Source organism: Myotis yumanensis, unplaced genomic scaffold (genome assembly GCF_028538775.1).
Source record: "Myotis yumanensis isolate MYYU_CA2020_CCGP unplaced genomic scaffold, mMyoYum1.0.hap1 SCAF_1, whole genome shotgun sequence".
Classification (NCBI taxonomy): Eukaryota; Metazoa; Chordata; class Mammalia; order Chiroptera; family Vespertilionidae; genus Myotis; species Myotis yumanensis.
In genome coordinates, this window is record NW_027223752.1 from 199,982,618 (window position 1) to 200,054,706 (window position 72,089).

The following is a 72,089-nucleotide window of genomic DNA, read 5'->3' on the forward strand; positions in this document are numbered from 1 at the left end:
TCATCACAGTCATGCTTCTCCATGCATATGATGCATATCGCTCTCCCCATTGCATTGGTCAAAGAAAATAAAATAGTTACCACCTAACTCCAAAGAGGCAGACAAGTGAAATCCTACGAGATATACAGAAATGAAAGAACCAAAATATCTGGTTGTAGGCAGATAATGTGTCAGGCAGAACTCTAAGAAAGCTCTGATTCCCATCCCCTGATGTCCACACCAAATAGAGTCCCCTTGCTTTGAATGTGAGCAGGACCTATGAATACGACTCACAGCTGTGATTAAATTATGTTATAAGGTAGTGGTATTTCGCAGAGGTAATTAAGATGCTAATCACTTGAGTTTGAGGTAATCCAAAGGTGTTGGGGTCCAACCCCAACGGGTCCAGGGATCCCCAAAGGTGTGGACAGAGGCGGCGAAGAAGGAATGACAGGAAACTGGGTTGAGTTCATCAGCATAGCGAGGTTCTCCCTCCAGGATCTCCAGCGAAGTTCTGGTCAGGATCTCCAACCAAGTTCTGTAGCCAGGTTCTGGTTCTCCAGCCAGGTTCGGTTGCCAGGTTCTATCCAGGTTCTCCCGCCATGTTCTGTCTAGGTTCTCCAGTGAAGTTCTGTAGCCAGGTTCTGTCCAGGATCTTTTGCCATGTTCTCTGGCTAGGTTCTGGTTAGGATCTGATGTTTATTGTCTTGTTACATCTGTATTTATACCAGCCGATTTTAATCCTGTCAATTTCTATTACAAAGGTTAGGGTGTTTCTTATCTTCATTCCAGGGAGTAAAGATTATGTAGCTCAAGCATGACTGTTTGTAGTTAAAGTGATTAACTACCCGCCTGGCACTTAGTTAAGGGGTTTTATCCCCTCCCTAACTTCAGGGGAAAATCCCTACCTGGGAAAACAACCTTTCTCAGAGAGGTGACCTTGGTTAAAACACATAGCACCAGGAAGGTGAGCAAACATATTAAGAACAGTATGCCATATATGCCAGGTCCCTTGAAACAGCAAGGATGGACCGGCTCCCGGCACAAAGGGAGATTTACCTGGGTGGGACTGACAATTAATGAAAGAGATACTAGGTCCTTCCTGAAGAGAACCAGTTTCCTGTTGGCTCTGAAGAACTACGCTTCTATATGTCCTATAGCCTCAAAGACATGAATTCTGCCCCAAATCACATCACCTTGGAAGAGAATCTCAAGCCTCAGATGAGAACCCAGTACCAGCCAACATCGTAATTGCAACCTGTGAGCCTGAGCAATGGACCCAGATGAGTCATTCCCAGATCCTTAGACCATTAAAATGGTGAGATAATAAATGTATTGTTTTTGAAGTTAAACTTGTTATTTATTATACAGCATAGAATAAATGCCAAATAACTCTATAATTTAGGTAATGTTTCCACTTTATAAACAAAGAAACTGACTCCTAAAGAGGCCAGGTCTTATGCTAGTATGGTGGAGCTGAGATTATTTGTTATGTTGTAGCTCTTCTACTATACAACAGTTGTTTTAATAATTCTAGATCATTTAAATTTGTTGTTTGAAGGTATTGGGAAAGAAGAAAAAATAATTTTCTTTTCTATGCTGAGAAATAGAAAATCTGTATTAAAGTCCAATAATGTGTAGTACCATTAGAATACAGAAATGTACAAGAGTGAAACAGGACAATTTTCATCTTATCTTCCTGCTGTTTTTCTACCTCCTCTAAAAACTAGTGAGTTAATCCATTCATATAAGAATCTGTATTTCATCACCTTTGCAGTTATTCTTATGATATAAATTATTGGAAACTTGTGAAATTGTGATTCTAAAAAAATAGTCTACCAAGCTAAAGACTAAAGCTCAGTAAATATCAATAAACAATAACTAATACAATCACTTTAATCAATAATGTTTTTATATATGATTTATTTTATAAAAGCTAATGGCTTATTAGCAAAAACATATATTACCTTTCTTAAAAAATATGTTTTTATTGACTTCAGAGAGAGGAAGGGAAATGGAGAGAGGGATAGATACATCAATGATGAGAGAGAATCATTGATTGGCTGCTTCCTGCACAGCCTCTACTGGGGATCCAGTCTGCAACCTAGGCATGTGCCCTGACCTGGAATTGAACCATGACCTCCTGGTTCATGGGTTGACACTCAACCACTGAACCACACTGGCCAGCCAACATTTATTATCTTTATAAAAGTAGTGTTCTGTGAAAATATTGAGCGTGTATACCCATATGTGATCAAATGCAATGTCATTTATTGACAAGTGATAATTGCTTCATTAAACTATATTGTTTCATTGAAACAAAATAGTTGCAGAAGAAAATCATTTGTGTACATTTTTCAACTTAATGAGTTAAATATGCACTCACACCACATGCAAAATTAAGAAAATAAACCATTTTAAAAACAATTTATTGTAGATATATCTTGCTCATTGAAAATAATTAAGAATGATAAAATCAGCCCTAGCCAGTTTGGCTTAGTGGATAGAACGTCAGCTTATGGACTGAAGAGTCCCAGGTTCAATTCCAGTGAAGGGCCCTTACCTCGATTGCAGACTCCTGGCTCTGGTCGGGGGCATGTAGGAGGCAACCAATTGACGTGTCTCTCTCACATCGATGTTTCTCTCTGTCTCTTCCTCTGCCTTCCACTCTCTCGAAAATCAATGGAAAAAAATCCTCAGGTGAGGATTAAAAATAAAAAAAGAATGAGAAAATCAAAATTTCAAATGGTTTCCTAAAAATAATAAAAACTAAATGTGTTAATAGAGCTTTTCCTCCAAATTATGTCAAGTTATAAAATCTCTGGTAATTATATAAGAAAAATTCTATGGGTTGAGAATACCTTGAGAGAATTACATGAAAAGAAAATCACGTTATATTCTCAAGGCTAATGGTAGTCAATACATTTAAATTTGGTAACACATATTGTAGATCAAAGTAAGCCCGATTATTCTTCCAGGCCAGACAAATGAGAATAAGATGTTCTCCAAATGCAAAAGCCTTTGAAAAATGCCATGAGGTTGACAGTTATAATTTGAAACATTCACTTTGCTTTTAGCAAGAATATCTGGATCAAACAGATATTTTAAAAAATAGATAAAAAGACAAACATATTTTGAAGGGTGTTTTAGTTTTCATAAGCAATATCTATAGGAAAGTTGGATGATGTTCAAAGAATGGACAAATTGAATACTGTTTTTTGTTCCCCTGAAAATTTGCATTAAACTCAATTAAAAAACAACAACAACAAACACTGAAGGAAGATATTTTGAGTTTTATAAGTACTTCCAAAGAAGTTTCTCTTTATTTTGGGCTTTATTGCAACATTGATTTTAGCTTACTTCACCATCCATGTTAAAGGATGATACCTTTGAAATCGAATGAGCAAAGGTTGAACATTTATTTAATAATCTTGACCTGATCATTTGTCTATTTAGCTATCCTTCAGATGAGAAGCCTGTGTTTTTCTTTGCTTATTAAAGATACATAGATATTAAACACAGTACACCTGCAATCTGAATACAGATGCTCTTCCCCTGTCCCTCATGGCCGCTACCAACTTTGAGTTTCAGTCTGCACATTATTTCACTTCCTGAGGTCTTGAAGCATAGGTCATATCACCTTAGTTTCTCTGAGCACAACCTAGAGCATTAACATTATGCATCATCCAGAAACTTCTGAAATATTTTCTTTAGTCCTGTTTTCCTTTCTGTACTTTCCCATCTGGACTCAGGCTATATCTTCAATACCTTCTTCTATCACTGATATGTTTTATGTTTGTTTGTTTGCTAATCCTCATTAGAGGATTTTTTTCCATTTATTTTTTGAGAGAGGGGAAGGGAGGGAGAAAGGGAAAAGAGAGAGAGAGAGAGAGAGAGAGAGAGAGAATCATCCATGTAAGAGAAACACATGTACTGGTTGCCTCTCACATGCTCCCTGACTGGGGCCAGGGACTGACCCTGCAACCCAGGTACATGCCCTTGACCAAGAATTAAACCCAAGATCCTTTAGGCCAATGCTCTAACCATTGAACACTCAGGCCAGAGCACTGATATGTTTTTACATACACTGAAACTCTGTATCTATAGTCTACTCCCAATTCCACCTTACTTCTATTCCCTTTTCACTTCTAGCAAAAATATCCTCTAACAGGTAATCTACATGTAGTCAGATATTGTCATCAAGTATAGTGAAATATTTATTTTTTAACATAAAGAGGACTTTAAATAGTTGATTATTATTCAGTTTTTATTTGAACGGACCAAGACAGGTCAAACTACAGTTATGTACCTTTATTATCAATGGTCTTTTATATAAAATCTAAACTCCAAACATTCAGTGTTCTATATTATGGTATTAGTTTTCTCTTTTATCTACTTAATCCTATTTATTGATATTATCCAATGTAATCCATTTGCCCCTTTTTGGAACTTTATTTTCATACATTCAACATGGATGGTAGCCTCTGTGCTTTGTCACACATGACCCCCACTTTAGAATGAATTTCTTTTATTCTTTTAATTTTACAAATTCTACCCATTATGCTAAATTCAGCTCAGCTTTTACATTACCTACATATTCAAAATGTGTTGCTTCAGTGCATAATAATCTTCAAAGTGTTTTGAGCTATAATTATTGCTACACTACTAAATATTCAAATAGTTTCTACCATTTGGGCATCATTAATTTTATATTTCTTAATAAAAAAAGACCTTCCAGGTTCTAAAAACATAACTTATGCCTCTTTTTTGTTTCACAGTATTCAAGTACTGTGCTAACTCACTAAAATGGGCACAATAATATCCCTAAGGTAAGGCTACATGATATAGTAACATAAAATATTGAGCAAAATTCCTAAACATAAGTGCTCACTAAATTTTAGCTAATAATAGTAAACCAATTTATGTCTTGGTTTGCTATTGCTGAAACTATTCAGAAAGTGGCTCATTTGATCACTTTGAAAGTTTTAATTTCATATATAATCAGGAGTGGGTTTTTACAAGGATGAATATAATATAGTCCTACTATGTACAAAAATGTGATGTTGACATTTGGACTGTGTTAAGGTTACACAATGCAAAGGGTAAAATAAAACTTCATTAACAATTGTGCATTTATTTATAACAGTGCTTGGGTCACACATTCTTTCAGTACTTACATCATCTTAACTGGGAATATGTGATAATGTATATACATATATTCTATTTTAAGATCAAATACAGAAAAGCATATAAATCCTAAACATGGTCCTTAAAAATGCTAACCAAATGGTCACCCTAATGATTATATGATTATTCTGTTTTTAACTCGGAAGAGTCCAAAGCAGGGCTGGGGAATGTCCAGCTCGGGGGCCATGTAAGGACTGAAAAATCACTTAGTCTGGCTTGTCCTAGACATTAAGGATGAGTTAATGAAAGTTTGACCAAATATAGCAGGCTAATTTTTAAGATGATAATTTTGTATGGCCCTCAAATGATGTTATAAATATTCAAATAGCCCTTGGCAGATAAAATGTTCCCCACCTCTGCTTTAAAGCCATGGTTATGGTGGTGGTGATGGGTGTGGTGGTGGTGTGTATATGTCTTTATGTGTTGTATACAATAAAATTGTCTCTCCTTTGTCATCTATAGATGTCCCAAATTTTATTCATATAAAAGCAAACAACCTCATATTCATGGGTATATTCCCACATTGGTTTATTGCTAGTTAAACCTCTAATTTATGGGACACGGTATCTGGGTAATGAGTTAAAAACTTATGAGTTTTATCAAGAAGAAATAGTTATGCTTCTATAAAGGTAAAGTGCCTTACTGTTCTCAAGCCACCAAGAGCGATTTTTGGTCTGTAAGAAATCATTCTGTCGAGTCTGCCAAGATGACAGGCATCTTGTTACTTCTAGGTGGCCCCGGTCTGTTTCCGTGATTCGGATCTGATTTGAATATTTAACTTCCTTTTGGAAAAAATCATTATTAAATTACCAGGAGCCTTTTTAATTGTGCTAAGGCTAACAAAATAATGATATTTATTTAGAGAAAGAGCTGGATGAATGAATGCAATATAAATAATATGGTCAAAGTAACACTGTGGCCCAGTACCAGTATTAAAGCATCTGGCCCCATTTGATGTGTAAGAAAGTTTACCAGATGAGCTGGGCCTGTTTTATTGATGAGATTGTTATGTTCTCATGGAACCGTTTTTATGGAAAATGGCATCATTGATTTAATAATAAGGACACTGTTGGAGAAGATGTAACAATATGCTATTTCCTCTCTAATAAGACAACAAACATTAGGATTTCCAAGGCAAAATTACTAGAGTTGATGCTTTCCATCTGGTGGAAGGTCAAGGAAAATGGCAAAGACATAATGTTACCAAATAGCTAAGTTTTGTGATATGCATCCAGCTTTAGATGAGATAAAGTTTATTTAAATATCTGGCTATAAAAGGTGGGGAAAGGCCTGCGTTTTGAAATTATTTCAAACCTCCCTTTAAAATATTTTCAAAGAAATTCTAAGGAGTGTTTAGGGCAAGATTCTTTGTCACTAAAATCTTTAAAAAAAACAAATGAGATATTTCTTGTTATATTATAGAGGGTCATATATTTTGTCTCAATTTTTTCTTCATTATTTGTGGTAATAATCAATAGCATTGTCCTTTAAATGTATTTAACCTGTTTTATCCTTTAAAATTTGACATGCACAATTTTAAAACAATTCCTTTAAAATAATTAATTAATATGTGAAAAATAAAGATTCTATAACCACACTCACTGAAATCAGATCCTGGTTGAGGCATTTACTTGCTGTGTGACCTTGGACTAGTGACAGTATTTCTGTTCTTCAGTTTCTTAATTTTACCCCAAAGAATGGCTGTGATGAGACATAAATTAGTTCATACATGGAACTTAGCCTGGTGACTATATTATACTTGAAAGTTAAAAGTCTTCCAAACGTTCAGAATTCACCTTGAATAAAATACCCAATGTTACAATCAGCTACTTCTGACATTATTATTAAAATAATTGCACAATGCTAATTGCTTGGGTAAACATTTTTGTTGTTTATTTTCTGGAGATTTAACTCTTCCCTTCTATGAAGATAGACCAGATAGAGGCTAGAATTATTTGTATCTTAAAATCTAAATAATTCTGTGCTTCAGTTTCTTCATCCTATCCCAGGGCTGTAATGATATTTTTAAATCTTTCTTCTTGATTATTTATTTTGAGGACTCAAAATCACAGGCCCTTAAATCATAAAATGCAGAATCTAAATAATAAGAAAGAATTCAACATCTTCTGATCCCAGAACTTCAATGGTCTGAATTAATATCTGTTATTTTGATCTCTAGTTCTTAGATATACAATCACTCTAATATCACAAATATGCTTTAAGCAAATTGTGAGAAACTAAATGTGATTTCTTTTAACTTTATTTTTATTTTTGATAGTATTATAGATATCCCAAATTTCCCCCCTCTATGTCCCCTCCACCTGGCTCCCACCCCACCCCAGGCCTTTGCAGCACTATTGTCTGTGTCCCTGTATACTAAACTAAATGTAACTTCCAAAATTCATCTTGAGTCAAACACCCAATGTTACAATTAGCCTGTAAAAATCTATGTACAGTTAACAATGTGCTAATGTACAACTCTGGAATTATAGTTTGTTATATATTATTTTAGTGCATCATTGATGTCATTTTATTATAATTTTGTTGATAATAATCTTCAGTTTCTGGCCACATTCCAGCAAAGGGAATCTAACCCTCATTCACATATGATAATAATAGAAAGCTTACTTCTTGGAGAGGTTTTATGGATTTAATTTTTATAGTGAATAAGTGATTCCCTTAAAAAAGATTTTGTTAAAATTTTACACAATTAGTATTAACTTGTTTTCTAGAAAAGCTGATTAAATTAGTAACTATTTCTCATGTTCTTATTTTCTTCATTTTTTCTCCAAGCAAATAATAATTATTTCAAGCCTTCCTCATATGAAAATTTTCTGAGTATTGGTTGTAGTCTGAATATAATCCTGGGTGGAATACTACATTTTGAAGACGATCTGTCACTTATCTTCAGTACTATGCATTGTGGTCTCAGATTGAACTATTATTAGTCAACTGGAATTTCTGGAACTTTTGCTCACAAACTGCTATGTATGATTCCATGACTTCTCCATTCTGTAGTTGAATTTGCTTTTTGAAACAACTGCATGTGTATAGTTATTTCTATTACCTGAGATATTTTCAGTGCTGTAACAATTTTTTTCACCTGAAAATATTATCATGTTATTAGAATTTGACATTATTGAGCACTTGGTAATTCACAACGAGTGCTAAGGCATTATCTGATATAACATTTACAGCAATCATATACAAACTATAATATTTTCATTTTCTATCTAATTAACTGGTCTTAGATGTTTGTCATCTGAAAATTTGATAAGCCTATCTTAACTCATCTTTTATGCCACTAATAAAGAAAATTTAAAAGGTGAAGATCAATACACTACCAAAGATGTTCTTCTTAATTTAAATGCAAGTAGATTCAGGTTTGGTATGTCTACCTAGATATGCCATGGATATTCTACACTTATCAGTCCAGCAATTTAGTTTTTAACTTCTTCACTTCTCAATTTACCCATTTCTCAAGCTATGAAACTTGGAATGAAATCCTGCTTTTCTACAGCCTGCATGAATTCTATTCGGTCCATTTATTTGATCACCACTGCTACTATTCTAATCCAAGTAAGTAATTCCTGTATTGTTTCTTCCTGTCAGTCAAAACCATACTCATGACTGCAGCCAGAATGATCTTTTATTTTATTTTTTTGTTATCCTCACCTGAGGATATTTTTCCATTGATTTTTAGAGAGAGTGGAACTGAGGAGGAGAGACACAGAGAGAGAAACATGGATGTGAGAGACACATGGGATGGTTGCCTCCCTCACACGCCCTGATCAGGGCCTGGGATTGAGCCTGCAACCAAGGTATGTGTCCTTGACCAGAATTGAACATGGGACCCTTCAATCTGCAGGCCAACACTGTATCCACTAAGCCAAACAAGCTAGGGCCAGAATGGTCTTTTAAAGAGAAAATTCCCTGATTATCACTTCTCTTTCTAATATTTCTGTCTTTTCCCAGTGCTAATCATTTTTAAATTCATTCTTCAGGATGGCTTTTAAAATGTTTAATCTGCTACTCTTCTTGCTTTTTGTGTGCTAGACACAACAGAAATTTACATTCTGCAACAAATGTCCTCATTTGTCTTTGGTCTTTTCAAATATGACATTTCCCTTCTTGTCCTCCCTTTTCTCCCCCTTCTCCTCTTTCTCCTTCTCTGCCAGGCATACACTGATGAATCAAACAAGACATTGCCCATGTGGAGCTTACACTCCAACTTGAAAAGATAGAAAATAAACAAATATACAAGTAAATATGTATTTTTACCAAATTTGCTTTTTCTACTACTTTTATTGACTAAGGTGTACTGATATTCTATGTGATAGCTCGAACATCCCCTCCTCATGGAGGCTTGCCCTGACTCTGAAGATTGCTACTCCCGCCTTCTGTGGGTAAAACATCCCTCACATTTCGTTTTTAGCACATCGTATTTGTCATGATTTGTTTCAGGTATGCCATCCCTCATAGCCTGAAAACTCCATAAAGGCACAGCCCATTACCACTTGTCCGCTTGTATATCCTCAAACCACTGAATGGTTCCTGGAAAAGAGAAGGTAATCGATAGTTATTTACTAAATGATTGATTGATCAAATACAAATTAAACATGAAGCCACACACTATGCACTTTAACCAAATGATTCCATCTTAATTCTGCAGAATAACATTGCAGAAATCGAAAGAAGGTTTTATTCATCTTTTTCATATTTAGAATAATGTCTGGCTGCGTAATGGATGGGGGGAAGGGGCTATATCATCTTACTAGATAAAAATTCACATTAGAAAGTCACCATAATCAGAACAAGTGATACTTCCATAAAGATAAATAACCCATGAATGAGATGAATGGACCTAAACATACTTAGTACTATTTAGTATATGTCAAACTTTAATTTTGAAAATTAATATTTGACATCAAAGATTAAAAATGTATTATTTGAAAACAATGCTGGAACAACTCACTTTTTGAGAAAATCTCTTAAATGTCTATTTACAGTATGAAAATAAACCGCATATTCCAAATAACAAATATTCCAGGTGAGTTAAAAATTCAATTATGAAAAATTAAACCATAAAATAATAGAAGAAATGTTTGCAGATAATTAAATAATTTGGGGGATAACAAAGCCCTGTTTAAGAAAGGTCACAATATTGTTCAACTTCAGGAAAATTCTTACCTAGAGCGCTGAGTGATTGGTGTCCCTTTGCTTGATTACTATGTGAATGCCATTTTCTGGAAAGCAGCCCTGCAGTCTTTATCCTAAAGTGCCATAGAAACCAGAATCAAATCATGACTATCTTTTCCTATAATAATTTTTAATCATTGAAATAGCAAAACTTTAAGTAAATAGTTTTTAAATGACATTCATGAATTTGGAATAGTATTTGATTTGTATATTATACCTTTAAAATATTCATAGTATATAAATTTTTCTTAAATATCAATAAAACATATATATAAACACATTATAAAAATGTCAAATACTTTATTAAACATTTCACTAGAAAAAAAAGAACCAATCAAGATATAGTATTAAAATTGTCTTATAAATAAAAGTTCCAGTTAAAATGAGATGCTTGTTGTTTAAAAATTCCAATATATCAGTAATGAAATAAGTGTGGAGAAACAACCAATCTTATTGTCTACTTCTTATGAATTCTAAAACTTGTTTCTTTGGTAAACTGTCATTAAGCACATCAAAATTCATAAAATATAAACTAAAAGTTTGTCTTAAATAAATGATTGCATATCTCTAAAACAATGCATGTGCATATTTTTAATTTTTGCATTTTGTATGACAGTAAAATTTGAAACACAAACTAAATGTTCAATAATAAAATTTGGTTAAACTATTAAGATAAATTCAAAATTTGTCCTTAAGTGACAAATTAAGAATTTGTCTATAATGACATGGAAGAATATTGATGACATAGTTTAAATCTGAAAAAGATTATAAAACATTATAGTATAATAGAATTTTTTAATATAAAATGCATACATTTATGTATATGTTTATATGGAAAAAAGTCTCCAAAACTCCAAAACAAACTCTTAAACATCGTTATATTTAGGTGGTGGAATTTATGATGCAATTAGCTTTTGACAGCTTTTCTTAGATGTTAATTAAGAGTTGGAGCCCACGACTTTAAAATCCAGGCTTCCCAAGTTACACAATATGTGAATTTTATTTTTATTTTTTTTTCAATATGTGAATTTTAGTACCTCATTTTCTTCATTAAAAATGGTAATATTAATAGCATTTCTCTTTTTTTATTTTATTGATTTTTTACAGAGAGGAAGGGAGAGGGATAGAGAGTTAGAAACATCAATGAGTGAGAAACATCGATCAGCTGCCTCCTGCACACCTCCTACTGGGGATGTGCCCGCAACCAAGGTACATGCCCTTGACTGGAATCGAACCTATGACCCTTCAGTCCGCAGGCCAACGCTCTATCCACTGAGCCAAACCAGTCAGGGCAATAGCATTTCTTGAGTTATTCTGATGATTAGATTCATTGTTATATGCAAATCAGAGCTTTGTATAGAATGAGCACCTAAAAAGTTAACTTTTTTCCTTTTTTTCATTCTAATTATTTTTGTAATGATTATCAATTACTTTTGTAATTAAAAATAAAACTCATCTCGCTAGGAAGTATCCTATGTAATCTCTTCATATTGGAATGAGACCTACTGGATGACAAAGCTTAAATTATTAAATGTGCTAGGCAAGGCAAAAAAAAAACCTATATAGAATTTTCTCTATTTTTTCATTGGAATTATTTATAATTTTATAAAATATTATTTTTATAGTGTCTCATCTTCTTGAACGTCATTCCCTTAGAGTTTCTTTTGTATACAAGTCTAACTCATCCTATTTCTAATGTAACTATTATGAATAGCCTTCTGATTCCATCTGCTTCTATTTTGATTTTCTAAATAACTGGGATTATGTTATCCAGATTCCTGTTATACTAGTATATTTGGTTACCCTCTCCTCCAACTCCCGGACAGATCAATTCTCAGAGGTTGAATCCTTTGAGGGGAACCCTCTATTTCCTTGACTTCATGTTACCACCTTGAAGAACTCACCCCAAACAACCCACCTTTTCTCTGTTAGTCACTCCTCCTCAGGGTGAATGACTTATTTGCTGGGTGAATTAGGGAGGGCTTGAGCAGATGACACAGTTCTGTCTATGCCTCTCTTTTTTGAATCTTTTTGCCTTCAGGGACAGTACAGTCTGGTTTGCTTTATTGCTCTGAAATAAGCTAAAGTGATTGGCTGAGACCTTCAATGTGGGACCTGTGGTGTCCTACCGAGTCAGTGAAGTAAGGCAGGATAGGAAGAAGTTAGGAAAAATTCCTGCCAAGTGGAATAAGAAAGTAGGACATGACATCACAGGCTGATAAGCCAATAGGTCCTCTCACCAGAGCCCCCACCTCCATGCATTATCAAAGGGAAATAGTTTATGGGAGGAAACTCCTTAAACTCCTTCTGTGGTTGAAAAAATCAACAACAAAAAGACCAGCTAAAACCAGATCAATCTAACATAGAGGAAAAATTGACCAGATAACAACCACAAAGCTTATTATACCATTATTAGAGGCTTGGTGCACAAACTTCATGCACTCAGAGTTGGCAGGGAGGTCCCTCAGCCTGGCCTGCTTCCGCCACCACTGCTTCACTTGGCTCACCAGCCATAAGCCCGGCTTCTGGCTGAGTGGTGCTTCCCCTGTGGGAGTGCACTGACCACCAGGGGCAGCTCCTGCATTGAGTGTCTGTCCCCTGGTGGTCAGTGCACATCATAGAGCCGTTCAGTCAATTTGCATATCACCCTTTTATTACATAGGACTAGAGGCCCAGTGCATGAAATTTGTGCACTGGGGGGTGGGGGTCACTCAGCCCAGCCTGAGCCCTCTCACAGTCCAGGACCCCTCAGGGGATGTCCTACTGATGGCTTAAGCTGCTGTCTGACCACGGAGGCTCGGAGCAGGAGCCGTGTGTGTGTGTGTGTGTGTGTGTGTGTGTGTGTCTGCTGGGGGCCTGCCCCCAGCAGCACTGGGGAGGCTCAGAGTAGGTGCCCCTCTGTGTTGATCCTCAGGCTCCGGGCCATGCCTGCGTGTTGTTCTCTCAGTCTCGGGCCCACGCCTGGCCCCTCCTCCTGAGCTGGTCATGACCATTACAGATTCCTGAACTCATTTGCATATTACTTCTTTATATAGATAGATTATAATGACAACTAACATCACAAGTAGAAGAGAGGTGGAGAGGAATGACACTAGAACACTTCCAGAATAGACCATATTAGGGACAAGACCCCTTCCCAACCAGAAGATAGAGTCAGAATTTGGCTCCACAAAGTTCAGAAACAACCCACGCCTGGAAATATAAAATCCCAAGTACTGACTGACTACATGATCAACTCAGGAGTTAGCCCATGTCCACTCAGACATCTACTTTTGCTTCTTTCATAGCAAGTGCCCTGTGAGACTTGCAATGGGGGATGGAGACAGCTGGGGCAGGGGACATCAACCCCTGATCCTGTTTCCAGGAACCCCTGTTCTGGCCCTTTTTTTTTCTCTCTCTCTACCAGAATAAAACTCTCTTTGCTCTCACTCAGACTTGTTTTTTGAATTCTTTTCCTGTGCTAGTCAAGAGCCTGGAGGTCCCAGATCTTTCAAAGGCATGGCCACTCTGACTGGAACCCATCTGGTGTAAAGAGAGGCAGGAAAGAGGATGGCAGAAAGGCGCTCTATTTCAGTATTATCAAGTATTACCAAGCACTTTGTTAACAGATCAAAAGTCATGACCGCCACTCAGCTATTTATAATAGTAAAGTTGACATTTTTATCAGACTATTTCAGGGCCTGGTTCAGAACTTGAAAGAGATAGGTCATTACCTATTTAGCCCTTACACAATCCTAAAAAAATTCTATCCTTATTCTCTCTTATCTTATTTTAGGGAAACATCAAGACTCATTTTATATTAAAACTAGAGGCCTCTTGCATGAAGAGATTCATGCAATAGGCCTTTCCTTCCCTTGGCTGCTGGCACTGGTTTTCCTCCCACACTCAGGACCCAGGCCTTCACTCTGGCTGGGCTCCGGCCGGAGCTGCCCCGGAGCCGTCAGGCTTCATTGCTCAGCAGGTCCTGGGGCCATGAGGCCTCTATGCTTCGTCTGGCGCTGGGGACGTGTGGCCTCACTGCTCCACTGGTCCTGGGGCAGTGTGGCCTTGCTGATCCGCTGATCCCTGGGCGGTGAGGCCTCGCTGCTCCGGCCCCAGGCCGTCAGACATGGCTCCACCGCTTGGAACCTAGTATGCAAATTAACCGCCATCTTTGTTGGCGGTTAGTTTGCATATCACGCTGATTAGCCAATAGGAGGTGTAGCGAAGGTATGGCCAATTGCCATGTTTGTCTATTATTAGGTAAGATAACAGTGACTACAAAAAACCCCACAAGTGCATTACTTTGTGAGAAGGCTGAAATAAATAGTAAGTGATATAAAAGTTTTTTTATGAAGAAAATTGTATTTCCTCCACTTGGCATCTAAGATAAATCATGTGTTAGCTTTGAGTAATATTTATCCTACTTATCAACATCTATTATTTTAAATGATGTTTTATTTCAATTATTTAATTATCTAAATCCTGTTATCTAAATTTTTTTTTGGTTTTGTTGTCACATCTGGAAAAAATATTTTGTCAATGAAAACAAACAATAGCAGTTTGTAATTTATATTACAAAAGAATAAACAGAATTTCTAAAAATCTCAATTGCCAGGACAAAAATCCTTTGAAATAGTTGCATTTTCTTCGCCATCTATCAAAAACAGGAAGATGAATGGAGGCACAAAACTTTATTAGCTACTTAGGGAAATTACTTGTTTACAGAAAGCCTGTAATTGGATCCTAAATATATTAGTGCCTGAAAGACTTTTGAAGCAATTTTCATGATGCAGGAAGATAGTCAAGTAATTTGAAACTCCAGTTTTGCTTGAGGATTTAAAATGTGCCAAATGTCATATAAAACCATAGACATTGTTGAATTATGGCCAATTTGTTGCCTTATCTTGGGATTTCAAATGACATTTTTCTTTTAAGTAGGAATAATAGAAAGGAGTTCCGTTTGACTTGAGCCAAGGCATCATTTAAAACAAGCACACACTGTGTCATCTTGCATGCAAAGCCTTCCTCAGATGAGAAACTGAATTGGGCATACTGTATGGAATATATTGAAAGGAGATCTAAAACATAGTTGTTTATCAGGATCCCTAATTGTGAGGCTCTTTGAAGTCTTGAGGAGAGCAGTTTGTTTCCAGTGAGTTTCAGGTTGAGAAGGGTGGGAAATTTCTCACTGGTATTCCCTTTTTTTCAGAGGAGCCATGATGTAAAATATTAGAAACATATTTCTCTGCAAGACTCAAAGTTGAAACTGAAATACAACAGATGCTTCTTATTGATAAGATGAAAATTTGAGTTTCTTAGGTGGAGTGTAGTATGTTCTATAAGTTTTGGATATACTAACTATTTATGTATGTAGGCTTTTGGGAAAAAACTGTGTGTGTTTTCATTAAAAAACAATTTTAATAATACAAATTATATTTCTGTTGCTACTGCCAACAGACATGCTCTCATGCTCCATCTTTGATAAAAGACTTATTTCCAAAACTCTAGAATCTGAAAAAGACACATGCTTCCCCAGACACACTTGCTGCGAGGGCTAGTTATGTAATTAAATCCTAGCCAGTGCATCTGAGAAATATGAGAAATTTTCCTCTTCATTAAAAGTGAACAGAAGGCATTCTGTCTCTTCATTACTTGATGTATGTATGTACATGAAGCCTGGGACTTATTGAGCCCAATTTGTTTCCATGAGGAGAGAGACAGCACGCAAGCTGTCGGATGGCAAGGTGGAGATGATCACCACCACCACCATTAACTACTTCATAAACTTGCAACATCAGTTGGAACTGACCTACCATTATTCTTCTGACATTGTGAGATGATACCTGTAGCCACACGTATCCTAATCAAAACACAGGATGATTCTATTCTATACTTCAGTAACAAAGGCGAGATGTGGTGAATATATCTTAGGGTGACCATGAATTGTACCTTTGTATAATCCCCTCTCCTTTTGTGTGGGGAAAATGTGTACATGGCTTCTAACCAATAAAGTACGGGAAAATGGTTAGGTCAGGTTAGGTTCTATCCTAAGACTCTATTTTAGCAGACTAGAGTGAATTCTCCTAAGGGCCACATTGCAAAGAACTGAAGGCAGCCCTAGCTGACAGCAATGAGAGAGAGAGAGAGAGAGAGAGAGTTGTTTTTCAATCCTTTAACCATTGAGTTCTATCAATTATTGAAAGAGAATACTGAGCTCTAGAAAAGAATCAAGCCCAGCAACCCCTTGATTGCAATCTTATAAGATCCTGAGCCTAGTCCAGTCAAGCCATACTCAGATTCTTGACTTACTGATGTCATGAGATAATAAATGCATGCTATTTTATGTCTTTATGATTTGGGTAATTTGTGATGTACTGACCTGATGTCTAACACATCACATCACCAATACTTGTTATAACAGGTAATTTTAATTTCACAATTACTTCAAATTCACCAAATCTAAAATTGAGGCCTCTATATGTTAAAACCTAAACAATATTTATTTTCTAATGATTTGTAAATTTTATTATTTCACACTTTTATAGCCATTGATGACATCTTTGGATAAAATTTACATCACAGATTAAGCATTATAAAGTGACCTTCTATTATGCTTCTTCCCTGAACGTTCTCATCTTGTTTTAGTCTGTAAAATTGGCAAAGGTGTTTGTAGATATTAAATATTAACACCTGGAAACAGTGTGAAAAAATAGGCACTTTCAAACATTGCCAGTGGGCATGATAAATTGACAAGCTCTTTAAAGGGTAATTTGGCAATATATCTATATCTGTATATAGATATACATATTTTTAATTTAAATTCTTTATTGTTTAATGTATTACATAAGTCTCCTTTTCCCCCCTTTGACCTCTCCCTGGCCTCCCCAACCCCCAGCACATGCCCTCACCGCCCCATCTGTGTCCATTGGTTATGCTCATATACATGCATACAAGTCCTTTGGTTGATCTCTTACACCCTCACCCCCCACCTTCCCTCATAGGTTGGACACTCTATTTGATTCTTCTATGACTCTGGTTCTATTTATTTTAAAGCTTTAAAAATATTCTTATTCATTACTTTCATTTATTGAATAATTCAACCCAAGTGCCAAATTTAGTACCTAACCTCTGATCAAGCTGTACATGTCCAAAACAAAACTCACATTTGTCCCTCTCAAACTTACCCCCCGAAACTCCCCTCCAAACTTCACCATTTCAGTAAATGTTACTTCAATTCACCTACTTGTTCCAGCCAGAGCAATTTTCTTCTCTCATTCTCTGTATTATCCAAATGTTAACAATTTATATCTGCCATTTCTGCTCTCTATACAGAATAATCTCTTAATAGCATTGTTATTGCTAGATATTAATAACTAGGTCATTAGTAAGAGAAAATTCTTTAATTACATCTCATTACATAGGTTACAAGGATGACCTCACTCAGTCTCTTCTTCATGGTTCTATCAGTGGCTTTATCTTTGACAATTCTGAGTAAATAATGAAACTTAGAATGTTAAATCTAAAACGACCTTTGATATCAATTAGTCAAAAAGTCTTATTTCACTAATGAGATTACAGAGTCCTGAATATTTAAAAATAATGGATCCTTAAGTTATATATTCCTAAGGGTAGATTTATTGATGTTTTGGACATTGTTCAGATTCTAGTTCATTTTATCTTCTGCCTTAAGCTAGGTAAATTGATGTATTGTGTAGTTTCAGTTTTATCATAAATCATATCATTTTAATGAATGGAAAAATCAAGGTATAGAACCCTGGAAATTTTATATTGTTTTTTTTTTCTCCTGAACTAAATCCCATGCACTTTATTCAACATGTGAATTTGAATCAGACTCCATCACAGAATAACTGACCTAGAGTGTATTATTTCTCCACCCTTCACTTTTCTTGTTTACTATACAGCTTAATAATTACATCTGTTTCAAGGCTGTTGTGAACATTAACTAACACTTGACATTTTCTAATGGTTTGTTCAATTTGTCACAGAATAGATGTTCCAAATAAAGCAGCTATCATGTTGTTCTTATTGTTGTTTCTGTAATGGCAAATTATATTTTTAATGAAAAGCTAATTGTAATATTAATGCTACAACAAAACTGTATTGTAATTCTATTTGGTGGACTTTTAGTTTTCTACACAAAATGGTTCTATTTATAATTTCATTGAAACTGTAATGAAAATTCTTCTGAAAGAATATCCAGTAATTTAACTAATTACTTAAGCAATAGTTAGAGCCACAATATTCTTGACTTTATAAAATAGGAATTGCCACTAATTTGTGGGAATATGATTTGCTCTGTCCTTAAGAAAGGCTACCTTATAATGTCTGGTCTAGCTTTTTTGAAAATACTAAACCATTATTTTTTTAATGAACTTTGGTACAAGGCTTTAATTTAATTAGATTAAAATTTGGGGCTGTTTGACATTTTTTTCTTTCTGGTTCAGGCATCCAATTTTGCTTTGGGTTGCATTCATTATTTAGTAGATGTTTTATTTTTTAAATTCTTTATTGTTTAAAGTATTACATATGTCTCCTTTTTCCCACATTGATCTCTCCCCAGTCATTCCCAACCCCCAGCACATGCCCTCACACCCCTACTGTCTGTGTCCATAGGTTATGCTTATATGCATGCATACAAGCCCTTTGGCTGATCTCTTACCCGCCTTCCCCTGCCTCCCTTTTGATGTTGGACAGTCTATTTGACGCTTCTGTCTCTGGATCTATTTTTGTTCATCAGTTTATGTTGTTCACTATATTCCACAAATGAGTGAGATCACATGATATTTATCTTTCTCCAACTGGCTTATTTCACTTAGCATGATGCTCTTCAGGTCGATCCATGCTTTTGCAAATGGTAAAAAGTTCCTTCTTTTTTACCGTAGTGTAGTATTCCATTGTGTAGATGTACCACAGCTTTTTAATCCACTCAACTGCTGATGGGCATTTAGGCTGTTTCCAAATCTTAGCTCTGGTGAATTGTGCTGCTATGAACACAGGGGTGCATATGTCCTTTCTGATCGGTGTTTCTAGTTTCTTGGGATATATTCCTAGAAGTGAGATTACTGACTCAAATGGAAGTTCCAATTTTTAGTTTTTGGAGGAAAAGCCACAGTGACTGCACCAGTCTGCATTCCCACCAGCAGTGCAAGAGGGTTCCTTTTTCTCTGCATCCTCACCAGCACTTGTCATTTGTTGATTTGTTGATAATAGTCATTCTGACAGGTCTGAGATGGTACCTCATTGTTGTTTTGATTTGCATCTCTCAGATGATTAGTGACTTTGAGCATGTTTTCATATGTCTCTTGGCCTTTTGTATGTCCTCTTTCAAAAAGTGTCTTATATCCTTTGCCCATTTTTTTGATTGGATTATCTTCCTTTTGTTAAGATGTATGAGTTCCTTATAAATTTTGGAAATTAAATCCTTATTGGAGATAACATTGGTAAATATGTTCTCTCATGCAGTGGGCTTTCTTGTTGTTTTGTTGATGGTTTCTTTTGCTGTTCAGAAGCTTTTTATTTCAATGTAGTCTCTTTATTTTATTTTCTCCTTAGTTTCCATTATCCTAGGAGCTGTACCCATAAAGATATGGCTATGACAGATGTCTGATATTTTGCTGCCTATGGATTCTTCTAAGATTTTTATGGTTTCCCAACCACATTGATGTCCTTTATCCATTTTGGGTTTATTTTTGTGTATGGTGTAAGTTGGTGGTCTAGTTTCATTTTTTTGCATGTATCTGTCCAATTTTCCCAACACCATTTATTGAAGAGACTGTTTTGACTCTATTGTATGCATTTGCATCTTTTTCAAATTTTTAGTAAATGTTTTGAAGATAAGTAAACATAGCATGTAGGATACTTATCAACCTTGGGCTTCTAGGCTTAATATCCTTGTTTTCTCCCTGCTGCTATGAGCAGCATGGAACTACTTATTATCCATAGTAGTTTCCAGATAATAAGAATGCATATAAGCATAACCAATGGACACAGACACTAGGGGGGTGAGGGCATGAGCGGGGCAGGGTGGGGGCAATGGGGGAATAGGGACACATATGTAATATCTTTTTTTTTTTTCCTGGGCATGTGCCCTTGACTGGAATTGAACCCAGGACCCTTCAGTCCACAGGCCTACACTCTATCCACTGAGCCAAACCAGCTAGGGCTGTAATATCTTAATAAAGAAAAAAAAAAGAATGATACTTTGACTTGGGAATACATTGGTTAATAAAGTGAGTGAGATAACTACTGTGGCACATATAAAGTGTTCTAAGAATAATTTAGTTTTTACTCAATGATTGGTTGCTTTACCCAAGACCATAAATAGTTGGCAGAATTATAATTGCAACTATATTATGTTGAATCATATTCATATACTTAATTATTGTTATATACATAGAATATATGAAGCTCCATTTCTGTTAAAACTGTAGCAATCTTAATTTCTTTCTCATTCTTCACATTTTCCCTTACACAAACCTAATCTAGAGAATTGCTTTGAATTTGGCTTAATATTTGATAAAGAAATTAATTGGTGAAGAGAGTTAAACTATTTTTCGCTTTCATTATATTTTTTTCTATATTTGATCAAAATTTACTTAGGCTTTGCATTTGTTGATTCACAGGAATACTATACATAGTTTTTATCTTTTGTTTTTACTATTTTTGTTTTTATCTCCAATAATTAAATATCCAATTATTAAGTAGTAATATGGCCGTTTCCTCATTCAATTACTCTATAACACACTATGAAACAGAAAACAAAAATGGTGATGCATAAGGCCAATTCAACTAGGGTCTAAATCCCTACACAAATCATATTAGGTTGTCAATATATTCATTAGAAGTTACTTTATTGAGGTAAAATCAAGACAAATAAGCCTCAGAATAATAAGTATTCAGACATTTTTATGTTTGAAACTTGAAAGTACATAAATACAATAAAACTGACTATATGTATAACACTAAAAATAACTTCCTGGTAATTATTTTATTTAAAGAGTCATGCCAGGCTTTGCAGACGCCGCCCCACCAAAGCCGCCCGTGACCAGCCATGGGGAACCCTACGGTGTACTTGGACATCGCCTCCGATGTTGAGCCCCTGGGCCGCGTCTCCTTCGAGTTGTTTACAGACAAAGTTCCAAAGACAGCAGAAAATTTCTGTGCTCTGAGCACTGGGGAGAAAGGATTTGGTTCTAAAGGTTCCTGCTTTCACAGAATTATTCTGGGATCTATGTGCCAGGGTGGTGACTTCACACGCCACAGTGGCACAGGCGGCAAGTCCATCTATGGGGAGAAATTTGAGGATGAGAACTTCGTCCTGAAACATACAGGTCCTGGCATCTTGTCCATGGCAAATGCTGGACCAAACACAAACGGTTCAGCTCCCAGTTTTTCATCTGCGCTGCCAAGCATGAGTGGTTGGATGGCAAGCATGTGGTCTTCGCCAGGTGAAGGAAGGCATGGATATTGTGACAGCCATGGAGCGCTTTGGGCCCAGGAATGGCAAGACCAGCAAGAAGATCACCATTGCTGACTATGAGCAACTCTAATAAATTTGACTTGTGCTTTATCTTAACCAACATGACCATTCCTTCTGTAGCTCAGGAGAGCACCCCCCTTCACCCTGATTTGCTTGGAATGTTCTATAATTTTTATGCTCTTGCCAGTTTATTGGGTTCCACAATTTCCCTACTCTTTCCGGTCTAGCTGGATTGCAGAGTTAAGTTTATGATTATGAAATAAAATCTAAACAGTTGTCTGTCAAAAAAATAAATAAATAAAAATAAAATAAAAAAATAAAAAGTCATGCCAGTTGAAAATATAACAAAAACCTCATATTGTCTGTAAATATCTTTATCAATTTAGAGACAATATTTATGAAAGATGTATTTTAATTCATATTTTGGGTTAGTGTTTTCTCCAGTTTTAGCTACTGCATAGACTGTTCTTAGCATTTTTACTGGAAATTGACCTGATGTCTGTCCCCAACTCCAACATCTATGAAATTATTTTAAAAATATAATGACTAAAAGAGTTTACTCTAAATAGAAAATTTACTTAGAAAGTAATTTCTGATCTCAGAATGCATCTCAGTAATGCAATTTGTGTTAACAATTGAATAGTTTTAAAAAACACACAGATTAAGCTCTTGCTTTTCCCCATTCTCTTTGTGCTTTCAAATAAACTTGCGTGTATTGATCTTTTTCTTAACATTTCAACATTCCTATACTCGATTAACTTCATCCTCTTTTTTCAATAGTTTTTAATGCAACTTGAGGCTGTCTACAGCTAATGGGTAAAAGCAAGGAAGGGGGCAGTAGATACTGCTAAGAGGGAAAGCAGAAGTAGAAGTCAGATCCTTATTTCTATGGAAATGAAGTGTTGGAAGAAGTGTTCTTCCTGCTGTTTCAGGATAGATGTTGGATCCACGGCAGTAATGCAGCAAAGGTCTGTTAAGAGACTCCGGGATTTGGGCTAGTGCCTTCTTTATACTTCGGCGCACAGCTGGTGCAGGTGCATTTTCAGCCATCATAACTAATAACATCCCCGGTGGAAACATTCAACTGTGGTAAAACAGACAGAAATCTATTATAAATGTGAGTGCAATGTCAATGTTTACAGAAGAAGGTCAAATAACGGAATTCCATTTGGTAAATGTCAGTACTGTACGAGTAGAAAGCATTCACAATATTTGCATTCTTATTAAAATGATACATAACAAAAACCATAAATATTTCATAGATTTTTTGACTCCTATTTTTCCTTCCTCATCAGAATTTACTTTTCCTGCAATTTCTCTAAGTCTCAAAGTTCACTCTGTTGCTTATGTGCTTTCAGCGTTTGGAGTGATATGGTGAGCCACTTGTCTAGTACAATGTTTAGGTCAACCATAAGCTTACATTCAGATATGAACCCTAGAAATGAATGTTTCTTCTGTGAATCAACTCAAAGGCATACACAGATCTTTACTCAGTCACCTTAAATCAACCATTTTTGTCTTACACTGGCTCATTTATTCTGCATAGAATTCAGCATAGTGAGATGAATTAGACCAAGCACATATGATCACATTGTTGTTTTTTTTTTAAAAGAGGCAAAACCTTTTAAAACCTTTTGATTTATAGTGAATGATACATAAATACTTAATACATTTTAAAGATATATTCATATATTCAAGTGATTTTGTTTGTTTACCAATATTGAAAATGTATGGTTATTTAAAACTAGAATGTGAGACTGTGACATATTATGCTATTAGTATTTTTGGTAATGAATGTAGCCATTGCTTTCTGTGAAGATTGTCCATTTATAGATTATAGAAGTGGAGTCAAACCTTCACTGGCATCTTCTTACTAAAACCATGTCTCATGTCAGTATTTAATACTATTAAGGTCAAGGGATGTATGTGTAGAAATCATAGATTACTTGCTCTCTAAAGGAGGTGGATATATATATATATATTATGATCCTAGAAATACCTTGTATGAAAGGTTAGAAAAATAAACTTAAGGAAACATTCTGATTTCAGGTATAAAATCAGATTTTAATCTAATTTTAATCATATTTTAATCTGATTCCATATGAAAAAATATGTTGCAACTTTCACTAAAGAATTATCTTATACAAATATTTGAACGTGCACTTTCTAAATTTATGGCTTTAAGGTGTCTTCACTGATTAGCCAACATGATTTTACAGAGGTTCTTTCATGAAAGATGTTGAAAATGATTAACCCTACTATCTTTATTTTAAGACATTTCTCTCAATTAAAGAAATGACCTCTCAAACCAGTGATGTACTAGCCTGGGAAATTCCATAGGTACCTGGTTATGTTTGGTAATTGGAGTGAGACAAAATGATTTTCAAATTTTGCATGAGAAGATAAAATGGCAATATAGAAAGTTACAGAAAGACTTGTGGATGATAATAATTTATAAAATATATATTCTAACATAAAAATAAACAGTTATCCCAGGTCACCCTAATAGGATTCAAATCAACATTACTAACAGTTAGTTCTCTAGGATTTTTAGTAAAACCACAAAGCAAGACCCTAGCTAAAGATCTCTCCATGGATTTGTTAGTAGAATGTTAGTCACACACTTACCTGCTTAGAAGGCATCAGAAAGGGACTCTTAAAACCAGGTATATCCTTATGAGGGTATGATACATTATCTTAAACTTCACCATTTGATACGTACTCTTCTCCATTTTATAGTTGGATTTCTTATAAAGTGTAATACTGGTTTCAAAACTTTTCAGAAAAAGAACCTAAAGGTACTCATACTATATAATAAAATCCTAATATGCAAATCAACCAAATGGCAGAACTACTGGTCAGCGGGAGGCGGGGCCAGTGCACAGGCAGAGCCAGGCCAGCGAGCAGAGGGAGTGGATGGCAATCAGGGGTGGGGGCAACCAGCAGCGGCAAGGCGATGAGGCTGGCACCATGCCCTCTGTCACCTCCTGCAGACGGAGGCCACAGTGGCAGCAGAGCAAGAGGGTGCAGGCCAGGCTGAGGGACCCCCATGAATTTTCATGCACCAGGCTTCTAGTTGATTATAAAATGCATCCTAATTTCAGAAACATTATAATATCAGAAAATCACAGTTGAGGGGATATAGTATTTATTAAAGGTCAACAAAATTACATTCCACATGTTCCTCAGAAATTCACATTTAGTTAAAACTGTTCACAATTGTAGTGGATGCTATCGTGAGATACTCTGATCTCCTCTTTAGGTTTAAGATGCTCATACTCTTGCCATTAAGGGAATAGAAACTCTCAGGCTAGCCCCTGAAGGCCATCCTAGCTTCAGAGATCTCTTTGGGATTGGCTGAGATCTTACTGAGACTGTATTACAGTTTATCTTCTCCTTCTGCCCAAAGGTGTTATTGAGACACTCCTCCAAAACTGTTGTGTATGCAAATCCAAGTCTCAGAATCTGTTAATCAGTGTCAACAGCCCATTCTATATAATAATTAGTAGTAATTTCTATAATATAGGTTTAAATGTCTCACATTAATGAAAGAGCTGAACACCTGAAAAATAGGAAGTAAAAAGCTCAAGTTTGTTGGATGACTAAAAGTTAGAGTCAAATGCATGATGCTATGGACTTTGAACTACTGACTTTGTCAATCAATGGGAAAATGGTGTCTTATTATGTAGCTACTAGGGGGCCTGTGGGATTGGACCTAAACTGGCTCTCTGACATCCCCGAGGGGTCCCGGGTTCCGAGAAGGTGCAGGCCAGGCCGAGGGACCCCACCAGTGCACAATCGGGCTGGGGAGGGATGTGGAAGGTTGGCCAGCTGGGGAGGGATCAGGGAAGGACTCCAGAACATGTCTGGCCCATCTCACTCAGTCCTGAATCGGCCGGACCCCAGCATCAAGCTAACTTACTGGTCAGAACATCTGCTCCCTGGTGGTCAGTGCATGTCATAGTGAGTGGTTGAGCGGCCTTAGCATATCGCTAGCATATTATGCTTTGATTGGTTGAATGGCCGACCTGATGACTGGACTCTTATCATATCAGGCTTTTATTATATAGGATAAATTTTTTTTAAAATAAAGAATTCCTAATAGTGGTCTGATGCTGGTTTTTGTATTATTAAACTGTGAGAAACTTACCCAGTGTTTCTTTTTTTTCTTTTCTTTTTTAAAGATACTTCTTTTTTTTAATATTTTATTTATGTACTTATTTATTTATTTTATTATTATTTTTTTACAGAGAGGAAGGGAGAGGGATAGAGAGTTAGAAACATCAATGAGAGAGAAACATCGATCAGCTGCCTCCTGCACACTCCCCACTGGGAATGTGCCCACAACCAAGGTACATGCCCTTGACCTGAATCAAACCTGGGACCCTTGAGTCCGCAGGCCTACGCTCTATCTGCTGAGCCAAACTGGTTAGGGCTACCCAGTGTTTCTAGAACTTTGAAATTTGTTCTAAATTAAGTGACATTGAGAGAGAAAAAAAAAAAGATGGATTGACTTTGAGCCCATATTAACTTAAACTTCCCTTTCTCTATAACAATGAGAAAAATATGTCTTTCATTTCAATGCTAGAGGATTTACCATCTTCACTCTTAAGCATTTAAGATATTGCTGGAGATCAATTCCAGCATGACAGCAGGGCCGCATCTGGGAATGGCTGAGGACATTTCCCCAAACCTGAATAGGATACATTGATTTCTTGGCTGCCAGACAGTTAAAGGGCATCTTAATCTACATACCATTGTCTCCTACTGGCCAAACACCTATACAGCCGTAGGCTAATTCCCCCATTCTGACAATGCCTCTGTATACAAAAACCCTGACCCTTTGAAGTGTATATCTGTGCCTCTCCTCAGGACAAGTTGTGTTAATAAAAAGCATGGGGTCCTGGGGATGAGGAGACCTAAGACCTAAGACCCTTAGACCTTAGACCTGAGAATTTAGATCTTGGATCTTATTTATCTAAGCTCCTCTGACCCCCAAATGCCGTTCAAAATTATATTTCGTCTCTGGACTCCTCTTATTTAACATGAACGCACAGCCTTCTCCAGATTCCTGAACCCTTCTTAATGCTGGGACAAGAGCACCGGCATTAAAATATCTAATATTAAATATACTTATGTTTCTGTCTTATCTCCCTAATAATACTATGAGTAAAAAAACAAACAAAACAGAAATCATAAATTATATATTTTTAAAACTTCCCACAAAAACTTAAATATTATTTTGAAATCAGAAAGTACTTAAATAGAAATAATTTTTTGACAAGATTGATCTGTCTCATTTAACTAATAATTACATATTATATTGTTACACTTAATATATGAGTAAATGATCTTGAATTTTAAAATCATGTATGATTGCACTTCTGTTTACTGATATTTACTAGTACTATAACTTTCAGATTTAATTTTCTTATCTTTTAAACATATTCACATTAGTAGAAGTAACATTTTTAAAGTGCTTGAAATACTGCCTGACACAATGGTTATAAAATATTAATTTACTTTCCTCTTCATTCTCCAAGATTATTATGAATATTCTATTGAATAATATAGATAATGCTTCTACTACAAATGTCATAGACCTTTAATTAATGACAATCTTTATTATTACTATTATTATTATTATTATAAAACAATATTCCAATAGTCTACTTTTGTTTAATCTCACAATACTATATAAGAATAATAGCCTTAGAGGACTGATTGATGATTTCGTTAATTAATGTTTTATTATTTCTAAATTTAGTTAATTTCAGAAAATTGCCTATATTTTAAAGGGACAAGTTCACTAAATGAGTTTACCGAACCAATCAATCAAAAATACTTCTTACTTGTATACTATGCATGTAGTTCTTAGGACAAGCAATTTTTCTCCTCAGATTATTCGCTTTTGAGAAAGGCAGTGTAATAGAAAATTATAAATGGCAAGGTATGGCAGTCTTAAAAATGACTCTTAATAGCACACCTTGTAGTGCTATGGAATTATGTGTCCTAAACTCAAGATTTTTGAAGATAGCTTTAGGATATTCCTATTCAACCCTAAGACTCAACATGAGAAGGAAGAAGCTATTTAGGAATCAGATAGTTTTGTTTACCAATATTCAAAATATTCTAAGTGACATTTAAAAACTTTGTTAGAAAACTGTGATACTTTTTTACTGCCCCCAAAGGAAAACTTTTCCTAAGTCAATCTCAGAATTGACTTATGTTGGAGGTTCAGGAATTGCTTGTTGATTACAATTGTTTTTTAAAGTTTATATTGGCCACGTAATATATTTTGCTTTAGAAATTCCAGGCCTGCATCAATACTTTTATTTTAAAAGTACTTAATTTTCAGAGGTTTATGAAAAAAATAATGTTTCTGATGGAATTTGCTTTTGGAAATAACTTTCCTATTTTCAAATAGGTGCAAATGTAGACAAAAACAGAAAACTTTTAAGAAACAAATTACTCTATTCCCTTTACTCAGATATGTGTGTATACACATATATAATATCTACACTAATAAAAGAGAAACATGCAAATTGGTGTCACTCTGCTACACCCACCAGCCAATCAGGATGAGTATGCAAATTAACCCAAAAAAGATTACGGTTAATTTGCATATGCAGGCACAGAGCGAAAACTGAAGATGACTGAAGGCTGAAGACTACTGAAGAGGCTTGGCTTCTCCGCTGCAGCTGGAGTAGAGAAGCCTAGCCTGGCTGCTGTGGCCCGAGGCCGGACCAAAGGCCTGGGTCCCAGGTGCTGGAGGAAAACCAGTGCCGGCAGCCAGGGGAAGGAAGGCCTATTGCATGAATCTTCATGCAACGGGCCTCTAGTGTTATGTATAATTTGCATACATATATCCACCTATACTTGTATGTTTGCATATATATGAATTTAATATGTGAAAAATGTTTATGCTTACATTAATATATACATACACATACATCTGTATTTAAATATGTTTTCAGATATATACACACACACACAATCTCTATGTAGCACTACTCAGCTCCCCGCTAGTGATTTCTTTTCAGACAGTGACAGATCTAGCTCTCATTATCCTCAGAATATTTACTTATTTTCTCAATTAGCAAATGTGCCTTAATCATCCACCCTTTCTTAAAATCTCCTCTACCCATTTTTTATTTGCTCCACCTAACCAAGCATGGCAATGGGAGGAATGATACAAACAGATCTTATAAATGTTTTGAATTCCTATATCTACAGATGATTAAAGAATAACCATACATAGTCAATGGGTTTGTATTCTGGATATGATTACATACATGACATCTAATAATTTGGCTGGATATTTATGCACCTGGATACATTTACTAACCAGTTTATGTATTCATTTTAAACATGCATAATGCTTTATAGTCATTTGCAGAATATCACTTTTTAAAATATTAACAATTAGTTCATATCCAGACATTCATAGGCAGATTTGAATTGTATTTTTAACTTTACAACTCCTTTGTTTATTTGATTGCAAAATGCAGATATTTTCCCTCAAATAACTAGCTCAAGAAGAGAAATACAGATTCATTTATTTGAAAAGCAATTGAAATTCTAGAAAATGCAATATATATTTCATTTGTAACATATTAGCCACCTCCAAAAGGCCAAAGATAAATCAATTTAATTCCATAAATATATAGTTAATCTATATGCTTTAATACATCATGTTTTGACACTAATAGCAAAAGCTGCAGGTTTTATAATTTAAATGTAACTATTGTAATACTACCCAATGGAAAATAAGGTAAAATTGTGAAAATAATAAAGGTTGTGATGAATATTAATCCCCTAATGTCCAGACTTCCATTATGTGTAGAATAGAAATACCTGTATGGGAAATTTAGATCGATTTAAATGTGAAATAAATAAAATATTCTTTGAACTTTAAAATCCTCTCTGGTTTAAGAATGCATGTATTGACTTTCTTCTTATTACCACTACTGTGTATCTTACATTTTTTGTTGTTCTTGTTAATCCTCACCCAAGGATATTTTGCCATTGATTTTTTTAGAGAGACTAGAAGGGAGGGGAGAGACAGAGAGAGAAACATCAATGTGAGAGAGACACATCAATCTGTTGCCCCACATGCTCTGCCATCAGGACATGCACACCGATCAGAGAATCGAGCCTGCAACCAGGTACATAACCTTGACCAGAATCAAACCTGGGACCCTTCAGTTCACAGGCTGACAATCTATCCACTGAGCCAAACCGGCTTAGGCTGTACATCTTATGTTTGATTCAAGCTGAGCCTATAACATTATATTCTGCTATCCAGAATAACATTTATTCAAAAATTTAAATAGTGCTGAGTCTTTTTAATAACAAAGGTATTACATTTTTAATTTGTGTCCAAATCAAAATTTTGTGATGGTAAGTTTTGGCAAGGCAAAGAATTAAACTGTGAAATGACTATCCCAGAACCAAATGTTTATGTTAGAAATGCAGTTTGTTTCAAAAGTCTAAAAAGATCTTGTTTTCATTCAGTATGGTTGATACTCATCATTGACTTATCTGGAAAAAAAACAGTAGATATCAAACTCATGTGAATAAAGCCAAGAATGAGAACACAGAAAGTTTTAGGAGCTAAATTTAATATAGCTAAAGATGAAATAAAGCAATTTAGGAATAAAACTACTATAAAATCATCTTTGTGACATGTCATAAGTATACCCGAGTGGTACACTCTATTTTTTGTCTTATGGAACCTGGTACAGTAAAGTGGTAAGAACAAAAAGACCAGGAAAATATTGGGCATCATCTATAATCACACTAGAATCAAGACTTAGACCACTGGATTAATTTGTGCAATGTGATAACATTTATATAAAAAACACTAATGAATTTGAATTTTTACAAATTATCCAAAAGTTCATTGAAAGTAGAAGAGGTACAAAGGAGGGGCCAGAGCTTAGAGAGTGGATCAGTGAAGAAACATATAATATTGCTATCATGTACTTTAATTCAGACAATTAAGGCCAAGGAAGTGGAGCCATGCTTTAAGGTCCATAATTTCACAACTAGGGGAGCATGACAAAAATCCTCATAATTTACTCGCTTGTTCTAGTATACTAGAACAGGAACATGCACATTCATACAATAGCAATATAATTTATATTTAGTAAATTATCAATTTTCTTATCCTCAAGAAGCAGAGCTTACAACTTATAAAAAGGTATTTGAAATAAGCTTCAGAAAACATAAAAAACAAAATAGTTGTTACTAAAAACATATATAAATACCCTTTAAATTTGTCATCTGGGTGAACAATCAAGCTTTCTTTATTCTGAGCTACTTAAACAAAATAATAACTGACTGTGTGGACAGCTATCTGACACTATAATAAGTGCGAGATCTATAATATTTGAAAAATTATAGAAATACTGGAGCTTGTGAAAGACAAATGAAGAAAGAAGAATTCAATAGGCAAATTTTTTCATTCTCTATATTTTTAATATATAGAATTTATTTTTGCATTCAGTATTCTCAATTTTTCAGAATGGATTTTAAACTCCATCTAATTTCCTTCCTCTAACTTCTTATTGAAATATAATGGAAAACCAGCTTTACAGTAGCTTATCCAAAGATTATTTTATTTTTCTCACAAGCAATATGTAGGTATAGACAATCAGGGCTACCACAGTAAGTCTGTAATTGCCAACAGGAGTTTAAATACTTTATTTCTCTTAACCAAGGGATCCTTGGAACAGGGTTTTTGTTCTCATGATTTTCAACCTGTTACAGGATCGCTGCTTCACCTCCAGCCATTGTGCTGGCTTCCATCAGGATAAAAGGAAAGAGCAAAACACAATATGTACACACCAAAATTGTATCCTTTAAAAGTTTTCTAGGTAGCTTCACTTAGTGAATTCTTCTTGAATCTCTTACCTGCTTAGATGTCTATGAGATACTGAGAAATGTAATATTTTCCTGATAGATGTCTATGAGATACCAAGAAATGTAATATTTTCCTATAGATATTTGACACATCTCCTCCATTTGAATAAAATAGGGGTTTTCTCAGTTAGAGAGAATAGGAGAATACCGCACAAAAAATTGTTGTCATTGTTGGATTTGATATTATCTTATAAAACAATGTTTCATTTGCTTTTAACATTAGAGGTTAGAAAGCCAAAGTAGATATTACTAACAATTGTGAGTATATATCTACAAATTAGCTATGACAAAAATTGTGTAGAAAATAACAAAAAACCTATTGTTTTTGGGTGTAATTACTGTGTGTCAGACACTGTCTCAAGTTTTTTTCAAGCATTTTTATTGAGTTTTGGAATGAACAAAGAAAAATATTATTATTCCTGTTATCCAAGTGAAGACACAGAATTATAAATAGGTCAATAAATTTATTGCCCTATAATCATATATCTAGGAACGGTAGAGAAGAGATTATGACCCAGTCAGTCTGGCTCCAGAATCCAAGCTAAGAACAGAAGTAGGTAGACTTGGTCTGCTAAAATTCTACCCAGTCTCACTCCAGATTAATTTCTGATATAATTTAAATAATCAGTCTCTCAAGCTGTGTGACTAAAAGAGGAAAGACAAAACCTCTGAAAAGAGATAAGATCATCTGGAGCCCCTGCATTTTTTTTCCACATTGTTGGAATACAATTCAAAATTACTAAGTATGAGAGAAGGTAAGAGACATTATCCACAACCAATAGAAAAGCAGGCAGTATAAATAGGCCCCATTTTACCCAAATATGAGAGTTAGTATATGGCTACTTTCAAATAACAGTTAATATGTTTAAGAAAAAGAGAAGAAGTTGGAAAGTAGACAAAGTAGTGGATATTTTCAGCAAATGATTGCAATAAAATGAACTCAATCTTATAGATAGAAATATATAACATCTAAAATAATAAATAGGTTTTAATAGCAGATTGGACAAAGCATAATACATACATGTAGAATTTAAAATGCCCAAAGTAAAGCAAAAAGAATAAATGTAATGAGGACACAGAACAGAACACAAATATATTCAGTAAAAGTTAAAAAGCAGTCAAAGAAAATGAAGCATTACATTCAAAGGAATAATGGTCATAATTAAAGGGGACTTTGGGGGCAAAACAATGGAAGCCTGAAGGTAGTGAAGAAATGACATTTTTAAATAGCTAAAAGAAAATAGCTGCCATTTTTATGCTATAGCCAACAAACAACCAAACAAAACCCACAGAAACCCTTAAAATAGAGAATAAATATAAATAGCTTTGGACAAATACAGAGATAATTTTTTGATAAGCTAAAAACACCCGAACTAGAAACAAAATAAAACAATTAAAATTAATACTAAAATGTAATTCTTCTGAAGGAAAACAATAAAACCAAAAAATATGGAAATGCAGAAAGGAATGAAAATCACCAGAAAGGGTAACTTTGTGGGGACATAAACTTGACTATGGAGTATGTAAAATAATATTCGTTGTCTTCTGGAATGTGTCAGACCCTAAGGAGACCCTTAAAATCCTCATATTCTGGTATCCATGTCTTTATATAATGCCCTCCCCTATGGAGCAGGATCTTTGACTCACTTGTAAACAAAAGAATATGGCAAAGATATGGGATGTCACTCTCAAGATCACGCTGTGTTACAGGAGACTCTGCCTTCCTGGCACACTTGCTCTAGGGACTCTCCTTGTTGGCTGCTTGAAGTGACAAAGAACAGCAGCCAATCCCTAGAACTGTGGTTAGGCTCCAGGTGCTTAGAGAGACCTCTAGGAGCTAACAGTGATCTCTAGTCCTTAGTTATCAATAAGTGGGGGCCCTCAGGCCTTCTGTCACAAGGAAATAAATGTCATCAACCTATGTGAGCTTGGAAGTGAGGTTCTTCCTCAATTGAACCTCCATATGTCTGAGACCTTGATTGCAGCCTTATGAGACTGAGCAGATGTGTCTCTGTTAAGCGTGCCTGAATACCTGACCCTTGGGAACTGTGAGATAATAAATATATTTTGTTTTAAGCCATTAAGTGCATGACAGTTTGATATATAGCATAGAAAGCTAACACAAGCTTGAAATATATGTAGAACTACTGTGCATGATAATAATTGCATGAAAGATGAGAAATGAGCAAATGAAGTTTAAAAATTAAAGTTCTAGTGGTCTTGGGAAAAATGATAAAGTGAATGTAAATGAATTTCACAAACAAATGTTGAATAAAAAAACTTAGATACAAGAACACAAACAATATATTGCCATTTTTATAAGGTATAAAATATGTTGAAAACAATCTATGCTGTTAATGTCTGAACAGTTATTCCCCATGAAGAGGGGAGTTTATAGCAAGGAAATAGAATTAGAAAGCTTCTGGTATGTTGGCAATATTTTGTCTCTCAGTCTGGTGTTAATTACAAAAATGTGTCCAATGTATGAAGATTCAGCAGTTATAAACATATATAATATACATACAGAACAAATATTTTTATAAAAATCTATTTTTTTCAAGGTAGTTGATGTGTTGACCTTATAGAAAACACTGAACTACATGTTGGGTGGTGGTAATATTTAATGAATAATTATTCTTACTCTTAAGAATTTTAAAATCTGATGGTAGAGATAATTATGAAAACAAGAAATTGCTGAGTCAGAAATCTATGGGGGCCACAGGAGGTGTGTACATTTGGACATTAATAGAGAATGAGAAGAGGAAATATAAACTCTTACTTGATGGGAAAAATAAGTAAGTGTTAGCAAAATAAGAAAGTGGTAACAGAATGTGTGCTCTCTATCTCTATCCTCACCCCAGGGGACTGGCAGTGAAGGGAATAGGAAAGGTATAGAAAAAACTGGACAGGGGATGAAAGAAAAAATGAAAAAAAAAAATATATATATTTGTAGCGTGAGAGCATTCTCATACATATTGGGAAACAAATAAGTATTTGTTTTTTAAAGAGGTGGGGCTCAACATGTAAACAAGAGTTGAAATTACTGATGCAATAAGGTACTAGTGAAAATAAGGGGGAGGGGAATGAATTTATGAACACAGGTGGAAGCATCAATCTTGAAAAAAAAACACAGATATTTCTCCTATAGTTGCAGGAATTTTCTGAAATGTACTAGACTGGATAAGTGTGGCTGGGCCAAAGTTACTTACTCCTTGACCGGGTCCAGCTTGGTTTGGTAACCTGCCTTCTTATTCTTCACATGTAGAGACTACTCTATGTAGCTTTGTTGAACTGGAAAATACCAAGGCACAGCATGTTAGAACTTCTATGATGTATATGAATATATACTTAAGAGACTGCCTAATCTTAATTAGACCTATGGGATCTGGTGATTAACTTAATCAATTTAATCAATGGAAATAATCAGAACTCTAATTTATATCATAGAACAAAATTAGTTCTATGGAACGTAGAGATTAAAATCTCAGAGCTAGGAAAATATTTTTCTCTTTTAATGAAAATATTGTTTGATTAATTAGAAAGTTAGAATTAAGATTTACATTCAATTGCAGTAGCTTTACTCTGCCTAGATTTTCTGGTGGAATTATTTTCCTTCAATATATTCCTCCCTTTTGTTGTTGTTAAGCCTCCCTTGAGGATATTTTTTCCATTGATTTTTTATTGATTAGTTTTAATGTTATTTCACTAGACATATATGTCTGTTTTTGCTATTGGAAATTATGCTAAAAGAAGAAAAAAAAAAGACTAGTGCATTTTTTAGGATATAGAAGGCTGAATCAAGGGTAACATTCTATTGCTGTTTTGACAGAAATACAATTTTTCACTTTCAAGCTGCTCTGACTTCCAATTGTTAGGTATTGAAGCGATAATTAGCAGTTAATGTTGCTAAAAGAGAAGCAATGGAGTCTCTGCTAAATTTAATATCTTGCCCCGATATTGAGATACAGTTATAATCCTTAATTATACGGTTTGGTTTCACTGAATATGTGTCGAAATGTTGTAAGTATAGATTCATATAAATATAGCATGGTTTGTCTATCTATAATAATAAAAGTTTAATATGCTAATTAGACCGGACAGCCAAACGACCTTCCAGACGTCATTCTGGACGAAGCCATGATTGTGCGGGCCAAGGCAGAGGTGGTTAGGGGCAATGAGGCAGGCAGGTAAGCAGTTAGGGATGATCAGGCAGGCAAGCAGAGTGGTTAGGGGTGATCAGGCAGGCAGGAGAGCGGTTCGGGGCCATCAGGTAGGCAGGCAGGCAAGTGGTTAGGAGCCAGTGGTCCCGGATTGTGAGAGGGATGTTCGACTGCCAGTTTAGGCTCGATCCCGCACCAGCAGTCAGACATCCCCCAAAGGGTTCCGGATGGCAATAGGGTGCAGATCGGGAAAGATATGAAAACAACCTAGATATTCATTGATAGGTAAATAGATAAATAAGATGTGCTTTATACATAGAATGGAATGTTATCCAACCACAGAATAGAATGAAATCTTGCCATTTGCAATAACATGGATGGATCTAGAGGGTATTATGTTAAGTGAAATAAGTTGGACAGAGAAAGACAAAGACTGTCTGATTTTACTTATTTGTGAATTCTAAGATAACAAAACAAATGAACAAACAAAATTAAAGAGAAACAAACTCATAGAACAGATTGGTGGTTGCCAGAGGGGAAAGGGTGGGGGAGCACTGAGAAAGAGGATGAGAATTAAGTACAAAACTTCCACTTATAAAATGTCACAGGGATGTAATGTACAGCATAAGCAATAGAGTCAACGCCATCATCATAACTATGATGACAGATGGTTATTAGACTCATTGCAGTGATCACTTTGTAAGGTATAGAAATATTGAACCATTATGTTATACACCTGAGCTAATATAATGATTTATGTCAATTATAATTAAAAATAAATTAATAAAAAATGAAACATCTCAACCAGTTATTTTACAGCCCTACAAATATTGATCTTATTTTGTTAGGTGTTTTTTGCAACAAATCCCTTCCAGAATTCCCCAATGCAATATCCTAAAACCCTTCACTAACTAATCCTATCTAATAAAGAGGGAATATGCTAATTGACCCTCATGCCATCATAAAGATGGTGGTGCCCACAGCCAATAAGGAGGGAATATGTTAATTGACTGCTCCACCCACAGCCACAAGATGGCTGGCAGGGGAGGGCAGTTAGGGGTGATTGGGTCGGCAGGGAAGCAGTTAGGCGTTGATCAGGCTGGCAGGGGAGTGGCGAGGGCAGTGATGGTGAACCTATGACACGCGTGTCAGAGGTGACATGCGAACTCATTTTTTTGGTTGATTTTTCTTTGTTAAATGGCATTTAAATATATAAAATAAATATCAAAAATATAAATCTTTGTTTTACTATGGTTGCAAATATCAAAAAATTTCTATATGTGACACAGCACCAGAGTTAAGTTAGGGTTTTTCAAAATGTTGACACACCGAGCTCAAAAGGTTCGCCATCACAGGGCTAGGGGGTAATCAGGCTAGCAGGCAAAAGTGATTAGGGGCAATCAGGCAGGCAGGCAGGCAGGCGGTTGGGAGCCAGCAGTCCCGGATTGTGAGAGGGATGTCCCAGATTGGAGAGGGTGCAGGCTGGGCTAGAAACACCCTCCCCTCCCCCCAATGCATGAATTTCGTGCACTGAGCCTCTAGTCATTGATAATATCATTTGTTTTGTATAGTGAGTTATTTGGTTTTAGATGAACCTCTTTCATTTTAGAGAAAATCAAAGGACAAGGTTTGACATATGTTGGAAGGAATGTCTCCTCTAGGTCACAGATATTTTTTTCTGGTTGATGTCTCTAAGGTATCTTCATATTTTACTGTGCATTCAGAATTTTTTCATTTTCACAAATGTTTATTTAAAGCCTACTATAGTCTAGACATTGTTATGTGTAAATGAGGTTCAAGTTGAGGTTTGAGAGAACTAACAAATAATGTACTTATTTTCTCAATTAATTTTCAAAAGGACAACCCAAATGGGTGGATAGATGTTGGGTGGGTGAAAAAAATGAAATAAAGGGTCAAATATTATAACTGGGGGAAAACGGACTTGAACACTAGGATCCTGGAAAGCTTCCACCTTTCACCATATCCAGGCCTGGTATAAAATCAGGCTGTGCTGCCCAAACAGTGAAAAAAGACTACACTGAGACCTGCATTAGTTTTAGGTCACTGTGACCACCCAGATGCTAATACACCCAGCTGGTGTGTCCCAAATGTGTTCCTAGCACTTAAAGTTTCCTAGTATAAGTCTTTGCACTTATTAACTGCAAACATCTGAATCTATATCAGTCATTCCTATTGTAGTGTGAATCGTGTTGAGTTGTATAAGTTATTTATAAATTTTGGATATTAACCCTTGTCAGATTTATCATCGGAGAATATGTTCTCCCATTCAGTGTGTTGTCTTTTCATTTTGTTGATAGTGTACTTTGCTGTGCAAAGTCTTTTGGACTTGATGAAATCCCATATGTTTATTTTTTCTTTTGTTTCCTTTGCCCGAGATGATGTGTCAGAAAAAATATTGCTAGGAGAAATGTCTGAGATTTTACTGCCTGTGTTTACTTCTAGAATTGTTATGGTTTTGTCTATCATGTAAGTCTTTGTTTAAAATATACTTTTATTGATTTCAGAGAGGTAGGAAGAGGGAGAGAGAGATAGAAACATCAATGATGAGAGAGAATCATTGATCAGAGGCCTCCTGCACACTCCACACCAAGGATGGGATGGAGCCTGCAACCTGGGCATGTGCCCTGCCCAAGAATTGATTAATGACCTGTTAGTTCGTAGGCCGATGTTCAACCACTGAGTCACCGGCCAGGCTATCATGTAAGTCTTTAATCCATTTTGAGCTTATTGTTCTGTATGGTGTAAGAATACATTCTAATTTTACTTTATTTTTGCGTGTATCTGTCCAATTTTCCCAACACTCTTTATTGAATAGACTATCTTTACCCCATTGTATGTTTTTGCCTCATTTGTCGAATATTAATCGACTATAAAGGTGTGGGCTTATTTCTAGGCTCTCCATTCTGTTCCATTAATCTATATGTCTGCTTTTATGTCAGTCCCTTGCTGTTTCGATTACTATGGCCTTGTAGTGCAGTTTGATATCAGGTGGTGTGATTACTCTTTCTTCTTCTTTCTCAAGATTGCTGTGGCTATTCAGAGTCTTTTGTGGTTCCATATAAATGCTTGGAATATTTGTTCTAGTTCTGTGAAATACACCATTGGAATCCTGATAGGAATTGTGTTGAATCTATTGACTTCTTGGGATACTATGGACATTTTAATGATACTAATTCTTTCTATTCATGAACACAATATATGCTTCCACTTATTTGTATCTGCTTCCATTTCTTTCTTCAGTGTCTTATAATTTTCCAAGTACAGATAAGTAAATCGGATTTCAAGTTGGTGATATAATGGGATGAGACTTTTGAGGGTGCGATAGATGTATTTATAGGTGGGAAAAGTGTAAATTATGGGCAAGGATGGACTTTATTGGAGAATCTTAAAATATGATTAGCAATAATTTCTACCATTTTGGCATGTACATGCCACTCTGCACATGTAGAGGTAGAGTCAGTTCTCCATAAGCTAATCTGCGAATGGCTTTGACTACTAGAAACCTGTGGCAGTGATGTTTTAGGATGTTTGAACCCCAGCTTTAAGAGGGCTGCCAGCCCGAGACCACATAGTGGAGATAAATTATTAAAGTCCCATGGGCAAGCAACATAAATTGAAGAATTCCTCTCTTCCTGAAAAGTAGTTTGAAATATACCAAAGATTGGGGTTTGGATAGTTTAGATAGCATCTCATACTTAGGTATGCATTGACAATGTAAACACTGAACATTGCTAGTAATCTGCAGCAATTGTGAAACTAAAGTCCTGGTCTGTGGACCTGCCTAAAAATACACTAAAGGTAGAAAATTGTTCTGCTTACCACAGGCTACTAAGATCTGATTCTCACTTCAGTCTGCCCTATGCTTCGATATTTCAAGGTCAAGCTGTTTAACCCATACATGGCCTTTCATCTACTAAGGCCAATGAGGGCCAAAGCTATTTTGTGGGTGCCTGTGACCTGACATTTTAAAAAAGCTTTACTGTATAAAATCTCTGTCACCTGTGTGGCAAAGTTGCAATTAGATTTCCTCATACACCAAGATTACAAATCCTTGCTTTCTAAAAACCTAAGTCCTAAAGTTGTTCACCTGGGCTTCCCCACTTAAAGTCAACCTTCCCTTCCCTTCCCCCTTCCGCAATCAAAACAAACAGAAAACCTTCACATAGTTCAATTATCTCACTACAAACTTCTATGAAAAAGAGACTTATTTTTTAAAGTCTACTCGCCCTCCCCTAAAAAAAAGAAACACCTTGGACATAATAGTCATATCATTTCTGATTAAACTCATATATTTCTCAAGCACAGTGCACTACAACAGAGCTTAAATAACCAATTGCTAATATTACTTTTCTGAATTTGGCAAGTTTGCTGTGTAGCCACAGGCTATACTGCAAAACATAATCAGAGAGTTAGGATGCTTCCGAATTACTAAACACAGACCAGAGCGTGTCCTCTATTCATGCAGCCAGACCTCACAGAAAACAGAAGGAATGAACTGGACAATATGTGATCCTCTTTCAAACTCACCTATCAGTTAAGTCATTCTTGTTTCCCTGTAGGAGGAGAGAGTGAGGGGCAGAAAAGGGCTTTAGAATTATCCCAAGGTATAGTGAAGCTAAAACTCACTCCTTTCATGAAGCTGGAAGAATGTATGAGAGGGCACTGACAGTATGTAAATAAAAAAGCAAAAAAAAAAAAAAATGAGAACACTTTACAGGGTGATTAGATAGCAAGATAGGGCATTGTGATAGAGAATGCCTGCATCCAGGGCAGGACTACTTCGCATAGTGGGGGCTAGTGAAGATCTCTTGAAAGAGGCGACAACTGATCTGAGTTCTAAATGATGGTAAGATACATTCTTGCAAAGACCTCTAGAAGAAAGACCTATAGAAGTAAAACATTTTAGACACAGGAAAGAACAAGTGAAAATATCTAATAATGGACTGAGCTTAACAGGTTGGGAGCACAAAAAGACCCATGCAGTTTGAGCACAGTGAGAGAGGGAAAATGTTAAATAAAATGAGGTTGAAAGATGAACAGGACTACGTCAGGAGGGTCCCATAGCCCATACTAAGGAGGATGCTTTTCTGGCAGTATGAGGAAGTGGAAGATTTTAGGCACTGGTTTTATACAGCAGGTTTATATCATAAAAGAGCATGCTGTATGTAAAATGGATTGATGGAGAAAAGCAGAAGCTATTGCCAAAGTCCAAAAAAGAGATGGCCTAAGCTGGGATGATAGAGAAGACAGAGTAAAAAAATTATTGGTTTAATGTACATTAAAACAGAATTTGATTATGGAATGAATGTTAGAGACAAAGAAAAGAAAGACACAAAAGATAAAGCCAACTTTCTGGACAATAAACAAGATTAGTGGGAGTCATTGATGAAAGTGGGAAGGATGAGGATAAAATCATGATTTTGTTTTGGATACATGACAGTTGAGATGCTTAAAAAACAGGCAAGAATAGACTCGTTTAAATGAGCACAAGAATCAATGTAGAGTTAGTTATGGAGATAAACATACTAGGTTTTTTATGCAATAGCCTAGGGAGAGAAAATACCCTAAAACTGAGACATCAAGCGTGCTATCTACTAAATAGACCAGGAGAAGAGGAGGAGCCGGCAGAGGAGTCCAGAAGAGGTTACAGAAAAGGGATAAAATAAGGAGGAGAGATGATAATACAAACTAAGAAAAGAAATTTTTTCAAGGTAAAAGAAAGAGCTAACTCCCAGATGCAGAAGGCTTCAAGAAGTGAGGAAAGATGCTATTACATGTTCAGCCATGGTGTTTTCTCTTTCTTCTCTTTCTCCTATCTCTTTAAATTGGAATTTCAGAACCTACCTCAGAAATTCGAGTACAAAATGTCTGCATAGCACCCCGAGACCTCAGAAAACCCTTATTCCCATGATCTGAATGCTTTCCAAACAAAACAACAACAAAACACACTGGCATAGAATATTTAGGGAGTAAGTTGTTCCTTTTAGTAGCTAGAATTTTGTTGTTGTGTATTTATGTGAATAAAAAGAAATTAGTTAAGGGAACATTTTTTCATTTTTTAAATTCTGCCTGTGTCCTCACTCCTGAAGTTAGCAGCAACAAAGCTGTAAAAATGTGACAAGAATAATGTAATGGATAAGATTATAAGGGTGGCTGACAGGAGTGGTCTGCTTCAGTGCTAGCAATAAACTGTAGGAAATTTAGAAACAACAATAAAAAACAATTAAAACTGGTTGGTGCTTTATTACCAACATGTGCTGGCAATTCTAAACTATGTCAGTGACAAAATGTTCCGCTAAGCAATTGCTGCAGTGACTGTTAAATTCTAAATATATATTTATGTTTACAAGTTTATGAATATATGCAATTTTTAACTGAACACATTTTAATTTTTACCCTTTATTAATAAATTTTATGTGGAAATTAAATTGTGTTCTGAATTTTGTCCCCAGAAAACATGGACTCAAAGATAGGGTGTCCCCCCTAAAAAATATACACACACTTTAAATAATTATAGCAGTATTTATTAAAATACACTTTATTTTCAAAATTGACCTATCAGCTGTGAAAGTGTGTATACATTTTTTGGAGACACTGTGTATATGCATTTGTTTTGAAACTAAATTTGTTAAGATTTGTGATTATTTGAGCTCACTTTGGGAATAAAACATGTTTCCAACTCTTCTGGCACTGTAAATTTCAGGTATTACACATGTAATTTAAAAAAACACACTGATATCAGTGATTTTACAGGCATAGGAAAAGAACAACATTCCATTCTATCATTCACTGAAACCACTTGGAGTTTTCAATTTTTTTCTTTTTCTTTTAGTCTCTCTCTCTCTCTCTCTCTCTCTCTCTCTATATATATATATATATTCCATATGTATATATTTCATATGTATATATTCCATATATATATATGTATGTATGTATGTATCTATTCCATCTATAATAATAAAAGTGTAATATGCTAATTAGACTGGACATCTTTCCAGACAACCTTCCAGACGAAGCCGAGGCTACAAGGGACTGTGAGGGCCAAGCCCCTTGCACGATTTTGTGCATCGGGCCTCTAGTATGTATATATTCATATATATACCTGCAGAGACATTTGGAAGCTGCTATAATTAATCCTGAAGAAACAAAGATAGAATTGCAATTTCTAAAATTCACTGTTAAATGGGATTTTTATGCATTTCTCCTAAAATTATCGTTATGTCTAAGACTTTTTTCAATCTGTTTGTTCATATGAGTGAAACTTTTTGAAATAAAAAATAATGCAAATCATTGTTCAATAAACAATGAGCAAAGCTAATTTCACAGTCTCTATCAAATATGATTATGTGAAGAATACCAATTTTGATAAAATCATTGACAATTTGCCAGAATTACAGCTCAGAAATTGAAAATGGATCATTATTCATTACTATGACAAAGCAATATATATTTATCTTTCCATTTCAAAAAATACACTAATATAATTTTTAAAGTTCATAATTAGTATGGTTATTTTAATTTTTACTGCAATAATTATACATATAAATATCAATAATACTAAATGTTCCCTGTCAGCATTCCTTTTCTGCCCATTATTATTATTCATTTTATGCCATGGTTATTACTAAAAATAATTTTGATATACAGACAAGTATGGTGTTAAAAAAGTATCTGCTCCAGGGGTTAAATATGCTAAGTATGCCACTTATGCTAATTCCTGTGGGGTCAAAGAAGAGATTTGGGTTTCTAATCAAAGACAAAAGTGGTTCATGCACATGAAAGTAAAATCAGTGCCCTCATTTCATTGTTAGGAATTATCAGAATGAAAAGAAATAATGTTGATTTGTTTATATTTCTTAAAGCCCACTTAAAAGAAAAGAGAATTAATTTTTTTCTAAGTCATCAGAGGCCCTTTCAAACTAAAATTGTATAGACAAGGACATACTTTTTATTAGATTAGAATAAATTGTTTTATAAGAAAAAAATCAAGCAGAGCAATGAATAGGAACAGATATTGTTAGATGTCAGTAGCAAAATATAAGTATTTTTATAAATTTCAATGTGATTTTTAATGTACAACTTCATGTAATTATTTCAACTATCCTAGGCAGAAATAGGACAGGGCGAATATTTGGGGCAGAAACCACATTTAGAAGGTAGAGAAGTGAAGATTTTGATGAAGTTAAAGCAAAGAATCATGGTAACTTGATTAAACTCTGATAATTGTAACCTGCGATTAATTCTAATTAATGAGTGTAATGGTATTGGGAGTTTGAACTATAGATTTTCATTGGGATGCTGTATGCAAATCTCCCTACAGGACTCATAGACTATTGTCCCCACTGCTGGGAGTGCTGCAGGCCAGACAAGGTCCGCTATTAACCCTCTTCAATTGTGGCTGCCAAGGGCCACATCACCTGAAGCCATCTCCTTTCCAAGGAGGCTTGCATCTAATGAATGGTCAGACAGGGTACAAAGACCTCATTGAAACCCAGAAGAAATCTGAAGGGCTGTCCTAGGGTCAGAGTTCTCTAGAAGTGCAGATGAGGTTTTCATTAAGACTTTATTACAGCCCAGCTTCTTCCCTTTTTTTGTTATATTTCCTTACTTTTCTTTGCATAGGTTGTGATTCCTCCCTGCTAATACCTGCGTCAGAGTTTGTTCAGAGTGGAACCCAATCTATGACAGGTGCGTCTGCAGGTGACCAAGTAAGTCCACACTTAGTTTGAAGCTTATTGTCGGCCACCCGGATTGCCATAAGAACTCCATTACTGGTTGTAGGTAGAATACAAATGACCTGGAGCACCAGTCTCAGTTCAATTCTTAAATATTTTATTGGTGGCAACAGGATAGGCTACCTGCAAAAAGGCATGTACTACCTGGCATGATGCATCAGGAGTTTGGAAATATCCAGGAAATTGTAAGTATAAGGATATTGGAATTCGGTTGGTTGCCATTGCTTAGCACTCAGGGGTCAGTTCCCCTGCGCATGGCCAGGGCAGAAGGCAGCCACACTGCCAAGGGCCATTCCCCTTTTCAGAAAAGCCCACATTCAGTGATTGTTTCACTCAGGATAAAATGGTCCCACCCCTTAGCTAAATTCAGAAAAACTCTAGAGGACCATCCCAGCTTCAGACCCACTGAATTACCAGAAGCCTCACTGTCCTACTTCTTTCTCTTTTCTTATTCCTAAGCTATTGATCTCAAGAGCACTCCCCAATAAGCTGCTTGCACACTAACCTTTGTCTGACTTGCTTTCTGGGTAGACAAACTATAACAAATAGTAAAATGTTCAACTTCTTTTCAAAATCTTCTGCAGTGTGTGTGAACTATATTATTTTTACTGAATGAATGAAATAGTTTATTAACCTAAATTAAATAGCTTTAAGAAGTGTTACAACCCTTGATTTGCATAATTTTAAAGTACCATTATAAATGTATTTTTGCTAGGTATTATTCTTGTAAGTTCTAGTTCAAATGAGTGTTTATATCATTATCATTTTGTAATTATCATCATCATTAAGGTTTCAATTACCAAAAAAAAGCACCTGATTTTTTTCTCTTTTGCCTGAAGATGCAATTTCTTGTCTGCTCTATTAATGCACTCTAAGGATTAAGAGAGTGATTCTCTGTAAAAACTGCAGTGTAAGCCCTCACAATGATGTCAAGATTTCAATTGGGAACATGGTGTAAGCTGACTTTTCAGATGACTCTGAAGGAAATAGCAGTAATAAACACAAATCCAGAAACACTTGGGGTTTTCCATTTTATAAGCACTTGGAACTTGATAAAGGCTTGAAATTTTTGTTATTGTCATCATTGTTTATTTGTGTGTTTTTTGGTTTTTTTTTCAGACCAAAAATGTTTTTCCATAATCATAATCTGTGTTGTCAACTTGAAAAACAAATATGGGAGTAAATTTAAAAAAAGAAAAAAAAAAGGCAACACATCCTCTGAGATTGCCAAAATTCATTTGGATAAACCATGTACTTGCTTAGGAGGTCATGTGTACTTTAATAATCACGTTGGAATATTTGAATGATTATACAATATGGTTTACTTGAGCATGGTGTGAATTGTAATGTTATAGCTCTCAGTGTTAATTGTCAAAGAGTCTTGGGCTGTTGATTTTACTCTGTGATATACCGAATTGATTTGATCAATTCAATTGCACCCTAGGTGTCTTTGATCTTCTGTTGCTATTTCTCTTTGTAGTAATAAAACAGAACTACCCCAAAATCTCTGAGTTCCAGTAACTAACACTTACCGCTTTTATTCAAAGGATCTGAGACAAAATGTAAACAGCATCGTGGGAAATACAGAAAACGGATCTGACAATGCCATGATCAGAGAGAAAAGAGAAATTTCCTAAGGAGAAATGCAACAAGGGTCATGTGAGGAAAACAGATGAATGAAAAAAGCTCCCAGATGAACTTCAGTCTAAAATTATGTTTTCACTATCTCTGTCATTATTTTATTGGGAGGATTGTATCTGAAGCCCAATTTTCTCTTGCTTTAGGAACTGCTTATTATTCCCTTTGATGTTTCTGTTGTCTAACTTAAATTTTCTAAAACATCTCACTTGACTTTTCCCCCATATCTCAAATATACTTACCGTAGTCTTGTTTACTTTCTCACTCACGTACCAAATTATTATTGTCTAATAATATTCAGCTTCCTCAGCCATTAAGTACAAAGCAGTATTGAAATATCATATACCTTTATTCTTTACATATTTCACAGATGTAGCATGCTTAATACCATCACAGCTATTTATCATCTAACACCAGGATTATTGCAAGGACTGTTGAATAGGTGTTTTTATTCAAATATTTTACCAAGTCAATTCTTCCAGAATTTTTAGTTAGATTAATTATTCTTAAACAACAACAAAAGTAGTTCAATCATATTTTCATTTAAAAAAATAACATCCTGAAACATTTATAATCTAAATTGATTGAATCTGGTCCAAATCAATCTTTTCATTTTTATGTCATAATTCTATATATTTCCTTTTATGAGAACTATACTTTTTGTGAATATTAAAATTGTTTTGAGCATCACAATTCATAATCTCTTTTTTACATAATATTTTACTCACTCTGCTTTAGCTGTATGAAATAGAAATTGTATTTTACTACTCACCAACTTCATAGCTTGAACTCAGAGGTCAAACCACTTGCTCAAGTTGAGCCAAAGTGCAGAACATGGATAAAAACACAGTTTTCTGACACCATTGTTTTGTGTGTTTTTTTCTCTTTAAATATCAGCCTCTCCATTCCATCTATGTAGCTTCTTAATAAACTTTATTTTTTCCTACACCCTTTTTTTGGTTCACACTTCTCCCTCTGCTGATAATTTTCAACTAATTTAATCCTACCTTTCATAATGTAGATCAAATTGAAGATCTAACATAAAGCTTTCCTGAAAGTCAAAGGAGAAATAATCTCCCTCCTCAGATTGCCTTGAATATTTATGCTTTAAAAACTCATTTATTACATTTTTTAATTCTTTTAAATATTAAGGGATAAACTGTGCCATTGTGTTTAGTATCCAATGTATAAACTATGTTTCTTTTCTGGAAATGTTTAAAGCTACATCTAATTGGTACCTATCATCCGTACCTTGCATTTTTCTTCCTTCACTGTATGTATGTCGCACCAACCCAGTTAGATGTATATTCCTTGAGATCTTCTGTGTGGTACTCAATAAAGCTTTGCACATTCAATATTGTATTTAACAATTGACTCATGTTACTGAAAATAGTATATCTGGGCTTCACAAGAGTTATTTTTATTCTTATAAAAGAAAGTACATATCTATGAAGGTAAAATTAATGATTGCTGTAATGATAGAAATTTACAGTTCTGAAAGTTGTTCATAACCACTTTGGTAGGTAAGCAGAGAGGAAACTCTACCTCAACTTTCGAACGTGGATAATAAGGCTCACAGAATTTAAGAAATCATCCTGGAGTCATTTAGATATAAATCAACTCAATGTTAGTTATAATCCAAAGGTGACACATGAATGTGAGTCCTTCCATCTAAACACTTGGTGGATACAGACCCACACTTAATGCCTACCGAGCTGCCAGACATTTTATATGTTATTTATGTTTTAACTCATTCACTTCTTTCAATAACCTTAGGAGATAGGTATTTTCTTTTCTTCTTATTTTCAGATGATCATACTAATATGCAGAGTGAAAATATACTTCCCAATGCATCACGACTATTAAGTAGTAGAGATCAAGGAGTCAAACTCAGGGATTCTGACCTCAGCAGCTGTTTTCTCCACCACCATGAAAGTCCACCTTTCAATGTATTACATTAAGCAGAAAAAGTAAGAAATGAGAGATGATAAATAGTGCAGCTTACTAAAGCCACAGATATATAGTGTATTAGAAACAAAAATACATCATACGATAATGAGAGATTTTTAAAAATATAAGTAAGTTAAGAGTAAACTTTATTCACCTTTTCTTGGTTAAGAAAGCTCAGGAAAAACAAGCATGATGGCAAGAACCTTTGTGGAAGGAAGCTATTGGAAGGACATGACCACTGGTTGTCCTGGACCTGGGCAATTGTATGCTCCTCAACCCCACCCCTGTCCTTGGAATGCATGTTACCCATGGTTCCCACAGTGGGAGCCATTTTCAAGGATGCATTCCTGAGAAAGGAAGGTGTTGTTGAGACCATTTGGACTATGTGTCTTAACCCAGTCAAGGCCTCTATATAAGCTGTTAAGATGTTGGTGGGAAGGAGCAGAAAACTACTAGTCTTGCCACCACCAAGCCTCCTAAATCCCCTTGCATTTAAAACTGACACCTGGAGAAACCAAGGTGGCGGCATAGGTAAACACGGGAGTTTGCTGCCTCGAACAATCACTTCAAAAATACAATTAAAAGATGGAATGGACATCATCCAGAACCACAGGAAAGCTGGCTGAGTGGAAGTTCTACAACTAGAAGGAAAGAGAAAAGCATACCGAGGCTCAGAGGAGGTGCAGTGCTGAAGTAAAATACTAAGATTCGGAGTGCATGAGGAGCGGGCTGGCGGCTGAGGGCGAGGTTGTCGTTTTCAATCGGGAGGGAGTCTCAGGCTCTGAGCTCCAGTTCCGGGCGAGTCTCTAAGGACCCAGACTCATACAGGAGAAGCGGGACTGTCTGGCATCGCTCAGAACCCTAGGGCAGCTTTCTCTCCGTGAGGCTTGCAGCACCTACTGGGACACTGAGAAGCAGAGCCTCTGAGGGCAAGACTGAGAACAGCCATAATTGCTAACCCCGCCCTGTTGATCCCGTGGGACCCGCCCTGCCCAAGTCCTGCAGGGAGGGTTTTGCTGGATAGCCTCAGGCAAAGGCTAGATTAGCACCTCCCTAGAGATCCAGGAGCCAGGAAGCCCAGAGGTCAGAGTGGGACCATCCAGTTTGCAGCTCCGTGGAACCATAAAAGACACTCAGGGGGCAGACTCAGTGAGCACCAAAGCCCCATTGAAGCAAGTCTAGCCCCAGAGGGGTGTCTCCAGCACAGAAGTTCTCCCACCGCAGACACAGCTGGTTCTCACAGCCAGTTGGCCTGGAGGTCAATTCCTCAGAGTGATAACTACAACAATCAAGGCTTAACCACAACAAGACTGTGCACAAAGCCCACGAGGGGGTGCACCGAGAGTGTCTACCTCAGGTAATTGGGACACTTAGCACAGAAAGGCATTCTATTGACACAGCGAAGCATTAAAAGATGACGAGACAATGAAACAGGATACAAACGACAGAATTGGAGGAAAGCAAACTGTTGGATATAGAGTTCAAAACCACACTTTTAAGTCTTTAAAGAACTGTTTAGAAGCTGCCCATAAATTGAGTAAGGCCCTCGAAAAGACTGGTGAGACTGCCAATAAATGTAGTGAGATCCTTGAAAAGACTGGTAAGACCGCCGATAAATGTAGTGAGATCTTCAAGAAATCTAATGAGACCCTTGATGTTGTGATAAAGGACCAACTAGAAATTAAGCATACACTGACTGAAATAAAGAATATTATACAGACTCCCAACAGCAGACCAGAGGGTGGCAAGGATCAAGTCAAAGATTTGAAATACGAAGAAGCAAAAAACACCCAACTGGAAAAGCAAAATGAAAAAAGAATCCGAAAATATGAAAATAGTGTAAGGAGCCTCTGGGACAGCTTCAAGCGTACCAACATCCGAATTATAGGGATGCCAGAAGATGAGAGAGAGCAAGATATTGAAAACCTATTTGAAGAAATAATGACAGAAAACTTCCCCTACCTGGTAAAAGGAATAGACTTCCAAGTCCAGGAAGCACAGAGAACCCCAAACAAAAGGAATCCAAAGAGGACCACACCAAGACACATCATAATTAAAATGCCAAGAGCAAAAGACAAAGAGAGAATCCTAAAAGCAGCAAGAGAAAGAAAATCAGTTACCTACAAGGGAGTACCCATACGACTGTCAGCTGATTTCTCAACAGAAACTTTGCAAGCCAGAAGGGAATGGCAAGAAATATTCAAAGTGATGAATACCAAGAACCTACAACCAAGACTACTTTATCCAGCAAAGCTATCATTCAGAAGTGAAGGCCAGATAAAGAGCTTCACAGATAAGAAAAAGCTAAAGGAGTTCATCACCACCAAACCAGTATTATATGAAATGCTGAAAGGTATCCTGTAAGAAGAGGAAGAAGAAGAAAAAGGTAAAGATACAAATTATGAACAACAAATACACATCTATCAACAAGTGAATCTAAAAGTCAAGTGAATAAATAATCTGATGAACTGGTGATTGTAATAGAATCAGGGACATAGAAAGGGAATGGACTGACTATTCTTGGGGGGGGGGGGCGTGGGGGTGAGTGAAGAGATTAGACAACAATCCTGCACCTATGGATGAGGACAGTGGGTGGGGAGTGAGGGCAGAGGGTGGGGTTGGAACTGGGTGGAGGGGAGTTATGACGGGAAAAAAGAGTAACTAATGTAATAATCTGAACAATAAATATTTAATAAAAAAAATAAAATAAAACTGACACCTACCAATCTGGAGAGTCTGCCTCTTTCTTCAGTCCCTCCTTACCCTCTGAGTTCTGGTGCCAGTTTGTAAACTGCCAACCCAGAAAGGAAAGGCCAAAATGAGAAGCAATAAGCATTTATTTGAGATTTAAAAGGAGCAATTCAGGAAGCATTTATTCAGGTAGAAGCCCAAATAGTGTTTGGATTAAGAGATAAAGACTTACACCACTGGCTCCCTTGGTTCTCACATCTTTGGACTTGGACTGAATTACTCCCCTATCTGCCTGTTTGGTTCTCCAACTTGGAGATGGCAGATCTTGGGACTTTTCCACCTCCAAAATCTATTGAGCCAATTCCTATAACAAATATATAGATAGATACATAGATATATAGATATCTCCTGTTGGTTCTGTTCTTCTGGAGAACCCTGACTTAACACAATAGCTAAACTTGGAAAAGGATGCTTTAGGGAGAAAAGGCAGGAAGTGTTGAGCTAGAATCCTTTGTTTCTACTAACACATTTCTGTCTCCTGCAGTAGTGTTCAAGGTGCTATGTGAATGCCCAGTACAAAAGAGTCTTATTAATAGGAAAAGGTACATTCTGTGGAGAAAATAAACAAACATAACGTCCTAGGAATATTCCCTCAGAACCAGGGCTCTGACAGCAGAGATGACAGATATTCAGAATAAAAACAATCCCATCAGGCTAAAGTACACAATCAGGACAGGTCAGTCACAAAAAATACACAGAAATCATAGTGGTCAAATGTCTGAGCTGTGAGGACAAAAACTAAACAACACTCTAGGGAGTGTTGTCCACAGATAAGCTATGAATAGCACAGGAAATAATTAAAATTAAACCTTATCTCAAAACTAAAAAAAAAAAAAAAGTGACACCTTAATCCCAAGCCAAGGAAGATCCTGGCTAGTAGGACCAGAGTACCAGATAAGAAACAAACCAAAAGCAAAATAACCCAGGTTACAAGACTAAATCACTGATGTTCAACCTTTTTCAATTCATGGCACACATACGCTAATTACTAAAATAAATTACTAAATATATTTTTTGCAGATCTGACAAAAATATAGGTATATTTTGATTCATTCATACCAGATGGATGTTGCTGTGTTGGCTGTTGTCATTTTATTATTTGAAAATCTAAGAGAAAAGAGGCCAGTGCCCCTGACTATTAAAATTTCTTGTGGCACACCGTGTGCCTGCCATGGCACACAGGTTGAAAATCGCTGGTCTAAACTACTCTCCAGGAGTTGTATTTCTCTTCCTCTGGGAGACTTGGGAAGATTAAAGGCAGAAAACACTTTCATGTATTATACTGTTCTCAGATGAGTGTTGCCTTTGTAGAGCAACTGCTCTTCTCATTTGCTCTGTTAGGATTCCCTTGCTCTCTCTCTCTTCCCCCTGGAGGGTAGAGCAGTGGTTGTTTGTTATCCTGGCCTTTGAAATTGTTAGCAAACTTTAAATAGAGTAAGTTCTAAATGAATATTTTTTGCATTGAACACAATCCTTCCTCACACACAAATCTAATATGTATGTATATACATATACATATATACATATATAATGAACACAGTATCACTATAAAATCTAATTTCATAAAGCTGTGAGTTGATAATTATGTTAAGCATCAACATTATGAAGAAAAAGTCTATATTATAGAAGTTCTCACTCAACTCTGGAACTTTAAATTGTTCCTGTTGTTCTCTTGATACATTATCTAGTTCATTTTATACTCACTACCAGTAGTGCCCATGTTCCCTTGATTCAGCACCTTATTTATTTTATATCGATTTCCAGCAGCAATGTCACATACCCAGCCTAACACAAAGATTCAGAAATTTCTCAAAATCTAAAACATTTTCTCCCCCCCAAATCTCCCAAATCCTAAGATTCAGAGATGAAGTTCCAAATATTCTTACACTAAATTTTGAATGATTATATTAAGAAGATTTTATGCTGAAGTAATGATTTAATTTAAAAAGATGATAAAGAGGAGGTAGGGAGAATAAAGATGTCTATCCTAATCAGAAGAATCTGTGAATTTGTTAGGTTACTTTCAAAGGAGTATAAGGTTTTAGAGTAAATTAAGGTTGCTAATCAGATGATCTTAAGTAGGAAAAATGCTCTGAATTATCTGGGTGAGTCTGATAATATCACAGGTTTCTTAAAAGTGGAATATTCCAGAAAGGGATATAGCCCTGATGAAATTTTGATTTTAATCTAGTGAGACCCATTTCATTTCCAACTAATAGTGTTTATTTCATTTTGAATGATTAAATTTGCAGTAATTTGTTTCAGCAGCAATAGTAAACCAACAGAGAAGAGAATAAGAGAAGTAAAAGCTAACTGGATACCCATTATATGCTGAAGTATTATATAAAATATTTTAAACACTGACAAAGTCATGGTGCATCTACTACACGGAATGTTTAGTAGGTAGTTCATCATTACCGGAGCTTAGGATCTGGACTGGAAACAAATTATACACTGTGTGTAATCTTTTGATAAGGACAAGATAAATCCAAGAAGAGAATAAGATAGCAAAGAAGATGGAGACAGAATATTGAAAATGCCACCCTCTAAATCAGCGGTTCTCAACCTGTGGGTCACCACCCCTTTGGCAGTTGAAAGACCCTTTCACAGGGGTCACCTAAGACCATCCTGAGTATCAGATATTTACATTATGATTCATAGCAGTAGCAACATTAGTTATGAAGTAGCAATGAAAATAATTTTATGGTTGGGTCACAACATGAGGAAGTATATTTAAAGGGCCAGAAGGTTGAGAACCACTGCTCTAAGTGTGAAGGAAGAAAGGAGCTAGGACAATGGACTAAGAAGGATCAGGAAAGCTAATCTAAGAATCAGCTATTTCATGTGTCATAGACGCTAACAGGGAAAAACTGAAAAAAAAAAAAAAAGAGGGTGTGGTCAACCTTGTCAAGTGCTTCTGAATCAGATGAGCACTGGCAGGTGGGAAGTGAGGACCTTTAGTGGAGAAGTCATAGTGAACTAATGATCATAGCAGGTGCAGGAGGGAGGGTGAGGAGAGGGGTTATGGATAGAAAAGATATGCAACAAGACATCATTGAAGTGAAAATATTTATGTAAACATGCCTACATGTTTTCCTTTGTAAATGCTTCTTAGCAAGATTTCATAAAATGGCTCAGGGCCACAAGTCTCATCCTCAAGAATTTCCAACTAAATCCATGTTGTGTAATTTGTAAACAGCTATTAGTGCAATTAGATACTGTTTACAACAATTAATGTAATGGGGAGGGCAAGCTACTTAAATATTGGTAAATTAAATAAGAACATGTTCACAATGAATAGACTTTCCAAAAGCTACATGCTATAAACCTGCTTGCTCCTTAAGCTCTTGAAAAGTATCCAGTTTATGAGTCAGACATCCAAAGACAAAGAGCTTCTTAGAAATACAGGTAAGGAGGCTTTTCTTTGAGAACCGTACATTGACAAGTGGTCTGTGAAAGGTGACGAAACAAATCGGCAAGCTGTCACACTGATGTGCGTACAAGGGCCAAGTTTGCCCAGATGCCTAATGTGGCACAGATGGGCAGGCCAGGCATGGGGCTGTGCTTTTATTGTAAACATAAGAGAAAGGAGTGTCCAAAGCTAACTTCTGAAAGCCTTCCTACTCGGGAAATGTACCAAGCTGGCTGACTGTCACAGCGCTAACTGTCATCGGCACCCTGCTGCTCTGCGCCTTGGCATCCGGAGAGAGAGGGGCAGCCCCCTAGACACTCAGCAGAGCCACAGCCAGAAACAGCTGTCAAAACCTGCAGCCGCTTGCTGATCTGGTTCCATGACCTAGTTAAGGACTTAGGACAATATTTTCTTCTTACACTTTGTGAAAGTTAGTATGCTTTTTATATGTAAGATGTCATATAGGGAAGGTTAACCTCCATGGCATACAGCACCACAGGAGAAACAGAGAGAGGGGGAGAAAGAGGGAGAGGGATTTGCGTGGAGTGTTCTGCATAAATTTCTGTCACATACAGCAGCTAGGAAAATAGAACAAATCATTGGGAGAACTAGAGGGGCAAACATTTCCAAACTTTGAAGTCATGGTCAGAGTGGGCTTGCCAGTATGTGCATGTGTGCATGTGTGTTAGCTTTTATATCAAAAATCTCTTTTTGTGCTAATGAAAATATACATAATATTTAGCACTCTAACAATCCTGTCATTTAATTCACAGAAGCAAAATATATTGTATAAATGTGTTTTCCTATTTACCAAGATGTTTGCCTTAAATAAAAGTAGCTTTATTTAAAAATAGCCATTTGTAAGTTAGTTTTAAATTTTCTTTTTGAATTTGTAGCTTAAAAAGTACTCCCAGAGTATTAATCAGCTTAATAGAAGATGGAAAAAAAAGCCAGATATGAAAAAAGTTCAGCATACTAGTAAAATAAACATAGTTATGTTCTCAACTTTTAGTTGTCCTTCCCAACATCAAGTAAACACCGAGAGCACTTATTTTCATAAAGGTACACTGAAGAGAAAGGGAAATAAAATGGTAATTGAGGATAACCTTTTTCCTCCGGAATGTTGTATAATCAGCCCCATTTTTTTCTGATCTTTGAAAATCAGCAGGTTCTGTTCCTTCAAGCATCTCATGCTTATCCTAGTCACTTACTACTGAAAACCAGAGCTCACCCAAAATAATGACACACATCATACATACTCCATTCTTTGCATTCATAACTGTTATTTGTCCAACATTTTTATTTAAGAGATAATATTTTAGCATTTACATATAAAGTATAAATAGAAATCTGCAAAGCCTAATAATAGCAGTTTCAGAGCCAGAAATAGTACTGAGACTTTAGGTGTATTTCAAAAATTTGGCCTACAAAATACACCAAAGTATTTAAAAAATATGGGAAGCATTAGATGAAATATAAACATAAATTTAAATAAGTTGAACCAATGGATTGATAAGAAATAGGGGTACATAGAATAAAAACTGTCGCTAATCATCAGATAAATGCAATTGAAAACCACATGAGATAGCACCGCGTACCTGTCAGGATGGATATTACAAAAAAATAAAAAAGGACAACAGTGTTAGTGAGGTTGTGGAGAAATTAGAACCATTGCAAATTGTTGGTGGAAATGCAAATTTGTGCCACTTCTATGGGAAACAATATGGAGGTTCCTCAAAAAATTAAAAATAGAACTATCATATATATGCTCCAGCAATCTCACTTCTGGGTATTTATCCAAAAGAATGGAAATCAGAATCTTGAAAAGATATTAGCATTCTCACATTCATTGCAGCGCTATTCACAATAGTCAAGATGTGGAAACTACATAAATGTCCATCAACAGTTGAATGAATAATGGTAATGTCTTATATACATACAATAGAATAGGCAAACTTAAAAAGGAAGACAATTAGGCAAAATGTGACAATATGGGTAAACTTTGGGAACATTATGCTAAGAGAAATAAGCTAGCCACAGAAAGACAAGTACTACCTGATTTCACTCATATGAAGTATCTAAATAGTCAAAATCCTAGAATCAAAGAATGGAATGTCAGTTTCCAGGGGTTTGGGGTGGATAGACATCAACAAGCATAAAGTTTCAGTTAAACAAGATGAATAGTTTCTAGGTATCTCCTATACAACATCATACCTAGAGTCAACAATATTGTATTGTATATTCAAAAATGTAAGAGGGTAAATCTCATATTTCAGTATTCTTATCACAATAGAATCTTTTTTAAAGGATACTTGAAGAGAGATAAACATTGTGGTATTCAAACAAACAGTTATGTGAGAAAGAAGACTGACCTCCCTGGAAGTGTGAGTCTTCTAGAGACATCAAGTCCCTCTCTTTTCACAGGGAATCGTACACTGAGTCACAGAGTACACATGGGAAACTCTGCCTCCCAATCTCTGTGCCCCACAAAGAGAATGGACCTTAGTTTGAGTAAATCTTAGATTGTAGACAAGTACCAGATATTAATTGACTGATATAGTTTAAAAATAAACAAGAGAAATGAAAAAAACTTAAAAAAGCAGAAGTTGAATGTGAGCTAAAATATACATTGGCCTTTACAATTTATGGCATATAAAAAAAAAGACTTTCATAAATGCAATATTTTTTTAACTTCTAAAATGTTTATTTTAAACTTTTTTATTACATCAAATGGAATATTTAAATCAGTATTTTGTTTGTCAGCAAGTCTGTGAAAATGAAACAACACAGAGAGTGACCTTTAGCTTCCGCAAGCTGGGTTACACATGTTATAGTCATAAAATCCCCAAATATTCAAGTAGTCTAGAATAAGAGGGTATCAGTAATAAATCTGAACTTTACAATGTTTATGGACATTTTACAAGTGTGTTTTTAATGTGAAGGTTTGATTTACTACACATCACAAGATATTGTTTTTGCTCTCCCTTGAGTATAATTTCAAAAGCCCTGTGCCCCTGTAGCATATTAGGATTATTGCTTTAAAAGTGTTTTGAAGACAGAAACTACATCTTTAGTTTTTTGCCCAAACAATGGTTTAATTATATTGAAAGTGTTTGTTGAGAACCTTCATGATTGACATTCATGAGAAAATTTGTCCTTTGATCTCCCAGAGTTATACAACATAACTCCTGTGAGAAATTAAATCTTTCTTGGTGGTATAGCTTTTTTGTTGCTACTTACCATTATGCATCATTTATTAATTTAACCTTAATAAAAACTGGTAAAGTAATACTATTGTAGCACCTGAACACACACATGCGCACACACACACACACACACACACACACACAAAACCTCACTGGGAAATTAAAATATGAGAAAATGGAATATATATATATATATATATATATATTAGACAATATTAAACTACATTTCATAAAAAGTGTCTTCATAATAGCACACCAATATGCAGGTGTAGTGGTTGCTATTCATCTGTTATTCAGGGATTTCTGAGTATACTTGTGCAAGTTATAGACTAGGTATTCAATAAATGCTATTTAGAAGTACAGAACAGGAAATAGTGATTTCTAGGCCACAACACCATGACTCTGTAATGAATTAATTTCAGAATCTCTTTTCACTTTATAATTTGATATAATTTTAGACTTGCCTAAAAGTTACAAAAATAGTAAAGAGTTCCCATATAACCTTCAACCAATTTTCCTCCATTATCATCATCCTATGTAATAATAGACAAACATAGTAATTAACCGTACCTCTGACACGGTTCCCATTGGCTAATCAGGGTGATATGCAAATTAACTGCCAACCAAGATGGCGGTTAACTGCCAACAAAGATGGCGGCTAATTTGCCTACTGCAGGCATCACGGGACAGTGCAATCCCGCCTGCCTCGCTGCCATCCGGGCCTGCTATTTGCAACCAGGCAGCAGGCGGCCTGTATGGGAACAGACCCACGGCTGGCGGTGGGACCACAGAGATCGGCCACCGGCCACGCCCACAAACAGCCCCCCCGCGGGGATCCCCGGCTGACAAGTGCTAATGCACCGATCTGCCACTGGCCACGCCCACAAACAGCCCTCCCCTGGAGATTGGAGACTGGCAGGTGCTAATGCACTGATCTGCCAAAACGCACACCTGGGCCGCCTTTGCCCTGTGAGAACTATGCAGCCAGCAGAGGGGAGTGGGGCCGATGTGAGCAGGGCGGGAAACTCCTGGGGTTTGCGTCAGGCATCCCAGAGCAGAGTGCGAACTATCCCTGCTGGTAGCTGCTTGCTCATTCACTTACTTGCTCATTCATTCACTCATTCACTCACTCATTCACTCACTCAGCAAACCCTCTCAGGTCCATGGCACCAGGCCAGTCACTGAAGTTGAAGCAGGATAAGACAGAGCTATGTCCTCAAGATGTTAGTAATTCAGTAGGGTGAAGCAGGCACATGAACGAGGCAGTTGTATGCACAGATGCAGTGTACTGGGTTCTGTGAGGGCTGTAACTAATGCCGACTTTGTTCTCTTGATAAAATGGGGCCTCGGGAGCCAGGCTGCCCAAGCCTGTAGGCCTGTGCCTAGGCCAGGAGTGGCTGGGATCCCGGAACACGACAGAGGGTGCAGGTCGGGCTGAGGGGTCTGGCCCCACCCCTCACCCTCATCCCCCACTGCACAAATTTTTGTGCACTGGGTTACTAGTATATAATAAAAGGCTAATATGAAAATTGACTGAACTGTGGAACGACTGGTCTCTATGACACACACTGACCACCAGGGGACAGATGCTAAATGCAGGAGCTTCTCTCTGGTGGTCAGCGTGCTCCCACATGGGAAGCACCACTCAGCCAGAGGCCAGGCTCACAACTGGTAAGTGCAGCGGCGGTGGCGGGAGCCTCTCCCTCCTCAGCGGCAGTGCTAAGTATGTCTGACTGATGGCTTAGGTGGGGAGCAGGCCTAAGCGGTCAGTTGGACATCATCCGAGGGCTCCCAGACTGCAAGAGGGCGCAGGCAGGGCTGAGGGACACCTGCCCTGAGGGCATGAATTTTGTTCACTGGTCCTCTAGTTTTACATATTCATAGTGCAATTATAATAACTAAGAAATTGACATTGGTACAATACCATCATCTAAACTGCAGACTCCATTCAGATTTCACTAGTTTTCCTGCTAACATACATAGTGTCTGTTCCAAACCCAATCCAGGATTCCATATTGCATATAGATATATCTCCTTAGTCTTCTCCAATCTGTGAAAACTCCTAAATCTTTCCTGTTTTACATGACCTTGACATTTTGAAGATCACGTATTTTTCAGAATGCATATCAATCTGGGTTTGCATATTGTTTTTCATGATTAGATCAGGTGTGCATTTTTGCAAATGTACTAAAGAAGTGATGTGCCCTTCTCTGTTAATCCTCTTATGGGGTTCAGGACATCCATGTACCATATCGCTGATCATGTTAACCTTAATCACTTGGGTAAGGTCGTATCTCAGGTTTTTCAGTGGTATGAGGAGTTTTTGATATCAGACACAGTCTTTGTCCTCAGCTACCTAACTAGTTAATGAACTTAATGGGAAAAACTAACAACTTACTAGAATTAGTCAACTTCTCCTGGAAGGTGATTGTAAACTGAGGTGTGAAGACAGGGTAGGAATAAGCCAAGTGAAGAAGGGCCAGGGAGAGAAAGGAAAACATGTTCCAACTGTAGTCATCAGGATATGTAAAGCCACAGATGTGTCGGAGAACTGCAATTGGTTAAAATACAGGGTGTCCCAAAAATGTATACACACTTTAACAGTTGATAGCTCAATTTTTGAAAATGAAATGTATTTTAATAAACACTGCCTTTATAAATATTCAAAGTGCGTGTATACATTTTGGAGACACCCTATATATTACTTATTGGTGAATCTGGGCAGTTAGGCTGAACAGGTGACAGAAGTCAAATCTTAAATGCTCCGTATGCTTTTCTGAGATTTCAGATAATATCCTTTGGATTTCTCATTTCAGAAAAAAAAAAAATCTAAACTTTTTAAAGCATGCCAGTCAATTCCTTGAACATTATCTCATGCTTCTTTTCCAGCTTCATCCTTTACTAAACCCCACCATGCATGTTGTGGTGCCAGTACTCATGGCTCTCAAATCTACCATATGCTTTTATCCTCTGTGCTATTATATTGGCCCGTGATATTACTCTTTTCTGTCTGGCAGAATTCCATTTAATTAATAAAGTCCAGGACAAATATCAACTTCTCTAATGATTAACTCCTTCTTTTTGATGCATTATGATGTTTCTATCATACTGGTATTATAACATTCATCACAGTATGATTTTTACATATGATTTTTACACACTAGTTTTCCAACTAGTTTATGCCAACCTAACAGAATATGAGTGATTTGAGGGCTGGAATAACATCCCTATGTTTTTCTCTTCTCATTTTTTATCTCAATATTTTGCTTACAGACTCCAATAAGTAACTGGTGAATAATGAATAAAGAAACACAAATAAACAAGTACTCAGTTTAATGGAAAGCTCCATTTGAGCCATTATTTTTAGTCATTATTGTAAGAGTTAATAAAAGTACTCAGTTCAAGAGCATTATTCATGTAATTACTGCAAATAGAATCAGCATAGAGAGAAATTAATTGTGACTTCTAATTTCTTGTCATAAATATTCAGTGACATTTGGTAAGATTGCAAGTGATTTTTAGTTTCCATAAGAGTTCATATATTAAAATCAAACTTTAAAATTATAATAAAATAAATATGCAGAAACTTATTAACAGGGATTGTTATAGAGTAAAAGGCAAGGAAATAAAAAATATTTTGTAGATTTCCCTAATTTTTTCAGTACTTCAACGTAATAATCATCATTAAAATTAAGGATTTAAACTCTTTTCAGTTGATGAATGAGGTAATTTTTCTCACATCAAACCCGAGAAAGAACAAATGTTACTTGGATGATATAATATAAATCTGTACAGTTAAGCAGTAGTTCATTAAGGATAAAATACTATTGATCAAAGTAAAGGTTTCAGTGAAGTGTTTTCTTTGGCTAGTTTCTGAAAATTTCCCTTCAAATCAAAGAAACAGATTAGCTCAATTCATCTCTGAACTCACCCACCATTTTCACAAAATTGAATTTGAATTAATGCCAATGAGCTTCTCAAGCAGTCTTATGTTATCTCATGTGGGAAGCATGAACTCAGAGGCAAAGAGAAATTGAGTCCGTTGTTCAAAGTTAATACAAAGTCAATGTTGCTTCTTTCACAAAATACAGATTCCTGTGTTTTACATAGATGTGGGAAGCTGAGAAATTACCAAAATATTGAGAACATTATTAGAGCCATAAGCTTGCTATTACTAAAGTAATTTTAATATTATGTTTTGAAAATTATGCTTCCTGTTCCTTATTCTTGTAGGGAAAGTTAGAGCAGTAACAATGATACTGAAAGAGGGCCAAGAAAGAAAGAGTTGTAGTGGAATAATTGTTTATACTAGGAAAACCAGTGAGCAAGGGGGCGGAGGGAGAGTATGACAGACAAGATAAACCTAGAATTATCACACAATCAGATAATGATGAGTCATCATTTCCAGTGGTACAAACAAAACATTCTCAGCTTTGCAGAATCAGAGAGAGGTTAATGGAATACGATAGTTATTACACAGAGCAAAGATACTGCAAAGTGAAAGTAAAACAATGTCCAGCAGACCATGAAATTCCTGGACACAAACGATGTGAAAGACAGCAGAAGTTACATGTTTCTATCATCTTGGAGTTCTTAAAGTGAGGGGGAATGCTGTCTGTGCTTACCCTCTAGAATAAGCAAAATTTCATTCACATGCTGCTGGCCCAAAGCAAAGCCAGGGTAACTGAGTTCTAAATAATAAAAAACAAAACAAAGTGAGAAGATAAGTTATGATGGATCCTTAGAGTAAAACTAAAATCTGAGTTGAAGGCACAATTCTGAACAAAAAAGGAGGAGACTCGCCCAGCCAGTGTAGCTCAGTGGTTGAGCATCAACCCATGAACCAGGAGGTCAGGATTCGATTCCCGGTCTGGGCACATGCCAGTGTTGTTGATTTGATCCCAGTGGGAGGCGTGTAGGAAGCAGCCTATCCATGATTCTCTCTCATGATTGATGTTTCTATCAATCTCTTCCTCTTCCTTCCTCTCTCTGAAATCAATTAAACTATATGTTTTAAAAAGCAGGCTTGCCAAGGTTAGATTCTTTTAGATTATGTATTTGGATGGGCATAAACAAAGTGCTTTATGACAGGTTTAACTGCTCCTATGGAGACAGCATTCAAGAAGCAAAATGAAAGGAAAGAGAATATAATTCAAGCTTTTGAAAAGAGAACTCAGTTGCTGAAGATAAAGGTTTTATAGTGCCTCCTCACAGATAATAAAACTGCATGAGAATTTTCTGTGAGGTATACTTGAATGACAAGCTTCCAGGAAGGGAAAACACAATGATGGTGATAGATATAGAAGCTTCTAGGTATTAAGTTGCAGGTAAAGGAGAGTATAATGTTTCCCTTTTGCTAGGGTCCTTCTAGGATATGAAAATTTCTGTCAATGGATTTATTTCAGGCTAAATTTATAAACCATTTGCGTACAGCATGCAACTTTGACAAAAAAGGACATGTGGTGACTATTTCTTAGATGGATTATGCCAAAGTGTGTCAAAAAACTATAGAACATTAACAAATACAATTTTTCAAACTATTTTTGTGCTTCAGACAGTCTGCTAGAATTATCAGTGTCCTGCAGAGGAATGTGCTCAATAAGATGTACTAAAAATACACCCTTTTTTGTTCACCCAAAAATAGAAACAAGAAAGGAGTCCTTTTCTGTTCTAATTTTAAATTTCTCCACTGCAGGGATTGAAATTAGATCAAAGTTACTAAGATATAAACACCAAATTTGCATTATTTTTTCAAATCGTATAAATAAGCTATGAAAAGGGAAGTACATTAATATAAGGTTTTTATGTTAATACATATGAATAATGAGGCATTTAAAAGTATAATCACATCAATTTGATATCACAGGTTTCCAAGAGCTAGTTTCCTGACATCTCTATTTCCATCCTGTGGTTGAAACGTTATAATATGGATCATTCCAAATGTGCCTAATTTTCAATAAAAAAAGTGACCTGTTTTTTTGTAAGTTACATATTTTTATATCTGACCACTTTTTTCCTGTTAGTACTTTACTCGTTTGGCCTCTACCCTTTGATAATAGATTTTTCTTTGTTCCCTATACCCAGATCCACAGTCATGCCACCTGTGAAATTGTCCTTGTAGCAAATTGTAAAATCAGAAAATAAAGGCAGAGTAGAAAGTATTATTAACAATGACAGCTAATATGCCTTGAATGCTTCATATATGCCAAGAACTTGATGATTTTGTTTCCAATTTTACTATAGCCATTTGAGATCTAAGTATTCTTTTCATTTTACAGGTTAGAAAACAGATTTTAAAAGGTCAAGCAGCTTTTGCAAATAAACCCTATTAATAATTGATGAAGCCAGGATTCAACCCAAGTCCATCTGAAGCTGGGGACTGAGTTCTTAACCACAGCAGAATAAGGAAGAAATAGATCTGAGGAGGGAGCCTTTGGCCATTTTCAGGCTGATAGTTTGCAATTTGCAATTTGAAAGACTTTCCCAAATATTGGAGGCATGTTTGTCCACCACAGAATAAAAACAAACAAAACACACACACACACACACACACACACACACACACACCCTCAAATATCTCCAGAGATATTTGTATTGAGCCTATCTCTACTTAAAAAATGAAATAATTTTCTCTTATGCTAAATTAATTTTAAAGATCTATCAGCTGGTATAATAAGACCTTTCTTATATTTGGGACTCATGTATATAAAGCTAGTCTAGCCACCTGGAATTTTCTAAATTCCCCAAGAGAGGAACTAAGTGTGTTGAACATTCTTGCAAGTCTGTGAGGAGGAGGGGTGGAGGGACTAGGGGAGGAGCAATAAATGAGAAGACAGTGAGAGAGAGACAGATCACAATATATGATTTCCACCCCCATTTCTATTTTAAATGGGAACTTTCCCAGATCTAGACCTGCCAAAGAGGCATTAAATTTCTGATTTCCTGGGTCCCAGAAATACCCACGAAGATATGTTGAATATATACCTGAAATATATACCATTTCTATTTGTCAATTATATCTCAAGACAGCTGGAAAATAAAATATTGTGAATTAAAAATAAGAAGATCTATTTGGGAGTTGCTACAAATCAACCTCAAACAGTATTAAAAGCCCAAACAGTGAAGCTAAAAACTGAAGTGAAGATAAGGAAAAAAAAATTCTTCAAGTAATCTAAGAAATTCTCAATTCTATTAATTTATAAAATATAGATTTAAGAACATACATTTAGAAATTGTGATGATGTCCATGTTCCTCAAAGTTTCACACTCTTCCTGTTGAATGACCTCCACATTTAGTTCCCTTAAATATCTGTTTCTATGCTTTTGGCCCAAACCAGTATCATAAAATTCAGAGCCTTATATTCTATGCCTAATAAAGGCTCCACTTAGACAATCTTCTATTACCTTAATATCACATATCTAATCTGAATGCTTCCTCTTCCCTTAGGCTTATTTTTTCTAAACATTCAGTATCAATCCTATACTCTAAATATTTCCTGGAAATAGACCCAGAGACTCTTCATACATGTCTAGAAATTATCTTCTTTCTTGCAGTTACCATGAGCATATGTCATCCTTCTACCTGGGAGCTGATTATAATGCTTATTGAAGAATTGTGGTTGCCCCTGCCCACCATTAAATTGGCAGCGTATTTGTATTATTCTTTCTCCAGTGCTACCAAATGTTTCAGTTCTCCTGGCATAAATAGTATAATATACTGGTGAGGTGTGGGGAGATAAGTCTTCCTTTTCCAACCTGAGCCTTACTGGGCCGCCAGAGTCCATGATATAACTCTTCTTGTGGATTCTTTGGGTTCTTTGCCCATGCTTTTCTCTAAGACACTCAAAACGATTCCAAGTGACAATTTTCTGGGCAAAGGTCATTTATTCTTCTCTATACTATTATTCATTATCTCTTAGCTCCTACCTCAGTAAAGCTACCTCTAGCTTTCCCACCAACTAAGTTAATTTGTGTATATGAAAGGAAACAAACACCCAATGGAGGTTGTAGAAGGGAAAAAGGACAAATTAGTGGGAGGCATTTCTCTTTATGCTTATCACATTATCAACCTTTATAAATGTCAACACCATCATCTCAGTTACATAGAAGGATAAACTGGTAATCATTCTAGATTCCTCACTTCAAAATGCCAACATTTTGATTACTCATTGAAACTATTAAATCAACCTATTAAATATTTTTCAAGTCTACCCCTTCTTTCTCAGGACTTAATTTCTTACTTAGGTTACTCTCCTTAGCTTTTAAGCAATTCCATATGTTCTTTCCTTTTGTGTCCACCTGGAATCCATCCTACCACAATCTGCCAAAATGGTCTGTATTAATAAACATCTTAGATCATGTTTTTGCCATTTACCAGATTTCCCTCAACTGTTTCCTATTGTCTTCAAATATTACGCCCTCCTATTTTAATATGATACTGTTTAACAGTTATGTAAGTCAGGATCTGGAAAAGTGAAGGTGACATAATTACAAGCTCCAGTGAACACTGAACAGCAGGCCTTGAAGTTGCTAGAGATGAAGGTCTTTGAAAATATAGTACATTATGGGAAGGTCATAGGTTTTCTTGGTGTAGACAGCACACTATCCTACTTGTCACTACAGGTCACTTGGTTTATTTCTAGAAGTTTGTGACTTGCAAGATGTGCATTATTTTCTACAGTCATGGCCAGGACTCCAGCTTATAAACATCAACATCCTGTTTTACCACTGTATGAAAGCTAATTACTACAGAAACTAAGCTACAGACCTTTGCATCTTTCCTGCAGCATCAGCATTAGTTTGAAAGATGTTTCTCCTTACTGTGGTGCTGGCTTGCTTTGTTAGTTACTAAAGTTTTATCTCATTTGACTCTATAATTGGAGTATTCTTGACATTCACTTGTACACCTTTTATGTAAATGATTTTTTTTCAGGATCCTCTTCTATTCTTTTTCTTTTTGAAGCATGTACCTCTCACAGTCCCTTGTGTATCTCTTCCATGGTATGAAATACACTCATTGCTCTCTGTTTATTTAAGCTCATTATCTTATTCACTCATGTAAATGTACTTATATCTTTAACTTAGAAATAAGGATAATAATACCTTTCATTTTCTAGGTGAATGATTGAATATGCAAAGTGCTTAAGTAGACAATAGTAGCACTTAAACCCCATGGAAAGGTAGAAATGCTCATGTTATCATAGACATCAGGCCAGAGTAGGTATTATACTAGTTTGATTCCTATGGATCTTTGCTAGTTGAAATTGATCAGGCTCTTTGCCAGTAAAATTGATCAGGAGCTCTTAATATCAAACTTTAGTTCCACAAGAAAAACAAATAAAACAAAAAACAACACTAGGTCTAATGAGCAGAAGCTATGAAAATCTCCATTATAGATTCATAGCTTCTTTCATACTTCAGGATATTAGTCAGTTCACAGATCTGAGGCTTTGAATGAAGGAGAGTTCAGGTACACATGAGAAAGAACTGGAGATCAGGGGATAAAACAAATTTGGGTCCACGCCTGTCTCAAAGTCTAGTGAGGATAGTGTTTCTATGAACAGAACCTATGTTCCTGAGTGTATAGTTGGCTTATATATATTTTTAGCATAGGCAGAATCCCAACATTGATTTTCTTTTCTAATCCTCACCCTAGGATATGTTTTTTATTGAATTTGAATTTTAGAGAGAGAAAGGAAGGGAGAGAGAGAGAGAGAGAGATGAGAAACATTGATCTATTGCCTTCTGTTGCCTGACCAGGGATCAAACCCACAATCTTTTGGTGTATTGGATGACACTCAACCAACTGAGACAGATATTCAGGGCCTAACACTGTTTTTCTTGTTCATTGAGTGAGGCTGACTATAGTAGTTCGAGCCAAGAAGAAGCCCTTGAAGCTTTTTCTCCCTGTAGAATAAGTAACTGAAAGTACAATCTCCAGGGCCATTAGAGAGATTGTTACTATCAGAGACTGAAAGCTGCAGGGGTGTTGACCTCTATCACATCCTCATGTAAATTACCTGCTTACATACATAGGACAAGAGGAACCTAGAGAATGAAACATGGGTTATAGGAAATGTGACCAGGTGGTAACACCAATGATAGCTGTTTTTTTTACAGACATGATCTTTACACTGGTAGTCATATCTAATACGTATATGGCTATAGATATGATGAATGTATTTTTTTCTGTGTGCTGCTACTCTGTGCATAATAGAATCTGCTTTTTTGCAGCTGACAGAGAAGCAGTATAGTTTCACCATTTTTTTTTCTTCTCAGACATAACAGCATCCAGCTCACTGGTGTCATAATTTAGTCTGGAGAAACTCAAATGATCTCTTACCATCTCAGGACACTTTATGCTTGTTCAATAAATTGATGACATCATAAAGTTTGGACGTGGTGAGCAGGACATAGCATGCTCATTTATGTCTTGTGCATGCCACTGGGTGGGAAGACAGGCAATGCTTTTGCTAGAAAGCTTTATCATGGAGGACATAGTGTGCTTTCTTGTGATGTGCTTGTTTTTCCATGCATGGTGACAGAAAGGCCTTGATGGATTATATGATGGTGATAGGCATAGCAAAGGCACTCCTTTTGCTTTGATTATGGCTAAAACAGTATGCACTTGGGGCCAATATTTTAAGAGTTAGCTTCCTGATTTCCTTGATTATGGAGGGTACGGTGGCCTGGTTTATACCAGAAGTTCAAGCAGAGATTTCCTGTGTCCTGAACTTTCTGATCATGGAGAAATTGCTGCTTGTGAGTCAGTTCTGTGGATTGTTCTAGGAACCATTTCTGGAAGGCTAGTTTGGATCCTACTTTTTTTGTAGCTTATAATTGCTCAGCAAAAATCCAGTTTTCAATGCAAAATTCCTTTCACTTTAACCAACAAACCTGGCCCTTGTCAGCTGCCATTAAAGCTTAACCCATACAAGATATGGGCATTAAAGATATTTACCTATGTTGGGACTAAGATTCAGCCTGGAATTGCATTTCAGTTGTATTTAAAATTTCTTTTTAAATCTCCTTTAACTCTACTTGGCATTCCCTCCCCAGTTCTAGCCTTCCTATGTTAGATTCCAAAGGCACTTTATATGATTAACATGAGGCAATTGACTCATCACCCAGAACATGGGTAAAAGATTCATGGAAATATATGGTTCAGGTGAGAATTATCTCCAAATCTAAGTGTATTTTTATTATGCTTTATATTGCTTCATGATATAAAAAAATCTATCAATGGCCATCACATGTACACAAAGTATAAAGAACTGGACAAATGATCATAGTCAAATATTTGAGCACCTATAGGCAAATGACTCTTTTAGAGAATGATGACCCTACACATTAGTAATCATAATCTAACCAATGTCCTCTGAACATAAACAATCCTATTAGTCATTCCCATTTTCTGGAGAATGGTTTAGAAAGAGAAACAGAGGTACCTAAAACTTTCTTTTAATATAATATGAAATAGTTACATATACAATATAATGTCTTTAATAAATTACACAAATATATTTTTTAAAACTGCAGCAAATTGGGAAGGGTAATATCAGGAGCAGAAATTTATAAGTGAATATGAAGTTACTTTAATTCTTGATTTGATTTATTATTGTACAATACCCAGAAAAGGTTTTAACTAGAAAAATTTCTTATTCAATATTTCTCTGTTTCTACATATTATGTCTGACTCTCCTGTTTAGATTTAGATTTTTCTCTTCTCTCCTTTATAGGTAAAGATATTGAGCTAGGGTAAAATTAGGTAAGTTATCTAGAGATGAGAGTTGTCCTTAGACTTAGAAAAAAAAAGGGTAGGTAAATGTAACCAGTACTTAATACACAGATTGGCTCCATAGTACGGAAAATTAGATGTGTGGCCCTAGCCGGTTTGGCTCAGTGGATAGAACGTCGGCCTGCAGACTGAAGGGTCCCAGGTTCGATTCTGGTCAAGGGCATGTACCTTGGTTGCATGCACATACGCAGTAGGGGGTGTGCAGGAAGCAGCTGATCAATGTTTCTCTCTCATCGATGTTTCTAACTCTCTATCCCTCTCCCTTCCTCTCTGTAAAAGTCAATAAAATATATTTTAATAAAAAAGAAAATTAGATGTGTGAAATATGTATACTTCCACAAATTATGGCCTTGGACTGCTGAAAGTTGTGGCTTGTCAGAAGGATTAAATTAATACAGGAGACTATTAATGGATATAGTTATTTAGATAAGAATCCAAAGTTCTAGTTAATTATATTAAGGTCATAGAAATCATTGCAACATGCAATTTTCTTAATTGATTTATGTCAACTTCTATATGTAGCTTCTTTATTTAATTTGTGTGCATTCATAGTTGCTTCATTCACACAAACACCCAGAGTCTTCAAAAACCAGGAAGGAAAAACTCACACTTTCTTTGCACAATGTTGGGAAGGAATTGACTTGAGGGTGGAATTAAATTTGAAGCACTTGGTGTTTTCTTGTTCCAGTGGCAACTATGAGGAGGGTGGTGTTTGGACTTTCTGCTTCCCTCTCCTACTTATCTTTGTTACCAAATCTGGTCTCTGAATGGAAAAAGAAGAAAAAGTAATAGATTTTTTGAAAACTGAAAGTATTAGCTTGGCAATGTACCTATGTGTTTACAGAGAAGATGGAAACATTTAAAGTGAAAATGGAATTCATATCAGAACAAAAATGCACGTCTGGCTTTGTCATTATTTAAAAAATATTAAACATAAATTCAGATAGCAAAGTTCATAAGATTTCTCTGGGAGCTCTAATTGGTTGTGTCTACTTCACTGATGAAGCTAAGGAAATTGTAATGCAGTATTTTTGTGACCTCAGAAACAACCTTTCTCCTTTCATTTCTTCATTTCCTACACTTGATAGGCCTATGGCAGCTTATCAGCCAAATATACTGCACATTTAAGTGCAGGGCCTCTTTCTTAACAATATATCAAATAATGCTTGTGCCCTTGGTGGCCTCGAGTCTGAAAATGTCACAGCTTTCTGTTTATAAGAGAGTGTTCGAAACTTTTGTCAGACTGCTAATTATAAATAGAGTGAACTTGTTGCCATAGTTATTTCTTCAGATGCATAGCAAGCACTTGACGCGCCAACTCTGTTTTCTTTGAGGTCATGGATCACTGAGCAATTAACTTAGTTGGAACATTGGCATTTATTAAACAAATTTACTTGGTAAAAGTTAAGTTTCATGGTCTGATGAAACAGCTGTTCAAGACATTGTTTTTCCTTGGTGTAAGCATAAAGAACTATATTTTATAAGGTGGGTCAGTTAGTGACCAGTTTTTTGACAGGTCATAATTTTACATGATTAATATTGGAAAAAAAACTGCTACAATATATTCAACATATAATAATTGGTATTTTGAAACCGCAAAGTGATTAACTTTTTCCATAACCAATATCTTTTAGTCCAATCTTATAAAGCAAAGTAGGATGATATTTGAATACACAATATTAGTATTTTAGTTACCCAATTATTTGTACAGGGAGGATTTATTAGAGAGTGTTCGTCAATAATATGAAGCTAAAGAATTTGGTAGGCTGAATTGTTTTAATTAATCAACTAATTAATTAACTTTATTTTTCCCCCCAGCCATGGTAATTTAATTATGTGAATACTAGAGGCCCGGTGCATGGGGGTGGGAGGTTGGGGGGGTCCCTCAGCCCAGTCTACAATGATGCCAGCATCCCACATCCCAGCCTCTGTCCAGAGACCCATCCCTCCCTCCGCGCAGCCAGGGCATGGGACGCTGGACTCGCGTCACTGGGGCAATGCTGCCAGTGTCCCGCCCTGGCCACTATGGGAGCTGCCATCTTTGTGATGGAGTGATGGTTAATTTGCATATTACCCTTTTAATAGATAGAATAGTCATAAATCATTATGGAAACCAGAGATATTTACAGTCTCTGAGGTGAGGGGAAAGATAGGACACACAATAATTAAATGGTTTCCCAAAGATATAAACTTTGTATTAAAAAAGATATTTCAGGATTGTGGCACTAGATATGTAGGGGATATTTTTGGTGCCAAGCCAAGTTACCGTGAGCATCAGAACCTAACAGTTTACAGCTGACTCCTTTTCTGGAGACTAGCTCTTGGTCAATGTTGCACAGGAGTCAGCTTGGCAGGTAAATTGCGTACCTGTCTCCGCAGTCTCAAATAAAGCCTGCCACCCAGGACAGATTCACAAAGATTACAGCAAGCCAGACCCTGCTGTCTCCAACAACCAACTCAGTGGTGCAATTCATGTTCCAGAGCTCTGTGTGGGATCAGCCACAGCTATGGTCTCTGAGACACATCTCTATTTTTTTCCTTTTGTTCCTTGAGAGTATTAACTCAATAAACCATGTGCAGCAAATTTATGTTTTAGGTTTTGCCTCTGGAGAACCCAATTTGAAACAATGGGTTTAATCAAATAT

General features: G+C 36.0%; 1 pseudogene; it reads left to right on the forward strand.

Moving 5' to 3' along the window:
* The first annotated feature begins 21,418 nt into the window (after window positions 1–21,418).
* LOC139007135 (peptidyl-prolyl cis-trans isomerase A pseudogene) lies at window positions 21,419–21,917 on the forward strand (annotated as a pseudogene).
* The last annotated feature ends 50,172 nt before the right edge of the window (window positions 21,918–72,089 follow it).